Raw genomic sequence first — 72,089 nt, forward strand, 5'->3', positions numbered from 1 at the left:
TGATTCAATTTCCATCGCTTCGAATCTTAATTAGATCTCGAGGGAGCTTAATCAACTAATCACGTGCGGGTCTCAGGGGCCAGGCAGTGAGCCCAGTATTTTTGGCTAACTTGCCACTCAAACTTGCCGACCCCGCAAGAAAAATCCTAATTAACTCCTGACTACTTAGCAATATAACGCACCGAGGAGGAGGAGGAGGTCTTTCATACATGTATCCGTCTCGACATAGCCAAGCGTATACACAATCAACTCTCTCCCACCTTTTCTCACTCTTAAAAATAGATGGACGAACACACACACGCACACACATAAGGATAACCGTGCAATTAAACCTTTAAACGCCATAGACTTTATAACTAATATACCTGTGCGTTATTATTCTTACAATTCTGTGGCAAATCATCACATACCTGACAAATGATTCTACTTCATTTAATACGTTTTTCGCTATACTGTTACCAAACTTTACTTAAGTTATTACAAGGTATTGGTTATGTTACGTTAGGCTATTTATGTTAGTACTGATGATATTTGTTAGTTTTTATCGTGTTTATGTACTGTATACATCAGTTCGAATTTTCTTTAAAAAATATATATCGAAATTATCTCTCTACTTGAAAATTTCCTAAAACACATTACAAAGCCCGCCCCGCCCTCTTATACACCCACAGGCACATTGATCCATCTGCAATTCTAATATAGAGTAATGGCGTGAGAGGGCGGTGTTGATTGAGGCAATTAGCGGGAGCAGAGTGTCGTGGCCATGGCCATGTTGTTAAACAAGTGTGGGTAAGTTCGTCCAATATTGCCCTCGTCGCCGTGAGTAACAAAATAATGAAAAAGTGGATATCGATTTGACTGTTGGAAAATATCTTGAAATGCAAAAAATAATAATGTTTGCGTTTCAAAGCACAGCGCCAGGATTTTTCAGTTTAGTATAGCGTATATATGTACGTACGTGTGTGTGTTTATTTTTAGCTGCTGTATACGTTTAACTGTATTTTATGTACTGCACAAAATGGCAAACTCGGTATATAATTGTACACGTGTTTACTCTTCTTGTGTATTGTGTATGAGTGCGCGCTTATCTGGCCGCTCACCAGAGCTTTCCCAGCATTTACCTTTGTGATGTTTTGTTAGGCCTTGTTGACTCTGCCCTGAAAGGTTAAACACACTAAATACATCAATATTAATCCCTTACAGCAGATCGTTCCACTTTCCCGTTCCAAAAGATTCAGATAATTAACGTTGTATTTCATATTTATGTTAGGCGATGTAAAACCTAACTCACCGCACTGCGTAATAAGAAATCCCTTTACAAAGTGAGCCGAGATTACCCCTGTAGTTATTTTTAATGGTATAATGAATAATATACTGGTTACTTTATCATCGCCTGTCCCCCTGACGCTGATTAATGAAACGCCACAACTTTGATGTTAACAAAAATAAATAAATTCTCCACCATTCAATATCTGAGTGTCTGAGATTTAACCCCATACCTTTGTTTACTGTACGTCTGACTTTCTTCATTTGTGGTTTCGTTGTTTACTGTTTAAAATTAACTCTTATCTCTTTCTCACCTCTTCTTTTTACCAACAAGCTACCTCTCTCTCCTCTCCCTATAAACACTCACTATCACTAAAGCTGTCTCCGTACAGGTACTCTACAGTGAGGTGCTCAGTCAAAAGCATATTTCATTCCCCAGACTGAGCACTTCATAATTTATATAAAACTAATCAAAATTTCTAAGAGTAATAACACATACTATATATATCATGACCTTTATTAACAGTTTAAATCTTACATATATATACAAAAATATTTATCAAAAGAGTAATAAGAGGATTAGCTTAACACTGCAAAACTGTATGCTTTTTTGCTGAATATTTTTCTGTTTAAACTTTGTGCACTAATTTTCATCCCATTTTCACAAAGTAAACCGTTTAGTTATACTGTTTTATTCTAAATCCTTCATAAACACCTGGATTCTATATAATATTCCGCCAAACGTCCTCCCGAGTTCGTACTGGTAGAGCTTCGCCGGTTACACAGCCAAGAGCAGAGTTTCAAAATTTGGTTCTTCAGCCTTCTAAAAATATTTGCCAAGACCTCACACAGCCACCCTACAGACCTGCCACAACACACCCCCAACAGGTGATGTAACATAATTATCATAGTACACCAAGAATAATCCTTGTTTAGTTATGACAAAAAAAGTAACGTAGATATACAACAAATAAAAAAAAAATCACCATGTAGTTCATTCATAAACATCTACATAATTTCTCGCATAACATGTACCCACACAAACATGCACTCATACACGCACGCAAATTATACACACATAAGGAAAGCACGCACAAGCAAAATAAACATTACCTAATAATTACTCACGAATAAACCAGGACCACATACTCGGTACCCTTTAGGTATACCCCCATTATGATGCACCTAACCCACTCCTTTGCTGGATCTGTTACTTCCAAAGCTTCCGTGTTAATTCTTGTCTTGTGAGCGAATCTTCCATTGTTCCTCTGAGTGTAGAGTCTCAGAAAGGCTTCCTTCCACCTTAGTCGGGGCTTCTTAGTCATACTGTGTGGCTTCTGTTGCTCACTGATTTATTGGCTTTGTAACGAATACCTTCCATGGCTCAAATTACGGCTGACTTTAGACATTCAGCGAATAATGGAGATTGTTAGCCAAACTTGTTTCGTCCTAATTTTCTGCAATTAAGGTAACATAATTTAGGGATCGTGTGTAGGGAAACGGTAAGGTAAGAGGGGGTTATATTATGGGCGAAATATGAACGATATTTTGTGACCTAATATTAATACCCATCAACAAACTCTCTTCTAATCAAAACTTCCTTTGTTTATAATTTGTTTGCTAAGACAACACAACTAACCTAACCCATAAATTCATTGTTACTGTCTGCTGCCGGTATAAACCGAATTATTTCTATGGTTAATTTTTGTTTTAGCATCTACAAAAAAAAACAGCTTTGGGCGATAGTTTGTGTTTTTATATTAACATTGTCATAGAGGGACTAGTAACTATTATTTTTGTACTTTCTTCTCAAACAACCAAAACTTTTCTCTACCTTGATACCATACACTCCTAGACCATAACTGTCTCCCATAACTGCCAATACAGATATGTTGAACAGAATCTTTTATCTTATTATAGAATAACTGTGAAGTGCTAAATTTATTGGATCCCTATACATGTGAAACAGTAAGAGACCTTTATTGTCATGCCCACTCGTTAGTTTGTTATATATTTAACCTATATTGTCCACAGCTTTAAAATACTGGAGTACTTTGATACTTCCCTATAGAAATAATAAATAGAATGAAAATAACGATGTAGCGACTTTTTCCGCTCGGTGCCGAGGTGTACAGGACTTCACTTTATATTGCCCTCACCATTTACCTGCTATTAGTGCTAATAATCTGTGTTCTCTGCTTCTGCTTATAGGTTACGACTATTACAAAGTGTATCTGCTTTCCTTACTACAACAAGTTCTGGTATTAGTTCAAATTTTATGAAGAAAATATGTCATAATGTTTTAATCAACAACTATGAGCGTAGTGAGGCAACAGAAAACATTTTCACGGGAATTTTACTTCACCTTCTTAATGTATACAATATTTTAGAAGAAAAACCCGGCAACTCCACATAAGAAAAACATTGATACAAGATAATTTCATTACAGTCGGACAAACTAAGACTGTTAAGTTATGTCCTTTTAGAAGTTCTTACTAAAGTCTCCCAGGCCATCAGGAGGCTATATAACACTAGAACGCACTTCACCTTGATAGTCGCATTATGTTGTTTAAGCTTAGCGAAATTGTCGAGTTCAAATTTTAGCGGAGACGCACGACTGTTAAGGCCGGGACTTACTGGGAATAAGTTAAGAGCTGTAATATTTGTATTTATTTATTTATTTATTTATTTGGCCCCATAGGAGAATACCCCATAAATCTAGCTATAACACATGACATATAAAGACGCGAGAAAAATCTACGGACATATACATATACTATCGAGAAACTATTTATTACAGCAGAAACCTGTATGAAATGATGTGTTTGCTCGACTGTGCCATTAACATATTATGCAGATAAGTTTACAATAACATGTCACAATAATACGTACATAATAATGATAATTGGGATATACACGTGCAGTACCATATGCTGATGAATAATGATATTCCTGATCAGAAAGAGGTGGTGCAATGAGCGGAGGCAACTAGTGGGTATTTGGAGAATTGGAGATACAATAGTTTGAGAGTGAGGAGGGAGAGTGGAGGAACTTAACCAGGCGATGTGGGGAAGTCAGTTTAAGCCGGGAGATTACTCCCACCCCTACAATGGTCCAAGGTGTAGCATAGTTGTTAACCGAGGTTGAGTGAGTACTCGTAACTCGTCAAGGAGGAGCATACATTTGGCGAATATGCACCTCTCTAGTCTAGGGCCCGCAGGCGACAGTGTAGCTGTAGAAGGGACGTTATCCCAACCATCTCGCCCTTCGTTTCTCGCTGTTAATCGTCGGATAAGAGAAACCGGTACCTTTCGTCCACGTGCATTAGACAGAGGGCGACCACGTGACCCATCATATACTCAGCGCAAATACTGCACATCATTGAACAGGATCCTGGCACAAGTACTCCACGATATGCTGCAGGTGTGCAAATGTCTCAGTCTGCCACTTGGAGGATTCTACACAAACAGCAACTTTACCCATACCACCATCAACAAGTCCACGCTCTAGGTCAAGATGACTGTTGCTCTGTCAGTGGTTCCAATGCCAACATATTGTTAATCGACTCTTTCCATCTCTGGTGTGTATTTTTTAAATCTCAATACCATACCTAGTCAGATGAATGTCCTCACGCAATCACTAGTAGAGAACATCAAAACGATTACAATCAACGTTTGGCTGACATTATTGGTGATCAATTTATTGGCCCATATCTGCTTACCTAACGACTAACAAGAGACATATTTTCTTGATCAATCTTTGCCATTGCTGCTCGAGGATTTGCCTACCAAGACCCGACAACTAATGTGTTACATACGTAATGGTGTTCCAGCTCATTACGCTGGTGTGACAACGAAATACCTGCAGTAAGTGTTGTGTATCCTGCAGGTGGATATGGTGTGGTCCCCCCTGTTCCAAGTCTACCTTGATCACCTGACTTATATCCCCCTTAAAATTTACCTGTTGGGTCACGTAAACAGCAATGTGTATGCTACAGCTGCTGTTGTTATAACGTTATTACTGCGCATCAACATCTAAGGTCTTTAAGCGCCTAACAAGGTTTGCAATTATATACTAAACCATAAACAATTCAAATTTATGAGAGATAAAACTGTGTGCTGCAGTAGTCCGACACCCGAATATTCCAACGTGTACAACTGTCACTTGCTCGACGTGTTGAAATTGTACCTATTTACCAACGCCAGCTCTTTATAAACTTAACCTCGTTTTATTCCTAATATACTGTACATATCAAATGTGTTAAATATTACTTTAATTTCTAACGATTTAAAGAATTGTGTGCTAGGATTACTTGCCCTCTTATGAACTTGATGGTGTTGCCATGTAAATGTTTGTTACAAACCTTGAAGAGGTGAGCATCTTAAATGTTGAAGATAATGGTGGTGTATCTTGTTGCCGGTACTGAGTAATGTTCCCTTTAAGCTGCGCGCCTACGCGGCCGCGCAACAGTCAATCATATGCTGCGCATATCCTCAACAACGTTACGTCTTTTTTCATATTAAATAATCATAAGCAACGCATTTATTTTTTATTTGTTCTTTCAACTTCTTGCACATTTATGACAACTTGAAAACAAATACAATGTACAGTAGTGTATAACTTTTCTGTTCCACCGGTGGCGCACATCCGCACATGACCTTTATATCATGCAATCAACAAAATTCATTCCACCCTGTGATATAAAGAACCAGAGGGAATCTCGCCCAGGAGGCATCATCTGTACACTAACATCTCTTTAACGATTTTGAGAACTATTTATTTGTGGTGGGTTTGTGTTACTGCCGTGGTCCTGGTGACATCCTCCCTGGCGAGAGATATTATCCCTAGGTGAAGACTGATCGGGGTGTGGGCGTGGTGAGGTTTCCTGCTCGACTAGTATAAAAAAAATTCCCTCGTGTTCTCACCTGGCGCTGCGGGGAGCTACTGGTATAAAGGGATGATACGCGCTTGACCATTAACTATATCGACGTTTGTGTTATCGGAGGATGTTTTTACCGGACACACAACAGCCCGGGTTGATGGTGGGGGGGGGGGGTGATGTGGCTGGTAGAAGCGTTAAAGGGATAGTAGTTGTTGTGGTTGTTGTATTTGCGATATCCGGACAGAAATGTGAACTTCGAATGGCTTCCATCCAGTGGTCGGTGTTCTGATAATAATTACCTATATTTTTATTGTAAAGTTTAATTACGTTCTCAGATTTATATTTCTCTACAGTAACCGGGAGCCCATTTATAAGTATATATGAACGAAAAAAGACGGTAATTAACCGTTAAGTATCAGTTAAGTATTTAAGATAGATCACAAAACCTCAAGTGCGAAAAAAAATAACCCCTGGCTTGCGTCTGACCTTCACCGCCCAGAACATCACAAAACCTACACATTCACCTCTCAGTCTTCTAATCAGTCATGCCTTCACCACCCATACCTCCAGCTTACCCATACCTCCAGCTTACCCATACCTCCAGCTTACCCATACCTCCAGCTTACCTCCACCTCCACTAAACCAAACCTCGATTGTTTCCACACCACCATCAACCTTATCTTCCCACGAGACACAACTTCACTATCAAAACCTCCACACTACTCACACCCTTACCATCTATAGCTCCATATTATTCACACCAAGATTTCCATCCTACTCACGCTTTCAATAACCACACGTCCACATCACATATGCCTTTATAACCTATATATTCACATTTCTTATTCATCAGCTCCCATAGGCCTATCTCCTTACCTATATCATCCATCTGCCAACACTTTCAACTTTCTTCCCCCACTTAATGTAACATCTCATAGCATTACTTCCACACGTCACACCTCATCATCCATACCTCTACACACTATCCACACTATTAGAACCACACTTTCACACTATTCATTCACACTTTCGTTAACTATTCATTCCTTCTCTCTCCCACACTGCCCACATACTTCAACACCCTTGCCTTCATAATAGCCACACCTTTGCACTAAGTGACTATAAACATACTTATACACCACACCCACATGGCTCTACACTATCCACACCTAACTCCATCTAGGCACCTATAAATCCACACTTACGGATATCTTCACACTCAAACCGCCACACTAATCACAACTTTCCACCCATATTCCACACACTTACTTTCTCCTCCATACTCGTCTCACAACTTCCTCCTCACCGTATGTATCACGTCTCTTGTCACCAATACCACCAGGGGCCATATCCTTGAGCCATTATATCCACACTACTAATACTTTCACCTTAAGACCTGACACGTTCACCTCCACACTACCAACTCCTCCACATTCATAGCTCCATACTACCCATATTTTAATGCTCTTATTTCCATACTCTCCACACCTTCATATCTGTGCCTCCACCTTATCCATAACTCCATATTCAAACATTTAAATTTCTATCACCTTCACAAACAAATATCCACACTACCGAAACTTCCACATTTATTTTTTATTACTAGCCACAACTCCAGTCCTTACTAGTAGCCACACCTTCACACCCATACAATCTATAAGTTAGCACGTCCCTTTGTTGCGGGTAGGTAGGCAAAATGTGTCCTGTTTCAGTGTACTTGTATGTTACAACTCTCCTTCAGTCTAGGAGTTTTGCTTGGTGTATGTCATGTTAAGTGCATTACAAGGGTACACTTTAAGAACCCAAGTGTGATATTTCCAAAACAAAAAAATCCTGGCGAGTAAAACGTTGAAAATGGAGCTAATTGAATTGGGAGTCAAATTAAACTAGAATTTCAACAAGTGGGTAAAAATATTCTAGTGTATTTCGCATAGTTGTCTGTTTTGTCTTTTGTTTAAAGAAATATTTTTTGCTTGAAACAGAGGCTAAACTAGTTTCTAAAATGAACTCCAAACACCATGATTATATTGTCGAAGAATTATACTTATCTTAAGTGATTCTCGACCCCCTTAGAGGAACCTGTCTACTATATGGACAGGATTGTTAAGGGTTACAGCTAACTCCTCTTCCAGGGTGACCTTATACCAAATACTAAGTTCCCCGGGTACTCCTGTTTTCCCCTGCAGTAACACTGGACCCACGACCAGTGAGGGACACTCATCATAACAATATGATACCGATTTCCTTTCCCTGTCAAAGCGGTAAAATTAATAAATTAACGTCACTTTCAAACTAAAGTATTTTACTCCAACCATTAAAGATTGTACTTTAACACTGGAAAATATTATGAAGAATCCCAGTAAATGCAACTTTACCAAGTCCACCTTACTCCCCAGCACCGACTCATGATATAGCCTCGGTGACTCGTAGATCTATGCATAAACAAAAGATATCGTGTATTAATGTACTGTACAGTACCAGTGTACTAATTTGTCTGAGAAAAAGACTTGTTAAAGCTTATTGACAAAGGAGAATGCATGAAACGTGACTTATTCGCTAATACTAGCAGCTGTAAAACAGCGTGTTGCTAGAATATTAATGGAAAACACATGGAAGTCAAAACCATGTGATTTTTTTTTTTGCGGGATTAACCTACCCGGTCACAGGTCACTGACCCACATCGGGGGCCTGGAAAAATAAATAATAATAATAATAATAATAATAATAATAATAATAATAATAATAATAATAATAATAATAATAATAATAAATAATAATAAGGAACCATAAAGAAATACAAAAATGAAAAAATCAAAAGTGGGAAACACTATGTGTATGTTGTGTTGTCAATAGTAAGAGAAACAATTGAGACCCTGCAAACGTGTGCAAATGAGGCAGAAGTCAGATCAGCAACCTGGGACTTGGTCACAATTTTCGTGATGCCAATATCTTCCCAGGCGGTAGTACCTCCCTGTTTGGTAGCTGCTTACTACCTAGTTGCTTATATTACGACGGACGAGTATGTCCAGCGAGTGATATACAGTGTGTTGTGAGAGTCGCGTAACCACAAATACAAAAATATTATTTGTCTCCCCAACTGATTACCTGTCAAACAGGTAGCTCGGGCCAACAAGTAAATATTGAAATGTCGAACAACAAATGACGAGCAGCGGCTGCCCGAGGCACCATTAGCGCAAAAATCAACATCTGGAATAGAAATCAAATTTTTAGGAGATAACTAATTAATTCTTCATTTTTGTGTAGTCCATGCTTACGGTTTACTGCACATCACAATTTGGAACAAATTCAATTCAGCGACGACTTGTAGCCTAAAATGCTGAAGTTTAGCATTTCTTGAAATTCAGCCGTGACCTAGAGGACAGGTTCTCAGCATAACTATTACTAGTTCTTAGCTTTACTGTGAGACGTTTTAATACTAACCAAAGCTGGTTCTCACCCTACCTATGACTGGGCCTCAGCCTAACTTTGGCAGGTTCTTGGTCTAATAATGAAAATTTATCGACTTAATGAGAACAGGTAACTGTTTGTTCTTATCTGAAATGCCCACTTAACCTGGCCGATAGAGACCGTCACGCTGTACGACGTTGGTATTTGGGAAGTAAAATAACTTTTTAAAGGATTATTATTACATTCCGGAATTTCGTTACCCTGACTAATCACAGGCTGAGCCAGTCCGGACTGAATTAGTTCCAATGTGATCTTTGAAATGACAGGCAACATCTCAGCGCTCGGTTGCACTTATAAGTCTTAGCTTTGGGCAATGTTTGCGGATGTTGATCGACTTATACAGTTTCATATGAAATCAATAAAACCCCATTTTTTTCTGACGTTTCATAACAGTTAACAAATAGCAATCATGATTGCTTGAGTCCTTCCCTTTTTAACACTTTTTAACATTTACTTTGGGATTTGTTTCTTTCAGATATCCTTGATTTGACATCAGTCGTTTAAAGGATTGGTTTATATTCTACCATTTTATCATTGGGAAAGAAACATTAAAACAGGTCTTACAGTGATGACAAAACTACAACTAACATTCTGTGAATTTATTTGAGCAGTAGATATCGCCGTTACAGTGGTCTCTATATCTGGTTATAATTCTGTTGGTCCTTCCAAACTTCACATTAGTTCCATTATAAGTATTTCGAGAGAATTACGTGACCAAATATGACAAATTATAGTTGTAGAAGTAGCAAATATTGCCGTTAGTTTTGTTGTATAAAAAACAATATTTAGTTGGTCGGCAGCAAGAAAATTTTACAATACGCTATGTGATTGATGCCGCAAGAAGTCAGGCTACATATAAATGAATAGTTTCATATATAACCTAACCTGAACTGACCTAATCTAACCTAATATGACATACCCTTACTTAATTTACTTTGGATGTGTAATTTTGCTACTTATGATAAACGTCAAATTTTGTCATATTCGAATTAATTTACATTAGGTTTTATCAATAAAAAGAAAATGTTAAATGTTATCTCTTATCTGGCAAAAAGAGGTCTCTCTCTCTCTCTCTCTCTCTCTCTCTCTCTCTCTCTCAGATTATATTATTTAGGCGTTACGTGTGGGATTCAAATATTGACGAACCTCTTCATTACCATTGCGTGTTTCCTGGCGTTCATTCATTAACGTCGCACCTGCAGCAGTGGAAGCAACTGCCTTTCTTGTGCGCCTTTTCTTTTAGGTACCGTTTATTTTTCCCTTCTTATCTTTTTTTGATGATTATACAAAGAAGCAAAGAATGTTTTGTCTGTTTCTTTGTAGTTTGCTTCACGTATTTTTATTTTTTAGAATCTTTCTCTTGTGATCTTTTAATACAATATTATATACAATCTGGGAAACGTAAATGGTCGTATATATATATATTTTTTTACCTCTACATTCCTTATTTCCTCTTTGTCTTGTCCTACATTTCCAAGTCATTTTTTTCTTCTGCCGAAATCTTTTATTTGACCAAGGTTGTATTTTAAATGCGTTCTATTGTTCTTTACCCGTGGCTCTCCTGCGTTCCACCACTGCTGAGTAAACCGCACCTGAGAAGTCAAAAGTTTCAGCTCCTACATCCCACCCACACAGTGTACAGTAAACATTCTACAACATGCATGGGTGGTACTGGAGCCAACTAGCCTTCTGTCTCCTGTGCTGATGTGATTATTATAGTAACTTTGATTTCATGCCCTTCAACTCTACATACCTTGCTAGTAGCCACACCTTCATACCTTACTAGTAGCCACACTTTCATACCTTGCTAGTAGCCACACCTCCATACCTTACTAGTCTCCTCAAGCTTAAATGTTCCTTTCACTGAACGGTAAATCTTCACTGAATCTTTGAAAACTGGAGAGGCAACAATTCCTTTACAATACGAAGTTTATCGACTGAAACCTTACAGATAGAATCGTCAGAATTCAACCGTTCGCAACTGAAATATTAGTGACGAGCTTAATCGCTGAGTATTGTGTATTTATTCTCATCAGCTGGACAGTTTTACTTATGTTTTAGCTCTGCATTGAAGGTATGGAGGTTATAAAATTATGAAACCTTTACAATAACCATCCATTAATACATTCATTTAAGAACATAATCATGACAAGGTTCTACTTGCCTGAAACTCTCACACTCACCAAGTCGTGGGCCAATATGTAAAGCTGCTCCCAGTTATCAGTGCAACAGGTACAGCAGGAATTTCAGGAATTTATTAGTTTGACGACGTTACTGTAATCTATCTTCTATTGGAACTTTTAGATCGGGAAAATACGAGAGAAAATAAGGAATTAAAATGGTATTTTAAAAATTTTATGGAGAGTAAGTAAGTATTTAGTCTGTTTCTGTATAATATATTCTAAGAAACTGCGTAGTGTATCTCAGGAGCTTCGCCAGAATTTGGGTGTAACACGACATGCAATGTTATAACAGCTGTTATACTAGTGTCGAGTCAGCTACGGACGATGACAAGAGATGCTGTTCGGTGTTAGAGGACTCTCAGCTAGTTGTGACTTCATAGACCTCCCAGAAGTGTAGTGATATTATTCTAAATCTACGTTTATGAAAAGTGAGTATTTTAAACGAGTCCGAAAATTAGTAAACATGATATAAACATTTTGTTTAAAGTTAAAAGTACTCAACTCTTACGGGATTTATTAGGTGAGGGAAAGCACTAAAGACATTATCGACATCTCCCATTGGTGTGTTAGAATATGATCGTATGAACTCACATTAAACAATCACGTGAGAAGGTGATTTTCATTAACTTAAGTGTTTAATTATTGTAGAACATATCTAAGTAACTAATTACTGGAAAGAAAAACGAAAGGGAAATAAATATCAAAACGAGAGTACACGTCAGTAACTTTTGAAAGGCGTATTCAGCCAGCTTTCCAACACCGCCCTCAGGGTAGACTTCACCCACACACGAACTGGAGTGCCAAGGTGCAACCCTCACACACGCCCCACTGGGCACCCTAGAGTGAAAGCCAAAAGGTTATCTCACATGTAAGTCCGTAGTGATCCAATTATAGCGTTTTATCTGTCAAGAATTGTGTGTTTTTCTAAGATATAATATTCTCGAAGAAAATAATCTTTAAACGTTTGCTAACTTTTTTTTTTAAGAGGAAAAACACTAAAAAAGATAAATACTTTAACATCTCTTCAAATCATCTCTGGCTTTTTATGTTTTTTTTTCGCAAACTACTGCAAGTAAAAGGTAATCTGAGCCCTTTAGAGTGTAGTAAATATGAACGTCTAACCCTCAAACTATAAACATCAGCTGAAAACAACAAAACCAAAAGCTGGTGTTGGGAGGTTGCCGGCGGTCTCCGGTGAAGGTGGTAAAAAAGCTTTTTAGGAACTGTAAACACGGTGAATCCCGCGAGTCTTATTTTCCAGACATTTTCAGTGTATTTTTCTTTTTTACAGTGGCTTTTATGAGAGAGAGAGAGAGAGAGAGAGAGAGAGAGAGAGAGAGAGAGAGAGAGAGAGAATAGGGGATACAGGAAAAGAGAAAGGGGAAATGAGTAAGGGGGAGAAAGAAAGATAATAGAGTTTTAAACAACAAAACTTAAATTATATATATTAATAATGATCCTGATGCTTCATATTACGAAAAAATATCCAAATATTACAAAAAACACGTTCAGTGATGAAGGAATAAGCCTTGAAAAATTTTGTTTGTGAAAGAAGAGAACAATATGTCCGTGGAAGACTGTGGTGAGAGGGACAATGGTGCTCAGTACAGGATGGACGACAAAACACACTTAAGGAGTGACTTTCCTTTTTGGAGGCCGTATGAACTGTTGACTGCAAAAAAGTGAAGAACTGAAAATAGGTGAAAACCAGCGAGGAAACAAATGGATTCGTCCTGGTTGCTTGTATGTCTTTCTCTGATTTTACTTCTCTATCTTACTACAATCATTTACTGATATACGGTACACGTTCCTCTAAATCGAAGTTCGAATTATTCTTCATCTTATTCCTTCACTTGAAGTTATTCACAACACAAATTTCAGTGCAAAAAATTCAGGCAAATCAGAAAATATGTAGAGGTGGAACAGGGGAAGTGTGTTTCCCCGCCCCTTCGTGTGTCCTACGGAACACCATGTATTGTGGAATCACGCGAGTTCCTTTTATGTATTTTTCACAATTTTGTTGGCTTTTGAAATGGTGGAAGCCACAAGGAAGGAGCAGGTGGTGTACCTCCCTGACGACCAGGTGAAAACAGTTCGTGAGCTTATTTCATTCGGGAAAACAGGAAAGAAATTCCACAGCACAAGGATATACAGTAATGCCATCAGAAAGCTGGACGTGATTTTCAAGCAGTGGCAGGGCATGAAGAAAGCGGTCAAACATGACATGCAGACCTTGAGGTACAACAAAGCGGCTTTCAAGGAAAACAACAAGACTTCTTCGATATTGCCCAAGTTATAGCATTTAAAGTGAGTGAGGAAGACAAGACATTCCTCAAGGTGCAGAAAGAGAAGGGACAAAGAGGGAAACCTTGATGAGGTCGACAACACGTTGGCAATGTTTGAAGGACAAATGCATCAAGTGTCTGAAGAGATCTAGGATTCTAGTGCCAAGGCATTCACTGCTGATCTCGAAATCAGGTCCAGTTACACTGTTGGAAATACACCTGGAACTGAAATTGAAGAAACTTCTCCTCCAAAATGGGGACGCCGATCCTGTCCCCGTCCTGATGTTGACACTCTAATAGCAGCTGTCTTAGACCATGCAAAGACGTTTGACAGTAATACCACTTCAGTGCCTTCGTAATGGACATAGGGCGGAATTTGGGAGAAATTACAGTGAATCGTTTTTCTGTTTGCTGGACCGGGGTAAAGAAATACCAACAACTGGGTCAGAAAATCCGAACCAGTTCTTCACCGAAAGTTCTCCTAACCGTTCAAAGGGACAGAAAACTGTTCCCCAACGTGACTGGGAAGTAAATTAATCCTTTGGTTTCTTAAGAGTACTAAAACTATTATCTGGTACTGCGGAAAGTTAAGCGAGCGCCGTCTACCAGTAGATTCAGGACTGGAATCTTAAGGATCAAGTAAAAGCAATGTCCTGTGATACTATGGCCAGCAACACTGGTGGACTGCGTTTGATTATCCCTGATACATTTTTTTTAAACAACTGAATTTTCTGCCAAATGGGGATAATTTTGTTTTTATCGCTACAACTTCACACACACAACATACATACCTACTATATGACCCTACACCATATTGACAGGCATCTAGCCTACCAAAGGGGTCTCTCCTATATGTGTTACAGGTTAGACAAAGAACGAATAGTGTTCCCTCTGGGACATTTTACTATCTTGCAAATTATCTCCTTGACTAGGAAAACCTACATCATAGGATATGCCTCATTCGTAGACAGTCACACATAAATGAAAAACGATGAATTCATAAAGTCTACGTTCACACATCCCTAAATCTTCCCATGGATGAGTCACAGTAGGGACAATATATACTCCCTGATTGTATGGAGGACTTCGACGTATCACTTCCTAGATTACACTGCCTATTTTCCTAAGTTCCTCTCTAAAGTCTGGCTTCTGGATAAGAAAATTTTTCAGAATCGTCTCAGAACGCTTCAGTGCGGTTTGATTCCAGAGTCACTGAGTCAACTATCCAACGCCGCTATGGGAGACGAATAAAAAATACACACTGATGAATGAGTGACAGGAGCCTGGTAAACAGAACAGCCATCTTTAAAAACAAGCGGTTACCATTTTTTTCAGACGAAGGAATTTAAACTGACTTCAATTAACATTTTGAAGTTTAATGTCACCGAACATTTGAATCTTCAGGTTGTCTTTTGGGAGTTATCTTCGGTCATTATATTCCCAGGGCACTTAATAAAGTTGAAAAATTACTTTCGTTTTCACTGCATTTTTCCAACAATGAATCGGACGGAGGGGGGGGGGGGTCCACATTGCACTAAATAGACTACCAAGTAAAATATAAAAAAAAGGAGAATTTGTAGAATACTTAATACCAGACAAAATAATATATACTTATATTTTCTCGTTACTCTTACTCTTTCATCATGTGGGTATAACTAAGTTTTCTCTGGTCTGGTTTAAAATTTTACATATGAGAAACATAAAGTGTCAGTCCCGCGAGAACCATTCAATTTGATTATTAATTGTAAAGCAGAATTTCCATATTCAGACCTTAATTTTATCTTTCTCCCTCCACTGGCCCCAATAAGGTACGTCGCGTGGAGAGGTGGAGTCTTGGTGTGGCTTTGAGTCTCTTTCTATGTCCGTATCTCATTCTTTGTGAAGCGGTTTGTTTGTGTTAGACTATATATCCAGTGTGTGTGTGGGTGTGTGTGTGTGTGTGTGTGTGTGTGTGTGTGTGTGTGTGTGTGTGTAATCATAAGTTAAACTTTTCCATTCCAAGTTCATTAAAATATTAACACAGTCATTTGAAAAATATTCTAAATGCAATTAACTGAAACTCAATTACTTAAGAATTATATCTCTAAGTCCCCAAAACGAAAACAATGTATGAGAGATAGTAATAAGGATTGAGAATATGTATTTCAAAAAGTATATAAAATTAATAGTGTGTGTGTGTATATATATATTAGAGGCTGGCAAAAAAAGGCTACAGTGTTGGTATATAATGAGCTCCCCAATTAGTTCAGTGTTAGACAGGGAGTAAGACAAGGCTGTGTTCGATAGTCAGTATTTCATAATGTCTATTCAATCTTTAATCCAAAAAGTTAATATTAAAAGTAATATCAAATAAACGCTCTACAGATAATACTCCTGTCCCTAAGAACCATCCATATAATATAGGATAGTATATAAAATTAGCGTTATAAAAGGTCATAAGGAATCATTTAATAAATGTCGCCAGAACAAGGTCAAAGGTCACTAAGGATGGCAATTTATATCAGTCTAAATATTTTCAAATTGATTTTATTGATTTTGCTCGTATTTTGTCACCAATTAAAACATAAATGGCAAAAATACGTCATGTAGTGGTCATTTTAACTCAAAGTTATTGGTCCGGAAGGCATTTTTCACTGGCTTCGGCATATTCAAATTATATAAGAACACTCAAGATACCACTTGCTTATTATGTAAAGCCCTTTACCGAAATCTAGTCCTGTCTATAAGTGCAGTCATGAACTTCCGTTATATAATCATTGATATAAATTTATTTGCACTTTATTTATTCATTAAGGTTAATATGCTACAGCAATCCTTAATGAACGTGCCGTTTCATTCTTCGTACCTCTCTTTTGTAATTCTCCCACGACTATGAACTATCTAACTTTCAACATTCTTACTAGACTTGTTAACAAGAAAGTTTTTCATCCAGTCTGCTGCTGTACGTGCCAAGAAATGATATGAGGCCTCTGCTGCTACTCTGCCTTTGTACACAGTGCCCTCACCTAGTTTTCGTTCCTTTGTTCTTTAACTTCAAGGCAACATTATTAGCAGTAAACTTAACTTTACACTCGTCTCTCAACAATCTCCTGTTACCAAAAAACAAAGACGTATTGTGTGAATCTCTTTCTTGCAACAATCTGGTTATCATTAAACTTCCTGGCAAAACTAACAAACAAGAATAACGGAATAACAGTAAAAAAAAAAAAAAACCGCGAGAGAAAACAGTTACTGCAATGAAATTTCTCAGCTTATCTAGATAAACAATCATGGACGAACTATCAGGGTGAAGTAGTGCAACATCAATGGTTTGTGTCACTACAGTAGTATGATTAAATTGAACTTGTCATTTATTTTAATAGTTTTTTAAATGGTAAATTTCCTTTTGTGGATTTTATGGGACTTAAGGGTTTCATGGGTCACCAAGGAATCACAGCAGTTGCTCCCTCGCACTGTTGCAGCTTGGGTACAAGACAGTTTACTGATAGAGTACATCTACATACAGGACACTACGGTGGGAACGATTGGTTAATAATATATGGTCCCAGGTGATTCATTAATGTGATTATTAATTTTCAACCGTGCAAGGACTATCTCTTTCCTCCTGTTCTTCATGTATACAGTGGATCAGTCTTCTATGTTGGGCTTGAACTTGTAATAAATTATCAACCCAATCCACTCTTCTTGCCATATGGAATAATTGAATGAAGGAACCTTTTCTCACCAAGGTTTAAGCGTTTGTAATATTACGTTACTCAAGGGGGGGCGAGAAACCCTTTTAAACCAGGAGTTTGCATTGTTTTTCTGCTGTGTCTACAATAAATACTCGTTATGAAATAGAGACGTACACAATGCACTGAACTATTATCATATTTCATCAATTATAAGGCTAGTGGTGTGCGTTAGGTGAGGAGATGAAAACACTACGTACTCCTGACTTCTCTAGCGCTGTCTTGTATTGCTTGAACTGTCTGTACTCCACGGGGAGTACCGACTAATTTTCTTGTTATACCCGTTCTTAATCTCTCTCCCTCCCTCTACACGTTGATATATTTCACAGTCTTTCACGGTTTCCACGTTAGGTTTAATGTGTATCCCTGGGGTGATGACTTGGCTCTGAGGCTTTAACAGTTTGCAGTTGGGTATAATGTCTCTTTTACAGTACAGTACAGTACAACATATATTGTATAGAAATCTTCAAAATGTATTAAGGATAACATGGATCTTCATTATCATACTTTTAGTGCCATTGGGGACATATTCGTTGAATTATCCTCCGAGCAGGAGATAAGCACGCCTCTCCTGTCCAATAAAAACAGTTTTATTTGACGTTTATGTATTGTTGGAAAATGGAAGCCAGTGACGTTGGCCATAGAAGGGATTCTTATAGCGGTGCTAACCTATTCCAGGAAATGTATTAGAGGAATTTGTATTTTTCAGCGTCCATGAATATCTAGTTAGCGGATATTTGGTTCTCTCCATACATAAATAATATAAACAAAAAATAATTATATGCTTCATATACGTTTAGTGTGGACTTAAACTCGGCTTTATGACGATGAGAACTCATGATGTGTGTGTGTGTGTGTGTGTGTGTGTGTGTGTGTGTGTGTGTCTCACAGACATGATATGGTAGACAAGGTTCCTCAACTCTTTGGGATATATCTTATGGCAAACCTTAATGAGAGGATAATACTTAAGATTGTCTAATATTATTAATAAATCATTATAATCAACCACGATTAAATGTCCCACCCAAGAAAACAAAACACAAATACCGGTAAACACAAATACCAAAAAAAAAAAAATACAATCTCGTTAGCATACACACAAGAGTATAGTACACACAAAAAAACATACGTGTCCTAACGAAAGTAAAGAAATAATAAAGACCTATGCCAGGTTTTTTTGTTCAAAGGCTCTTACATGGCACCGACAGTGGGTCTCACAGGAGTAAAGGTTAGGGGTAGTGCGCTATATATACTAAGTTTTCGATACCTGAGAAGAGTGTGATCGGCACTGCAAGGTTTCCATTCTCAGCAGAGCAGACTCGAGGCTACCCCAGGCATCAACTAGCGTCTCTTGGGACAGGAAGCGAGTGCTAACTCTACTATTGGTTGCATTAAAGGTGGCCAAATCTCGTGTCCTGCTATTACAAAATTCAAGGAGTCATAACTATAGGTATTAATGACAATATCGTGACATATTTTTGTTGCATTATTTCTACATTCCCATTTGGTTAGACCTTGGTGTTAACAACTCCCGGGCGATCGTTTCCGTGGACGATTCACCTTTATTACGATGATCTCTTTAAGCGGTTGGCATTGGACCAAATTTCCCAAGTTACCATAAATATTTGACACTTAAGAAGTTCATATAAGAAGTAGGAGTTTTTTACGTATCTGCCTTTGCCTTATGTAATGGGGATGGGTCCTGTAGTTCAGTGGATCCCGAACATCTTTTTTTTTTAGATACAGTTCCTTTTCACATAACCCTCACCTCACCTGATTCCTAAATAACTACCTGTACCACCAACTGTATCATAAGATTAATGGTTTCACAGTTACAACCTTAACAATCTACCAAGGCTGGGAGTAGAAAAAAGCATCCACCATCGTCTACCCACAGCAGAAGAAGCCAAACTTTATCGATTATAACCTTAGTGAGTGGAAGTCAAGAGCGCTAAACTCAGTCCACCAAATACACAGTAGGAATTGGTCAGCAACTCCATCATCAGACAAACAACAAAACCATAAACCATACGTGGTGTAAGAACTACTCTGTAATATACACGAAATCAGTTCAAGACCGATACAAAAATATAATTACATCAACCTTAACTCTCGAAACGAAAATAAAGGCAATATGTTCATTGAAAACTTCTTTGAGAATTGTAATCCTGACAATTGTTCCGCCGACTTCTCCTACACTCACCGATTATTTCAAGTTTTCAATTTACTGTAAAATTCCCCTGTATATTTTATTCGCCAATGGCCTTTATATTAACAGTATCACGACTGCTATCATACAAAAACCGACGCATAAAGTCTCCGTTTATGACGCCTTAAGGAACTTAAAACTGGGAAGGAAATTGGACTAAATTTCTACATATCTGCTGCTTTAACCACATACTAACTCGCTCATTATAATCAGCCTACATGAAAAAATATTAATTGAGATTTAGTATTTTGACGATTATTAATAGAGTATGTCTATCGAACTTGGAAATTATTTACACTTTAACAAACATGCTAAGGAGAAGGGCAGACACGTGTCATTGTGAAACCTATTCACCGAAGTTTTCCTTTATCAAAAACAAGATATCTGGAACAAATGGAGGTTATATTAGGTACCTCTGAACAAAACGAAAACCGATAGGGATTGGGGAAGTAATCTGCTCCCAACAGAATTTCTAAAGCAAACACGAAATAATGAGGATAACTTTGTTTGCTGGAATGGAGGCCTCCCCAGTGAATCCATAAAATCAACATTTGTGCAATTACATAAAGAAACAAGCTACTTGGATTACACCCACTAGAGGAAAATTTGTTTGGTAAGCAATACGGGAAAATATAGAATAAAATAGTTAATGATTTATTTGCAGATCAATATAAGATGAGAGGGGGAAGAGGAACTAGGGAAGGTTTCTTTGGAATACACGCCTCAAAATTACAGACGTCTTCATAACTGAATAGATGATTATTTTGGAGATGTTAACATACCAAGAAGTCTACCAGAGCAACATGACAGCCGTATTATTAAGCACCGAACTTTTTCACGAACAGGTGGAAAAGTTTGTGTATTTGGACTGCAGTATACGCATGCAGAAGAGAAGGAACCGACAACAACCTACATCAGTCACCACATTCTGTACCTCCATGGTTGACACAAAAGGTTATTGGTAGAGGCGCTGCATCAATTCTAAACCATTGATATATTACAGGTATTACAGGTGGAGTGTTGGTGATTAATTGTATGACTCAAACAAGTAATACCGATACGCAAAGACCAAAGAATTCTCAGAAAATAATGAATAAATTTATTCACTTCCTCATTTATTTCCTTGATACACATTCAACATTTTTTCACGTATTTACGTATGTTAGTCTGTGCCATAAGTCACATGTAATGTTCGTATATAAAATTATGTTACATACTTTATTATATTGTTTTACTGTTCTACAAATGAAAGTATTTTGAATAATATTTGTTCTTTTCACCACGGCGACCAACATTATCACACCAAAGCTCTTACATTACATTTCCTTTAACTGAAGCTATTTAAATGGTTTAGCACGTATAAATATTCATGATGCCAAAAGTTCACAAATTCTGTTGTATCTATCATCATAAATTAAAAAAACCGACTTTGGATCCAGACACACACACACACACATACATATACATATACATATGTATATGCTGCGACTCTGCTGTAACTCGTGTCGTGAGGTCAAATGGTGAAGTCACAGCAGTCACTCCTTATATGACTGATTAACATACTCTTATTTTACTGACATAACATTAATGGATTGGTAAAGGAAAGATGGTTTAATATGATTTATTATTGTATACAAACTTGACAGCATTTGATAAGTTATATATATTTGTCGATGTATACAATGATTCAAATATTTGATAAGGGTAAATATTATTATATGAAATTACTATAACAGCAGAATAAGAAAATTTTATAAAGGCAGCGTCTAAAAAGTTTTAGGAACACACTGAGGAGTGGTTACGCAAATTATTTTTCTGAATATCCTCACATTCTCATTGCTTCTTCTCAAATGGTGGAGCAGAATGCACCATTATGAGTTTACCTCTCACACAAGGTCCCATTACCAACAACTAGGAGGCAAATTTCAAATAACTTCCACTTACATTATAACAAACTGGGAAGTAAAGGAGGCAGAGGGGTTGAGGTTGGGGAAAAAGTAAAGTGGTAAAATACTATAGAGAATAAGGAACAAATCCATGGTCGGTGATGGGCGAGGGGATAAGACCTGGGAAGATGTTGATAAAAAATGATTATTGGAAAGATGCTGCAAGAGCGGTGGCTGGAACACTGTTGAAGGAGGAAATGATGACTGGAAGGATGTTGGGGGAGGAGATGAAGCCTAAAAGAGGGGTATTGGAAGAGGAAGAAGTGACTGGAAGGATGTTGGGGGAGGAGATGAAGCCTAAAAGAGGGGTATTGGAAGAGGAAGACGTGACTGGAAGGATGTTGGGGGAGGAGATGAAGCCTAAAAGAGGGGTATTGGAAGAGGAAGACGTGACTGGAAGGAAGTGAACAGATTAATTGGATGACTACAACGATGTTTAGGAAGTGAATTATGACTGGAGGGGTCACAGAGAGGAGCTATGGCAAAGGAGGAAGAGGAGAGATGACTTAATGATCGGTAAGGTGTTGAGGGAAGGATGATGGGGGAGTAGATGGTGGGATGGAAGGGTGATGGGGGAGTAGATGGTGGGATGGAAGGATGATGGGGGAGTAGATGGTGGGATGGAAGGATGATGTGGGAGTAGATGGTGGGATGGAAGGATGATGGGGGTAGATGGTGGGATGGAAGGATGATGGGGATGGTAGATGGTGGGATGGAAGGATGATGGGGGAGTAGATGGTGGGATGGAAGGATGATGGGGTAGATGGTGGGATGGAAGGGGTGATGGGGGTAGATGGTGGGATGGAAGGGTGATGGGGGAGTAGATGGTGGGATGGAAGGATGATGTGGGAGTAGATGGTGGGATGGAAGGGTGTGAGGGGAGTAGATGGTGGGATGGAAGGGTGATGGGGAGTAGATGGTGGGATGGAAGGATGATGTGGGAGTAGATGGTGGGATGGAAGGATGATGGGGGAGTAGATGGTGGGATGGAGGATGATGGGATAGATGGTGGGATGGAAGGATGATGGGGGAGTAGATGGTGGGATGGAAGGATGATGGGGGAGTAGATGGTGGGATGGAAGGGTGATGGGGGAGTAGATGGTGGGATGGAAGGGTGATGGGGGAGTAGATGGTGGGATGGAAGGATGATGGGGGGAGATGGTGGGATGGAAGGATGATGTGGGAGTAGATGATGTTGGGATGGAAGGATGATGGGGGAGTAGATGGTGGGATGGAAGGGTGATGGGGGAGTAGATGATGGGATGGAAGGGTGATGGGGGAGTAGATGGTGGGATGGAAGGATGATGGGGCGGAGATTAATGGCTGTAGGAATCTTGAATGAGGATTATGATGGTTGGAGGATGTTGAAAGATAAATGAGATTCTATGGCTATTGAAGAGGAAGAAGATAATGACTGGAAAAATTTTTAACAGTAAATACGATGGCTGATATGGCTGATATAATGACAAGAGATGTTGAAGACTCATAGAATGACTGGAGGGATGTTGACAGCAAGGATTATGGCTAGAAGAATAGACGAATTATATAACGCTCGAGTTCGTGTTTTAAATCGACCTATATACAGTACAAGTCTTCTCCTTATTCATCAACCAAAAATATGCCACTAATCCTAAAGCTCTACATTTCACAAGCAAGAGTACGTAGGCTAATTTCTTGCAGATTATTTCACGTTTATTCTTGTCACCTACATATACTCTTCTTTACAAGGTTATGTTACACCAGTTTGTGTCCATACAGGTTTTATCTATACTGTATGTTCTTATTAGTATCTCTTTCTTCTGATATGAAAATAAGAGAGTCTGATGCATTTTTTTTCTTCTCTCGTTAAGACAGTGACAAGTTCAATTGTTCCCCGAGTGAACCTCTATGCCTGAAGTCCAGAGAACGTAAATAAGTTATATTCAAGGCCCAAAATAGACACAGTGGCGCAGTCAGGACAGATAACAGAGGAGCTCTACACCCGCAATATTCACCCGTTTTCCACTGTTCCAGATTTCACTTTACCATGACAGATACTAGCTAGATGTGGATGTGTGATCAAATTTGGGGCAAGACAACGAAGACTATAAATCTTTAAGCAGAAAAGCATCAAAATTGAATTCTACATCGCCAGAGTTAGCAGATCCTATCCACCAGACTCGCAAACGACTACTTGTCACTTTATGCCCAGCTAAGAATAATATATCTCCCACCTACCAGTCCTAGCTGAGCCACATACATTCGTAAAGATACACAAATATAAAGGAGTTTTCTCTACTGCTTCTTTGTTATTCGTCCACTTCTGTTGTTTTTTTTGTGTGTTTTTTTTTAGTAGGAGGAACTGCTGGGAGAACTCCGCTCAATATGAATATACCGACTAGACTAGACTTCCTTTGTGTAAGTTTTTACCTTCCCCATTTGTTACTCTTTGGTATCATAGAGGATAAAGGACTCCCACAAATTCTCTTCAAGATAACCAGAAACACTGGATTACCGGAAGATTCTTTTTTTGTGTGTGTGTAACCTCCCTACCCGTCCTTGTCCTTATTCTCTGCCACTGTGACTACGTATATACTGTACGCTGACCCACACCGTCGTGCCTGAGACGGCCATCCACCCAACATCACAGAAGAATGAATCGTCTCAGTTACTCAACCACGAGAGCAAATATTACCGTTCCTTCTTAGAGGAAGGTGTTAGAATAATTCAAAAAAAGAACCTTGTCCTTAAAATCTGACTGAGATTCCTAGAAACACTGCTGAAAACGGGGACAATGTGTTGAAGGTCTTCAACATCCCGACACCTCCAGCTCAACTGCCTCGACAACACACAACTCTCCTGGCAAATCTGCTAAAGAATTCCTCAGAGAATCGACGAGGAATGAAACAAAATGGCCACTGTTAACTCTGAAGTAGAATCCACGTGGAACTCTGATTGTTCGGAATGCTTGCCTCACCTGCCTTTTAAAGAAAACGAGACAAAACGAGAATCTTCTGTGATCTTCAATCACATCAACGGCGGAAAACTTGGCTCCACTGCAGGCAAAGATGTATCCTCTGAGAACAGCCCCACAGCGCAGGAAACTGGCACTGCTGAATTACGGATTGGTGAAGATTATTTCCCATAGAAAACAACGTAGACACATAAGAACGTGGAAATTCAAGTCCTTAAGCAACTCATACCCAGTTTGAGCAGCGACTTCCAAAGCGCGTTATAATCTAGGAATGTTCTTGAGCAAGAAATAAAAATACAATCCCAATTGACAACAAAAGAGAGGAGTACTTAGTAGTAGCAAACCGTAACTGATTGTCCTAGCGGCTTACACAAAACAAAGCAAAACAATAAAGTATTCCAGACCCGCCGCCATGCTCCACATAACAGATGAAACCATTGACTACCGACTCACCAAACAATACTTTGAGGGAATACCGATAACTTATAACACTTATCATTATACCTTAATTCATCATAAGACCGTGTCACAATATAAACACGTGACGTCATCAATTCGGGAACCTTGAGGCAAAACAAACGGGTGACCTTATTGTAGAGGCTGGAGAGGCTTCTATATTTAGAGTTAATTTTTTTGTATCTTGTTGTAGGTGATTGTTACCTTACGGAGCCAATAGTTTTGGGTACAGTTCATCATGGGTTAAGCCACCAAGCCAAGAATATATCTCTGGGATCCTAAAAGAACATAAGCAACAACAACCCGATTTATGTCAACACTTTCTGTCCACAGTCTCTTTATACAAACAAGTCATGACGTCATATGAAACGCTCCTATCCAAATATTCCTCGCAATATATCCTGATAGCTCTTAAAAAAATCATATCATGCCAAAATATTTAGCGCTTTTGGAATGACGAAGTTATGAAGAAGATAATCATCGATTTGACGTGTTTATCTATTTCACCAGCGTCCTCCCTTGTTGATCTTCTTCCTATTAATTATTTATGTATTGTGAGTGCCCGAACATTTCCAGCCGAGATCACAGGAATATCAAGACTTGTATTTATCACCATTATTGTATATTTCTGGTCGCTGATAACGTAAAATTGTCTTGGATTAGGAAGAAAAGACAACGGAAGAAACATAGCTTGTAAGGATTAGCTAAGGTTTTTGTCACTCGTATTTCAAGGAGTATTTGTACCGTGTCATAAATTTGAGTTCTGGGCGATATATATAAATGTGCAGCTCTTAGCCATTACTTAATAATTTAGTATTGTAGTGAACGTCCATAACTCATACTTGCTTAAATTGTGATACTGCATTATACCTACCTGGCCTGCGACCTTCCAACATGCTACAATCAATACGACCAATGTCTCAAAAAACGTTACCAACTAAAATACCTGTACACGTAACAATTGCCACACACATGTTCTGGTAACTGTTTCACTCTTGTTGGATACTACAATCACAATAATCTGGTCACTACATTTCAAAGACTGTACACATACACACATTATACGCATGTGAACGCAAATTCGACTATTTGTATATTGGTGGTGTTTTTCTCATTTTAACATTATTGATGACTTATAATTTTCACATACATGTATAAAGTTACAATTTAGTAGGAGTGCGCGATGTGTTGCATCAGTTAACATCCACTATATCACCTGGGCCTTATATAAACACCATTCTCTTTTGTTTAATTTATGAAACAGTCCAAACATGTACTGTATATGCCACTCGTTATCCACATAGAGTTCATCCCATACTCCAGGTAAACAGATAAAAAGTCCTTAATAGTTAGGTCATAATTACCGCCTCCTAGTTGACCACACTTTCCTCACACCTGAACGCAGTTTTTCGTATCGATTTTCGTTAATGTGATACATTCTGACCAAGTTACTGTACCGTGCATTTTAACTAAGTTTTTGTGTGGTGTATAGGTTATTGTATCCTGCACAATGACCAAGTTATTGAGAGGGGAACCATGTTAAGGTTATTGTGTAGTGCACCAAGACCAAATTATTGTGCTACACCATTTCCTGGTTATTGAGGGGGGAACCATGACCAGGTAGTCTTAAGGTTCACTATTACCCAATTATTGTGTAGTGCATTTTGATAGACTTTACAGTATTTGGAGAACCACTATCAGGTTATTGTGCGTTACACCTTGATCTTACAGGTTCTCTGCGAATGGAAGTCGTAAAGGTAATGTTCGATCTTTCTATGTTTAATGATGGAAAATCAACATTACAAATCAAACTTAATTTCCACTTTGGTAATCCAAGCATCTCATATAGGCACTATTTATTCTATCTTATCCATGGAACTACTCAGAGATGTTAGAAAATGTGTGGAAGGAAATTGAGTACCGCTGTGACTTAGTGCTACGAATGGTGTCTACCCTAACGTACCCTAATGCACCCAAATGATATGTACCCATTCACCAAATAAACGCCATCGTCATTATCTCCATTTTACTGCCATTTTCTATGTTATACAGTATATATCACGGATATCTTGGCAACTTGCTGATGAAAACTGGAGGGGAAAGTTGAGCGGGATATTGCTGGCAGGATGACAGTTAAAACGGGGTAGGTGACAGGTTTTGGATCTTCTAAGAATGGGTCAGAAACAAAGAAGTTGAAGATTAATGATTTTGAAAAGAAAAATCAGCAGAAGGTAAGAGTAATTCTTATGAAATTTAACTGATGGCAGATACGAACCGAGGTGTTATGTAAAGCTTGAGTCTAGTGGATACAATTTGAGGCCAAATAAAAGTGAAATATTGTCGGATTTAGAGAGTTCGAAAGTTGCAATAACCTTCAACTATTATAGGAATACTGTAGATATTGAGAATGATATCACAAGTATTAAAAGGTTATATGACGTGTAACCGTGTAAAAAAAAACTATGATGCGAACCTCCAAACTAATCTACGGTAACAGGACGGGTGTAGTTGATTGCATTGGTATTAGTATCAACAAAACGGTGTATATAGCCATTAACCCGCAAAAGGAAAATCTACTGGGAAGAAATCAAAACAAGGAAGCGAGTTTGAGCGTTTTGGGTTTCTGTTCAAAAGAGCAGTGATCGCAGCCCTACCCTACCCTCTCGTGATGGCCTTGTTAGTGCACCCTCTTCAGTAGGAAAAGGGCGAAATTGGCAGAGGATGGCGCTACCCTTGTTTGAAATCCTGGTTAGTTCAATGTTCACAGTATTGTATTTGTACTTTCTTGGACACTAATTCTTTTATTTTATTTTAAAAGTAGACTGTAGATTTGTTTTTATTTATTAATATCTACCCCCGTTTATATTTTTAACCCGGTAAGTTTTAAGCAATTACTATTTTCTTATTTTTCAAACTTGTAAAATAATCATGAACAGCGAATTGGGTAGAATTATGTAGGAAAAAAGTTAATATTGAAACACATCTCACTCCATTGATAAAGAACGACTTCTCAATCTACACGGACGGCTCTGCATTTGGTGCGCTCCAACTAGTGGCCCTTCATGGGGTGAGAGCCCAGTTTGCAGCACCCATTGACCCTTGAGCAATTAATTGGATGTCCTGGAGTCTGGTGATTTCAGTAAGTCTGGAGTCTAACGCATTCAGGAACTCCATAGCAGTGGTGCCCCAGGATCCCAGAGTTTCTGACCCCATTGGCAAGAGGCAATAATAATCATGGCTTAGAATCCCTGTGCTTCGCCTCCTTCTGGTTTCTCTTGATCTGGCCTCCGTCCTCGCTCTATCTCCACGTAGTGTCTGAGTCCTTGTTGCCAAATCTGTAGATCTGTGTTTCCCCTTGTGCTGGGCAGCCAGCTGTGTGCAGACTCATCTTGATGATGTTATTATCGTTATGATTTGCATGCTAACCCCACAGACGCGGGTGTCGCATCAATGTTGGGTTACCCACGCAATGGTTCAGGTTTACTTATAAATTGATGGACAGGTTTATATTATGAGAGCAAATGGTATTGTAAATTTTTTAATTAACTAGTCACTTTTACCGTGTATCCTCTACATTCCATAAAATTATGACAATGCAAAACAAAACTGCCCTACTGTCGCAAAACAGTCAGTTGTGTTTTAATACTTAATCGAAAAATTATCCACAAAACACATGGCTTACATAGATTACTATTACGCTGTCGTTAACAGAGAAAAGACAAGAAAATGTATCTCGTAAAACAGATAAAACACAAAACTTGTGACCAGTGGACGGCACCACAACAACTTTCTTTACATGATTCATCATCTGATGCAAGTGAAGATTTAGTGGTCAGTTCCCCAATACACACAGGTACAAGTAGGTCACTAGGACACAAAATGTAAGAAAGTGCTTTTCTTAAGGGAAGGATATATAGCGTATAACTTAGCCTATAGAATAAAAAATTTCTGCATTTTAGTAAACTCTTATGAACTGGAAGAGATGAGCTTACCGCATAATTGAAAATATTGGGGAATTCCGGTCATTAGTTAACACGAAAACTAAATATGTAGATAATCATCGTGTTATTAATTAGTTAGTAAAAAAACTAACTAATGCCAGTAGATTTAATATGGTAAAAATGTCCAATTACTGTTGTGTTATGTTCGGTGCATTGCGTAAAAAATCATGTAATTATCCCAGAATTTCTGAAACTATTTACACAAAAACATCAACCACATAAAATTAATTCATTACGATTCTGACTGTTTATGTACAGTACAGTGAAAATTGTTGGGACGCGCAACGTGTTTTCACCGTTGAAACAATGGTGTACAATGGTGATTTACAGTATAATCGATAACTCTTACCACTTGTTCTCAAATATTTATTCTAGTAGCAGATCGGCACACATCGACTGAGACGTTCAGCTGCCACAGTACATTAGACAATAAAATATGGTTTCTGGTGCCCCCCGTCCCCCCCTCCTCCTTCCTTCCTTCCTTCCTTCCTCCTTCCTTCCTTGTCCTCTTTAGCCGGGGATTAGAAGACTCGCCTCGTGGGATAACGTGTGTGTACTCACCCCATGACCCGGGAAAGGGTGTTAGGGAGCTCGGATTTGTTTACAGGGAGGCTGGTGATATTGACGTATCCCCTTGGCCCTTACAGTTTATGTCCACAACCAGGCGAGAATATTGAAGAAACAAAGTCAAAATAGCACACTAGATGGCCTAGGGAGGAATCATTGATGCGTTACGGGCATTAATGGACTTCAATTTATCTTTTGCATACAGCCTTCGACTTCAAACGCTTAAACAACAAAAGGAAACAATTGCAGACGGTCTTCATTTAGAGTAAGTTTCAGAAAGTTATATATTAAATAATTATGGGAATATGGGTAATTGATTATTATGAATTTTTGCTGTACAGTTTATAAAAAAAAATCACCTAATTACTTAAAATTTTTCAAAATCTAATAGCTTGCTACGTGTCAAGTACCTTACAAAGTATTGCAATCTATCATTAATTCCTTTAATACAACAGTCTTGTTCTGTTATCATCAGTTCAGTAAATTATAACTAAGGAACATGCGTGACAAAAAAAAATATGGTTCACTGTAAAATTTCAGGAAGACTCTCCCTCCTTGAAGACGATTTCGCTTGATATATTTTCCAATATCGTGGACCAAGAACAACTCGTGTGCCCTCCCTCTCCACCTCTACCCACCGTCAACCTCGGACCACTCCCCCATCACTTCAAAGCGCATCTTCCACACAATTTATTCCTCTGACTATATATTTACTATAAGAAGGCTTACATTACCTCAGCTTTTGTGTTATTTTATCTTTAATATTTGCTGCTCAGCTGAGGGAGGATGTTTGGTATCCCTTCTCCACGGTTGTTTCACTCCACTCACTATCATTACCTCAACATCTGTCATGTGTTGTAGCCGGCAAGCTATGCAGATTTCGACATTTTGTTATATATAAGCATTGTGGCTTAGAATTGTAAAGTGAATACACCCTACAATTTAATGTACATTTTTGTGAATCACCCTGTAGATATCACACACACACGAGGATGGCCGGCCCAAGGGCCACCTAGGCGTGAATTTGTTTAAGGTGTAGAAGCTGTCGTCAACACAACAACCATACCCTGAATTAACGCGCTGCGTGACAACTCGCCAACTGCACTGCCTAACCATTACCCCGGAATACGATCCGCAAATCTAGTAACATCCAGGTTCCCAATTATTGCTGGGTAGACAGAGGCAAATGGGTCCGTACGCTTGCGAGGCGTGCATGCTTACCATGACACCACAGGTCGCCTTACACACACACACGTGCTAGCAAACGTACTTGCATGCATATATATATATATATATATATATATATATATATATATATATATATATGTGTGTGTGTGTGTGTGTGTGCAGGCCCACATACATTCACACGTTAATCAATTACATATCCATAATCATACACATGCTCTTGCACAAGCGCACACAACCACACATAAGCAAATACTTTCATAGTCACAAACAATCAATGAATCATACATGTATAAATATACAACCTATCGTATTCACAAAAAATACAAAACCTCACGAATACATGCTCAGGCATAAGCCTTTCTACCGATACAAAGAAACATACATATACTTTACAACAAAAGAAGACAATATGTGGTGTCTTATGTTGGTCAAAACTTCTCGTCTTTCTCTTCTTGTGTTGACTGTATCTCTGAAGCCTAGATTAGGTGAAGATGGATTCCAAATAGCAATTAGTTGTGTTCACTTAGTACAGGCATGAGACGGCATATCATCTTCGGCAACGTTCCAGTTATCGAAGTAACTAATGGTTATCGGTGCAATACCCAAACACATCATCTTAAAACCATTATTGCAATATTCACGGTTGTAGCACCACTCATGACCCCGTTCATTTTTACTTACTTTCAACTAATCAAGGTTTATCGCCTTTATCATGAAAGTTGATTTTCTCTTCATCTGGTTACTAAAATATAAAGTTTAAACCGATTCCACAACCTAAATAAATGCTGGATGATTTCAGCCCCCACAACGTAGACTGGCTGCTGTGTCACCCACGCTCTGGCCAAATCAATGTAGAGAAGACACCACTGTAGCGAAGATTTGTTGTAGTTGAATGTGGGTGCGCCAAGTCCGTAGACTTGCTAGTGATAGAAGAGGCGGCCGACTGGATACAAAGTCTGACTCCTTTCCTAAGGGTCACTGGTTTTCGCGTCCGGAGCATCCCAAGTCGATTCAGTGATAGCAGTCGAGAGCAGCACTGGCCATATTGCTTCCTTGTATACGGAAGTTTAGTATCCAGTGTGCCGCATCTAAACTGCAAATAACAGGCCATCGGGGATATGGAACCCCTTTTCCTTGTTCATATCTACTGCAATTCACTTCATTGACAACAGTAAAGTCAGAGTGGAGGAATCTAAACCTAGCAGAACATTCCAAGAAAATCCCATTCCACAAAAAAAGTATTTGAATATTTCCAGCAACACAAGTATAACGAATAAGGAAAAAAACCTATCTATATGTAAAGTGTCGTGTTCGAGTAATTTTTTTGTTATTAGAAACCCAGGCAGGTTGGTGAACAATTCAAATAATACAATTCTCTGGGCAAATTTAAAAATATTCCCAGAAGAATACCAATCTTTCGTAAATTTTTGCCTCCATCTCTGCCCTGCATGAGGATAACCAGTTGGTTACTTTGTTAATCTGAAACTGTCCGGAATTTCGGCTCTCGTAGTTAAACTAAAACTATTAGAAAACTTGGGGATGTCCGAGAACCTGAGAGGATTTCAGGTACAGTGGAAGTTCACCAACTGCTCTACACAAAAAGGTTGTCACATCTCTTCATACTTTGTGGAAATACCTTAACATTCAACCATTTTCAAGGATATTATGAAAATATAACATTTCAAATCATTGCTCAAGCTCCAACACATTAATAGATTTTTAAATGGTGATCTATAATCATATCCTCAAACATCTCGAAATTTACAATTCATTCAGTGATTGGAAGTGTGTGTCCTGTTGTGGGAAATACAGATCTATCATTTCTGACACGTTTGATTCTTGAAATTCAGACAATAGCTCTTAACAAATCAAATCACTTGACAATTTAGAAATGACTGTCATTCTGAAGTATATTCCTAACACTGAGAACAGCTTAGTCACTTACGAGACACATAACCTCCAGATGGAGTTTACGGCTCTCATGCTTTGTGATAGTTGTAAAGGTCTCCTTTGTAGTAAACCGAGTTACAAATCTTATTTAAACATCTAATCCTACTCTTTCTTCTTTGTTTAAGACATTTTGCTAGAAGCTGATGATGCTAGTATTCCTTATCATTATATCAATTTATTTACATTTGCCTCAACTTCTGATAACAGAATTGATATCTTGATCTTTATTGCCTTTTGGTTATCTATAGTACATCCCCTCTGTCACTATATATCATTGTACTCAAAGTTTAATGTGATATTACGTGGACATGTATTTCAGCATTGGATGAAACATATCACAATATGGATACTAGTGGAGAAGCCCAGTTATAATACAATTAAGCATTGCCTTTGATGGCCTACTTACAGGATGTCTGGCCATTAAGCACTGTTTGTAGTGTAAGATCTTCGAAGTAGCTACTGTTTAGAATTAATTGCTTGTTTGTTCAAACACAGACACTTCTGGAGATGAATACTTGAATCAAGCTGTTACCACCACGTTCCCGGCGTGTATAACAGACCCAGGTGAGGCACATTTTGTGTGAAGCCGATTTAGTGAACTTTTTACAAACAATTTCATGAAAACTTTGCTCGTGATAGGGGGGGGGGGGATAATTCATCTGCTGGATTCGATGAATCTTTTGAGCATGAATCTCAACAGCATCTTTTAAAGTGGTGTTACAAGCTGGAGCTGGTTTAAATAAACACCACTTTGTTAGCGGACTCGCAAGTGTTACCACAATTAATGCTTAATGATACAGTACATTACTATACGAAGATGGCTGAAGAAAGGAATATTTGAGAGTTTCAGTATGTATTGGTGGTGGTCATGGGGAATTAAATGAAGTTTGTAAATCCTAAATATTATCCATTAGCTTAGTCGATGATTTTGACTCTTTTTTTGTGATTAGGGGAACATTATGCACAGCTTATCACGATCGTAGTTAAGACAACATTATTTTATATACTCGCATCTCTACCTCGCCTTGCTGACAGCGACTCCGCCATCAGTCCACACAAGTAAATACTGAGCATCTTAAAGAGGTTTCAGCAATCTAAGTTCCAATGAAGGTCTCATGGTCGATTTTCGTTGGCTTCTCAAAACACTACCACGCACACGCTCACTGTTTCCTTGTGTTCTTCACCTGGTCTAACTGGTCGTGGTTATCAGCTACCGTTCCATCTTCCCGAAATCTTAAAACACACCTACGGTTGACTTGTTCAGAAGGAACATCACTAAGTTCTGGACGGTACGCCCTTTGAGTTGTAAGGATGGACTTTTTTTTAAAGAAAAGTTCAACGATATGAGAATGCTGTTGGACTGTTCATTATTAAAAATTTTAACCCTGTATCTAGCAGAGTTGGATTCCAATACAAGTACTTTATGTACTTGAGTACACAGTTTAATGTACTTGGACTCTGTCTCAAATTATTCAGTACTTATACTTGGCCTCAGACCCAATGTACTTAAAATGCAACAAGTACCTTCAAGTACATTGTAGGTTTCTGGTACAACCAAAACTACAGTCAGTGGTGACTGATGAAGCAGGTCACTGAGTTGAGGTTAGGTCACCATGCTCACTTGACCTGTGACCTTGACACCCAGTCTGCCAGGCTGTGCAGCATTCAGTCTACAACTGAAGCTGTAAGGTGAAGGGTCTATGGCTCTCCAAGTCTTTTACATAGGCTTTAGGATTTGCAATGAGAGTCAAAACGATAAGTCATGGCCTCATCAACAATATGGAAGCACTTTAAGTTGCCTAAAAATAAAACCGTTAACTTCAGGGGAGTGTGCAAATACTGTGAGTCTGGTATGTCGTGCGCCAAGAGTACTCAGCAAAATCTTCATAAATAAATGTTTAAAATCAGTGATCCAGGGCCAAACACTGAAGGATAATGATGAATGATCCCGCCGTGAACCATGGTCAAGGTGAATATAAAAGTTGTAGGACAATTTATTTTATTTTTTATTTACTTTATTTATTTTTTAATTCAAGCAGTATAAATTTTTCCTTTATGCTGTGCATTATGTGGTTTCCTGACACACAAGGTTGGAAATATACTCTAAAAAAAAATTCTGGTAGGACCTTGACTTTTCACCCTCCCCCCCCCCCCTTTTCCTAATACAGTCCTGCGTTTAAGAGATGCTGTCAGTAGGCCAATACGCTCAGGTTAGTTGAAAAAAGTGAGGAAAATATTATGAAAAATTAAAAATAAAAGCTGATGTTAATGTGAATAAATCCAGAGTACATTACGGTGCACTATACGACGGGAACATTTACATGGATCCATCGGTATGTCCAGGACTAAACCCCAGGTGTGTCGGGGTTTTTATTAAGCTGGACAGTTATGACAAGTATTAATCAGCTGTAATATTTCTTCTTATGAATGATAAATCAAAAGTAATTGAACGTTATCATAATATTCAACATTGTACTCGAAATGCATATACGCTAACGCTTCTATTGACGAATGACCAAATCGAAGTTCAATAATGATTAAAATTCATATAAATGTTAATGATGTTCTATGAATGTTTCTTCTTACAGGTGATGATATATGCAAAACAAGAAGCTCTCATTACCATATCTCGCATCTTTTATTCTGCCTTGGGTCAAGAGACACAGTAGAGAGAGGATGGTGAGGGGCGTAGAAGTTGGCTTGTTGCCTCTGTCACAGGAAAAGATTGATGGAAGAGAAGCGCGGCAGCTCTATGTAATTTAACTGGAATGTTTCACTAATTGTATGATATAATTAATTGAATTTTGCAGAGGCTGGAGACCCACCATAGAATCCAATGTTGGTGGTCTTGGGCGGCGTTCTCTCACAACTAACAAAAAGTGAGAAGTCCTATGAGAAGAGGTATGTTGAAGATGGTGTGAGGTTGTGGTGTTGGTGACAGCTTCTACACCTTTCACGCCTAGGTGACCCTACGACTGGCCATCCTCGAACACAGCGAGCAACAATTATCTTAATTATCAAGCATCGCGGGTTTTCTCCGGGCAGGCACTCCGGTTTCCTCGTGTATTAACATTAAACAAGGAAGGTCGCAACAATATAACAAAGGACAGAGTAACTTACCACCCAAAAGGTTAATAACACCTTTTAGCCTTTGTCGGTCTGTTCATTGTAGAAATGAGGAGTTGAAATTAAAAATTAATAATCATTAACTAGAGATCAAAGAAAATACTTTACATTGCGCAAGTTTATGTAAAAACTGATATTATTATGAAACAAGCGCTCACACACACGTACGGGTAAGTGCAGCCCTGTATATTAGTGAATATGGGTATGGGTGTGTGTGTGTGTGTGTGTGTGTGTGTGTGTGTGTGTTAGGCATGATATCGCAGTAGTTTTTATTATGCCAATTTTAAATATTTATGGAAGGGATTATGGGTTTTATTTTTCTATTAGAATATTTCATTAATATCTTATCAAGAATGCCCCCATTTTCCCATTTATTATTATATAGAATTAATGTCCGAACTTGCGGCACTTATAGCCCACCAAGGTGTAAATGGGAACTTCAAGTTTAATGTTAGATAAATGAAGGCTGCCGAAGACAGTCCGGCAACTCTGCCTCCTTGCATACCCAAGGGTTAGTATATAATGTACTCTGATCTAGTCTGTCATCTCTTACATTGATTATAACCTCAAAATTCGTATAATTGTTTGTATTTATCAGATTATCTATGTAGAAGGATTCATATATTATTTTCCCGAGCTAAATGTTACCATATTAATATAAGTCAAGAACTTCTCTCAGTGGCTTCTGTTATAACTTTTGTCCAGACACCAACGACCAATTCGTGAAACTGACAATTAATCAATCATCAGGGTCCAATAATATAAAGTATTTTACTCTTTCAGAATGCCTCACTCTGCCCCTGATAGCTGTCTTGCAACTTCAGAAGGAACTTTTGCTGCAAGTAACGTAAACACGCTAATGGATCCCGTCTCGATTTTATATTCACCCCTAACCATCTTATGCCCTGTCCCTAGGCTTGGGAGCTCATGAGGTAATCCCTGGTACCCATTAGTCCAAATAGAACTCTGTGCCTTGCCAAAGGAGCCTCTTTAGAAGATGTGAGGCGGACTAGATTTTGAAGATAGTGACCCTATACTCCTTTGATGGAGGCCTGGTAGAGGGAGTCGCTCGTTAGGACACTTCCAACTGGGGTGTAAGGAAGCCTATTACGGTATACCACACGTGTTCCGTGGAGGCCTCATGCTCTCCTGGGAAAGAGTATTTAGATTACGCTAAAGTGTAATTTTCTAAGGAAACCCGTGGAGGCCATCAATGTTCTCTGTAGGAACGTACCGGTACGGTGATTTACCCTTCATATCGTTGTCTTGTCCGAGTAATTTTTTTTACCAATTATTTTTAGGGGTATTCCCAGGGACAGTCGAAGACGTGCTGTAGTGTGTATAAACATCTCCTTTATGAATTAAATATAAAAAAGTAAATGAAAAAATAATATTGTAATTTTAGAGAAATTTTAATGTAGAAAATATTTAGTAATACAATTACGAATGGGGGGATAATTGTGGAGATAATATTGAGTAAAGTTGAATGGAGGAAGGCCAGAGGAAGCCAGAGACTGGGATAGATGAATGTAATTAAAAGCTTGATCCCCGGAGAGGTACAACATCTGTAAGGATTGCTTAAGACTGCCCAAACGCTTGAAGCTGAGAGTCATGGTCACCAACTCAGACGTGAGGATGTCGCTTGGACTTTGATTGATTGTAGCCGGCGGAGATTAAGGCCACGGGGACAATTAGATTCAGTAAATCCATTTCAGGGAGAGAGAGATTCTTTCAACAACATGCAAATACTTGTTTTATTCAAGTTTGCTACAGTATAAGTATAGTGAATATAATTTGTACCGTAATTAAATCCACATACCCACCTTCCAGTACAGCATAACTAAAACTGTCATTAAGTTTTCAATTATAAGACGGTTAATATCTACGATCTTCGCTTCTTATACGTAAGGTACAGTAAATCACCTTAACGATTATAACACAGAATATGTTAACTTAAACCTATCACTAACAAGTCTACGGACTTGGCGCACCCACATTCAACCACAACAAATCCTTCATTATGTAGAATAAAAATATTTAGCTTCTTGTCTGGTAGATGTTTAAAGTTTGTAATACCCGCTCTCTTAATATCACGTCTGAAATGATAATAAAGATAATCTGGTAGAAAGTTGTATCCTCCTGCAATTATATTTACTCGTTGCGAACGTCGTAAATCTTCAGAGAGATTAGGAATATTTCTACATTTAATGTTGAATAGTGTGACTGTGCAGGACCATAGCATTGAACTCCTTTAACAGTGATAACGTTTTACATCTAATGATACTCTGAGCCTTAATGAGAGTTGACAATGTTTAATAGTTTAATTCGCAGCATGAGATGCTCAAGTGAAATTAGCGAGAAAAGTTATTGCTAGCACCCAATCACAGTCTGAAAAGTTGTCCTTGTAATCTAATTTCCTTTATAATTAGTATTCAACAAATGAGTATCCGATTTACTGACATTTTGTCATACCCAGATCTTTTCAAGGGATAGAGAGGACAGATTTAATTCGAATACCACAAACTCCGCCTTGCCGCTGCCTGGTGGCTGTCTGTCACTATCACTATCTTATACACTTCATCAACATTTTCAGAGGTGGTAAAACCTCGTTCCTTTATATTCATTTTAAAATATTCAAGAATTCGTATCATAATCAGCTGCCCGAGGTGAAAACGCTGACCTTAACACAAGAGAAAGGTTGCTGTGTGCTGTATTGTATTGGTTTAATATTCTCTTGAAAATAAGTACGAAATTAAATGGCAGTTTCCTTCATACCAAAAGAATCTTTTGGATGACTGCGTCACATATGTTAAGTAAAATTGGAATAGTCGAGAAGTCGAGAGACCGTTTGCATAAACAACCAACTTTGCAGTAAAATATCTTGATATTGCGTCCGTGAGTTGGTGCAAATCTTAAAGACAGTGGCTCTCATTCAGAAGACTGATAGAAGTTATCCCACATTCTCAATGTACAGTTGATTTCTGCTTCAGAATTTATTGCCCATTCTGATATCATTGCTTTTAGATTTTTCTCACTTTCTTTCTACCAGAAGTGTGTCGCAGAACACAACTGGCGACATGTGATGTAATATTACAGTCCAGGAATCTGAGCTGAGACCACAAGGGGCAATATACAGTGCGTGTTTGGCCTTAGTCAATTAACCAATTTGGCACATGTAAGAAAAACAAGCAGAATAATGAAACCTGCAACATTCCCCATATGCACAATAACGTTCATTATTTTTCCATGGGTATCATCTGAATGAATTGCATGTATATTTGTTTCCATGAGATTTAAAAAAAAATGAGCAACTACTAATGTTCTCAGTTAAAAGTCACATTGTGAGAGCACATGATAAATTAGCAGAGAGCGGAGGACACTGAATTTGACCTATGAACTTAACCTTCCACTTTTTCTTTGTTGGGTAAAATGTATTAATTTATCAAGATTCATCAAACTCAGTCCTCAACTATGTTCACAAAGGCAGACAAACACAGTGGATATAAAAACAACCCGAGATGATGAGATTGGCGTGGCATACCCAAGAAAATTTACCCCATGGTATTTTATACAAGAGTTCAATGAAAGGCGAACAAAATTACATATTGCATCTGAACAATAACTGCGAATTTAACATAACAAATAGTTGACGTTTTTAGAAATTTATATCAAACTATATACTCAAATTGAAGCATGGTAAACATATTATTATGCTGAAGTGTGTGCATGGAATATAATATACTGTATAAACTCAATTGTGTGATTGGCAGACAAACTATATACTGAGTGGGTTCATGGTAGACAAGCAATTTGCTGAAGTGTGTAAATAACAAAGTATATACCCAAATGTGTGTGCATGGCAGGCGAGATATTTACTGAAGTGTGTGTATAACAATGTATATACGAGGTATACCCGAGTGTGTGCATGGCAGACAAACTGCATTTCCAAGTGTGTGTATGACGGACCAAGTATAAACCCACATGTATGCGTAACAGACAAACTACCCAACGGGGCGCATCAGTCGCTGGCCGGAGTACAACTCTTCTTCCTTGCTTCAAGAATTTAGAGTAGATGAAATGTAAAATAAATGCGTAAATTTACGAACTGTTAAGATTAAACCTGAACTAAACATTCATATGTGACTATAGGTCACCTAGTAGAAACTGACAGAATAATCCTAAATTTAACCTCTATTTAATTATAAATTTAGATTACCTGATTTATCTAACGAGAATCCTAATTAAAGGTAGCCACGACGAAGGAAGGAGGCAAGCGGTCTGTACAAGATCCCGCCATTGGTCTCGATAGTCTTCTCCGAGGCTATTGTGAAGCTTAGGACTATTCTCGTGCCCACGGCTCGAGCTGGAAGGCTGCTTCATAGGTCTACCACCACGTCTTTCATAACACCTTGGAAGGATTGATGTTATAACCATCCCTTTTAAGGCTCTGGATGTCTCTAAGAGATCCACCCTATCGTGTTTTGTCTGGTGAATTGACTGTGTTTGGTTAATCGAGACGATATACTTGATGAATACTCTTAATCTGTGTTACATTTTTTCTAGGGATGTTATGTCTCCATGCCTGTAAATAGTCAAAGGAACATTTTATTAGCGTTTTATTTGAAGGTAAGATTTATAATTCATAGAGCGTGGTTGGCTTTTTTTTTTTACTGCTGCTCCCACTTGTTGCGCTGCCTTCAATGATTGGTCTATCATGACACCGAGATCTTTATCCACGTCAAAAGTTTCCAAAAGTGTTATTCAGAGACTCGTTGTGTTTGGTATTGTATCCCACATGAAGCGTCCTACATTTTGCTACGAGTATATTATAAAGAATTGTTCATCCTGTCACTATTTGATAACCTCTTCACTTGTCATCTTCCCGTACATCTTCGTGTCATCGTAAACCAGGTCTTGTGGTTCGATATATTTTCACCTGTATCAATAATGACTGCAGTGAAGCTCTTCTCACCCAGGTCGTGGTTCACGACAACGAAGACTTTCTAGTATGCAACTTTGATAAATATATTTTTCTCATTAAGACAATAATTTTTGTCTTGAAAACTTAAATCCTCATCTTTTTACCAGGGATTTTGTCAGCTGCCCAGGCAACGTTGGAGGCGCCGACGTATCTTTACGCAAATAAAATATATTGAGACTGAATATTCTCCTGCGTGGATCAACATCGACTCTCCCTACTCCAAAAATGATTTCTATGGGATAATCAATATTGCTTAAAAATTTTACGAAAGTTAAGCAGACTTATGATTATGTTCATATGAAACTGTCTTTCACGCAGAGGCATATAAAAGAAAGACCAGAGCAAACATAGCATTAGGTGTATATCTACTGTAAGCTGGAGGTAATAGGAGATATGACGGTTTCGTTAAGTTAGCTTTGGATCACTTACAGTACTCGCCATACATACAGAATTATACAGAATTATACATCCACATTTGTGGACGTGTCTATATTCGAGTGTTTTATATGCGTATATGTAAACACATACCTACGTTTGTACAATTAAATATGTGACTGAATACTGATGGTAGTAAATGGAAGGGTTAGTCAGACTTTTATGTGTACATTTTCACGTAAAGTAGCGAGTAAATATACAAAATGATAGATGTGTGTGTGTGTGTACGCTAGCATCAGCATAATGGCCTGATTAAAACATTGTCATATATTAAAAATATTTCGTTGGCACTCTCGTGTTAATCATTGCGAAATTTATGAAAATTTGTTGGCAGATAAACATTTTATATATTGCTCATAATACCAATACTGGGTGTACTAGGTCCCTGTGTTAGGTAAAATAATGTGTAGTGACGTCCTTATAACCTGTTCTATTAACTTTCCATCAACACAATAGTATTCTTTGAAATGTTTGTGTACACTCGTGTATACGAACAGACCCGTATATGATATTCGGTGGATTGTTGAATTGGAGGACACTGATGAGATCAATTTTCGCCCTTTAAGGAAAACGGTTTTTATTGTTGCAAATCAATGGAAATTAATTCGTATTTTGACAAATTCGCTGTGTTCAGTTTAAGATGTCATTTACCATCATAAGATAGCCGAATTATGTATAAAGTAGGTTAGGTTAGGTTAGGTTAGGTTAGGTTAGGTTAGGTTAGGTTAGGTTAGGGTAGGTTAGGTTAGGTTTGAAAGGATTCTTTCAAATCTGCTTTAATTTTCTACATAGTCGTCTATGTAATGGCTGCCAACACCATCACCATCGGTGTACACACGGGGCAACACCCACCACCAACATCGGTGTACACACGGGGCAACACCCACCACCACCATCGGTGTACACACGGGGCAACACCCACCACCACCATCGGTGTACACACGGGGCAACACCCACCACCACCATCGGTGTACACACGGGGCAACACCCACCACCACCATCGGTGTACACACGGGGCAACACCAGCCACCACCACCATCGGTGTACACACGGGGCAACACCCACCACCACCATAGGTGTACACACGGGGCAACACCCACCACCACCATCGGTGTACACACGGGGCAACACCCACCACAGAACTTTAGGTCGAGGATAAATGCAGATATTTGCTGACTCATCGTGTCCAGTCCCTGCACTTGGCAACTTGTGTACATTAAAATGAATAAAGTAAAAATCCTTTGGACTTTAAATACTCTGTTGATTTATCATTTGTTTCGGGTATGTCATTTACTGAGTTCTCATATAACAAGTGCAGATGGAAATTAATGTTGAATTTTATCAATGGCTTTCATTCTGTTACCAATTGAGCGATAAAAATGTCTTACTAAATAATTAACATTAATCTGTCATAGCTACTTACTGTATGACTATTCTGTTTACGTTTCAGTTACTTCTGTAAAAAGTTATTGTTTTGTAGTTTAAAATGCAAACGGTAATAAGATATAAAAAGTTCATGTCAACAAAATTCTTACAGCATTTAAAATCTTTAATCAGTTCACATTCTCTCCACAGGGAAATACCGACAATTGTTTCTCAGACACGTGAAAAAAATAAAGTTTATGCTGTATAAGTGGGCCTGATGGGTGAGATATGCCACCAACTAATGGAATGAATTTGTTAGTGAAAATCAACGAAGTAACAAGTAGTGTACACCGCCTCCATATATTCCCATGAACGAAATAAGTAAAAGATTAAAGATGAAACAAAACCCAAAGCACTTAACCTCCCTTGTATCTCCAGAACAACCACTGGCTACTCCCCATTTGGAAACTTATGTCCTCGGGACACACGCACCGAGCGGCCACTAGAAACAGACTGGGGAAGGGGGGTAGTGTACAGTGTAATGACTTATTCTTTATCACCATTAACATACAGTATAATACGCAGTAAAAACCTTGTGAGGTTTGTATTGTGAACCAGACTTTATACATACTATTAAGCGAATGTTAACTGTTTGGATAAACCAGGAATACGCCTTGGCCAAATAAGTTCTCAATATATAGGGTGTCCCAGAAAAACGTCCTCCCTTCCTCCCTCCCTCCCTCCCTCCCTCCCTTCCTGCCTGCCTGCCTGCCTGCCTCCCTCCAACTCAGTGTCTCAGGGAGCAGGGAGGGACATTTTTCTGGGACACCCTACATAATGACATTCCAGTCGTCTCCTACAGTGGTATAACCCCCCACCCCCCCCCATATAGACGTCTGATGTACAGTATAGAATATTGAAATGTATTTTCTTTTTGAGCAGCATGTCAGAACTGGATATATATATATATATATATATATATATATATATATATATATATATATATATATATATATATATATATATATATATATATATATATATATATATATATATATATATTTTTTTTTTTTTTTTTTACCCTTCATGACTGGATCAAACAGGTTCAGATATTCCACATATTTTAAGAAGTTTCCAATACCTCTCACTAAAGCATTCAATCTCTCCGGTATTTGTTGCCAATATTCTTCTTCTCGTTTGATCCCATACACATTTCTTGGTCAATAGTTTTCAGCTTTTCGATCACATTTCAAGTTCTTTCCATTTTTTTATTTTTTAAATGTTCATAACTTTTCACGAGAAGAGAGAAGAGCAGACAAACATGTTCTAACCCTTTGAGCTGTTCTTTGTAAGTGATGTACCACTTTATTTCTAAACAGCTTGCAACAGAAGCAAAATAACAAGCCTTTGGAGATTGAATAATAGGCTCATAGTATCCCAAAACATTAATGGCCAGGGGTGGACTGCCAGGAACCCTTAGTTTACGATGTAGCCCTCGTTTATTTATTTATTTATTTTTACAAACACAAGCAAAGGGTGTGTCAAATATATTATGTAGAAAGGAATTTAAACATAAAATTCACGGACTCTCCTAAGTGCCCCCTTAGAGTGTGTTGTGTAGGTACTATTGAGTTAAGCGCATCAGAATAATATCTGTTGAAATATCCATAAAATGGAAAAGTGATGAAATATTCCTGCGAATATGCAAAGCTGAAGTTAAAGGTAAGGACAATGTTGTTGGCCGTTTTCGTGGCTATTTTCAACATTAAATCGAGAAGGAGAAATGCCTCAAGAAAACAAACCCAGCCACAGGTGACTGCAGTATTCCATCTGAGACCGTACATTGTTTACATAAAAGAAATTCAGTTATCTATTTATTTTCTCTTTGTTGTAGTAACACGTTGACCCTCGTGTTTCTCCTACTGCCCGATATATCCAGCTTAGACTGTTTCTTTCATACCCCAAACTTGTTATATATATGTAGATGGACACGAAATACCAACGAAAGAGAAGCGTGTAGAAAGATATTAGTAATGATATAGCAATTGTTTTTATCTCTGTCATTAGTGGATAATTACTAAATAAATATCGCGTGCAGCCCAGTAGTATGTCAGTGGCCATGCATCTTGTGTGGCCGAGGTCGTTAAGTCTCGCTGATCTGGGGAATTATATGGTCTTCTCACGCCACGCTGGAGGCAAGTGAGGGCTCTAATATACATTATATATATACTAGGTGGGGTTTCAGTCCTTTACTGCACATTTTGTTCGAGTTATCTAAACTAAAAACACGAAAATATTAAGAGCAGAAGGTATAATTAAGTAAAAAAAATATTATATTATGATGCTAACAATGTATAAACTCACTTTATGGCTATTTTTAAACCATATTTATATTAAGTATTAGCAAAAATATTACCATTAAGATAAATGAATATATAGATTAAAAACAGTGTTTTCCCCATTATATTTTGCAAAGAATTCTTAGAAATTAAATGGAAGTGATTTTTCTTATTAACTATTATACTTAATATAATACAGTGGGTGACCACTTTAAATTCAAGATGGCGGCTTTAACGAACACTTCTTTTTTTAATTATCTAACGAGGACTTAATGGTGACAAAGACCATGCCGAGATAAGTAAATGCCCAGGCCAAGTGCTTTAACTTATGACGAGCTGGAATTCAGATCAGCCTCTTGGCATAAAATGTACTATCAAAACACTGTACATGCAGGGGTGTACAGTACACCCACCAAAAAAGTTCTGCCAGTCCCCCGTCCTATCCATGAACCCTGAGATTCATGAACTTGCGAATCCGAGATATCACACAGTGCGTCATCTATAGATCCAACAATGTGTGATGTCTCAGGGTTCATGGGTGGGAAAGGACCGACAGGATGATATTAACAGCCGACCAAGAATAACTGTGCCAGAGACAAACAGTATTTAAGTAACCCTTCTCACAATAGCGCCTTGACATGCTCCCTTGTAGCCTCATATAACAAATATCTTTGTTTCTTTTGTAAATAGAGAATCATCTTACAAGTATCCTCTGCACATGGTTACAAGAGAAATGATCGGACATTCTGCAAAAACAGAGAGTTACGAAGACGACTTCCTCACAGTATTTGACCACAATGAGGTGCCATCATCACTGAAGACAGACACCCGTGACAAGAGACAAGTTTCGCCAACCATATTTTACCATGCCACTGATACCAATATACAGGGTGTTCTATCCGACACATTTGTAATCATTATGGCCGGAATTAGTAATGTCGTAACTAATTTTTTTTTTCCTGTGTTTCAGGTGATGCCTAAGTTTCGAGTGATGGAACACTACGACCTACCGACAAGAATTAATCTGGTGAAGCTCTTTATTCAAACAAATTCCGTTATTCAAAAGCAGCCTTCATTTCGAAGGACATTTCTTGGCCCATTTGTCAGAGGTAATTGTTAAGAAATAAATGGTGTTAAGTCACAGCATAATCTTGTATCCCTGTGTTATGCAGAGCATTTACGTTGATCATTAATTTTTTACAGCGCTAATAAACGTGTTAGATGTAAATGCAACACCCTATATTATATAGCAGATTCAAATGAAGCTATTCTTTATCAACTGTAAAAACCAAGATGGACGTAACATGCTATCTACCCGAGACGATTCTACTAAATTGTACAACTGCGTGGCGGTGACCTGGGGCACAACCACATGAGCATGAAGTGACCATGAAGAAGCAGACAAAAACTGAATTTGCATGCTCTTGATGCTACAGCGGAAGGAGCCTCGTATTTTGATATCTACTCACCAGACACAGATTTTCGTGTTTTGCTTCTCAGGAGACATCCAAAATTTTGCAAGTATACCAACTTTGTGATTGGAACTTGTCAAAGACATTACGCGATCCCAGTGGACCCATTTATGAGGTCCTTGGCTCCAGCAAGGTCGCGCAGCTTTGCCTGGGCTTCATGTAATATGTGGTGCTGACGTAACAAGGAGTTTTGCTGGAAAAGGAAAGCTTGCTCTTTGGAATGTGTTCAGTGATTCAACTGTTCTAACTCAGGGATGAGTGAGGGGAGATTGAAACTGATAGACTTGCTTTTGCTGTATTGCCAGAATATATACAAGAACACGGGGTCGTGGCTCTAGTCAATTTGAACCCAGGGTGTGATATCCACATATGAAAACACCGATGTTGATTACACAGAATAGCAACTACCACTAGGGGATGATGTGGCCACACCGTCTGAATAAAGTTCACCATTCCACGACACAAACAATAACATCATAACTACTCCGTCAGGCCTTGGTACAGCTGTGATACCTACCAGTGAAATATTCGCACCCAACGAAAAATTCATCTGCAAAGTATATCTGCCTCAAACGCAGATATCCAAGCAGGAGAAATGAAGACGGTGTTCTTATTAGTAGAGTACAACTTATCTGGCCACTACTGGTACTAATAACCACCTTACTCTGGCCACTTCTGGGACTAATAACCACCTTACCCTGGCCACTACTGGCTTGGATAAGTGACACACCGCGTATCTTAGGAGCCGCCACCTTGTATCTCTCTTTTTTTTTATTAATGTGTCTTCGTAGATTCACTCAGCCTTAGTGACAAATTATCACATCTGCATTATTTTATCACACGATTTGTAACAATTTATTCATAACTAAATATAGCTATATTTTTCCTGATCTCATCTTACTTAATTCCTTAGCTCTTCTCATTAAGATTTTTTCCAAGTTCATTCAAAATTTTAACACTTCAAAGACTTACTGCAGGGAAATTAACGTACCTTTGATAGAAGTCTTTTCAAAACAAGTTTCATTTTCTTTTGAAGCGATCTAAGTTCTTGACAAGAATGTAGTTTCCAAGCATTTTTGTGTATGTGAGGCTACAGAAGCGTTGGCATTACGTAAAGGTTTGCTCCTGCAGATCAACTCAAAATGAGCGAATTGGATTTTAATATGAAATTCTAATAATTCATAAATGATTTATGTCAGCATTGTCGGATGATACAAGTTGGATTAGTCGTCAGTAAATCTTAATTTGCTACTTGCTCCTAATGTAATAAAGATACAGTACTGCCTTTTATTGTATAAACGTTATCTGCAGCTACAAGTAAATCTCTTGCTTCTGAAGTTTGTTCCTGAATGTTTCCAGAAACTGTTAAGGAAAGCTACTCATAGAATTTGTGATTTAATAATGCTGGCTTATCACAGAGAAGGTTTTGAAACATTATGTGACCGAGGCATCCTGAAACATATACACGGGACACCCTGAAACATGTGACCGGGGCATCCTGAAACATATACACGGGACACCCTGAAACATATACACGGGACACCCTGAAACATGTGACCGGGGCATCCTGAAACATATACACGGGACACCCTGAAACATATACACGGGACACCCTGAAACATATACACGGGACACCCTGAAACATATACACGGGACACCCTGAAACATATACACGGGACACCCTGAAACATGTGACCGGGGCATCCTGAAACATATACACGGGACACCCTGAAACATATACACGGGACACCCTGAAACATGTACACCTACAATCAAAAAATTAAAGTGAATAATATAATTTGTTTATCTAACTATGGGTAGGACTTCTTAAATTAAACCGAATTAGTTTTTACAATTTTCTTATTATTTTTCATTAACGTATAGTAATAAAATTATTATATCTATAAAGCAAAATAGTTAATTGTTTTTATAGATTAGTCGGCGGGTATCCCAACTGAGCATGACACACACACACACACACACACACACACACACACTCTTGAATCATACACCCTTAAGGCAAGTCTCCAATTCTCATTTATTTTTGCCTCTCTTTTCTACACCACGCTCTATGCAGGATATTTTCTTGCTATTATCAATTTCATTATTCTGCACACATTCCCCTTTTTCGTTCTAAGTTGTCATTTCCACTTGTTTTTCTTCATTTTCTCCTTGTATGTAATTTCACCCAGAATAATTTATCAGTCTCTTTAAAACCTTGTGAGTGTTATTTTTTTTTTTCTAATTACTTCTTTACTTTAGTCTATTGCTGCATCCATTCTCTCGTCATTCCTCTCTCACAAATGACGTTCATTTGTTCTTATATGCTACAGGTACGCTGACAATCTCTCATAGAGATATTTCCTCTACATTTTTTCATTTCTGTTTTATTAACCACAGCTCAATTTGTTCAGTTCACAAACTTAATCTCGTAATTATCGCAATTTTTCCTGTAGTCAAGAATTTTTAGTCGCTTTTCTTTTGTGTTTTGAAAATATTGTCACCAATGTTTCTCATTATTATTATTATTATTATTATTATTATTATTATTATTATTATTATTATTGCTCTTCATTTCCCAATCATACAAGCGTTGATCACGTACAATTGAAGCCGTTAAAAATTTCCGGCTCGTTATAATCTCACACAAGGATTACAATGAGATATAATGATACTTGACACATATGCTATAATAACGATCCCGAATATTCTGTTACCTAAAAGCGTTTCTATATTTTTATATCAAGGGACCGGATGCTGGGTGAGAGTACCAACTAGTGGAGCAGCAACGTTGAGAACGAACCCGAGCCTTGTTGCCAGTTTGTAAAGCTTAACTAAAACTATAATATAAAGTAAGGCCACACAGTGACCACATTTCCAGAGATCATCTGGCTGACGGACAAGCAGGGTAAGCGCTTAAATTAATAGGATCGTTGTCGCTTTTACGCGAACCACAGGACAAGGCTTTGAGGAAATGGCGAGAGGAATTAACAACTGGGTTGACACCAGGCGTTCATTGTGCGTGTATTTTATATATATATATATAAATATATGTGTGGCCACTGTTCCTCACAATGTGCCCACTATCCCTTATTTACTATTATAGTTATCTCTTGAACCAAACACTCTGGCCATTCGTGTGTGACGCTGTACCTACTGAGTCACACACACACGCTACACTGCCCCGTACACTGCAATCGCCGCTTTCATAAGAATATCGATACTGATATCCTTTTACACTCAGGTCAATAACGCTCACACAGGTGCAAGTCAGTAACTCTTATACACAACTTATGCCAATAACTATCACATAAACACCTTAAAAGTACTAATAGAGACTCAGGCCTCTAATAGCCACCCAGATCAATAACACCTAAATACTCAAAGTCAATAACACAGATACAGGTTCAGCGTTATACCACGCATGGATTCTAGACACGACCATTTCAACATAGTCCAAATAACACCACTTCAACATAAACTGGATACTACCACTCCAACACGGCCTGGAAGCTATGTATCCATTTGTGGCGTCTTTGATGAGGACAGTAGAACAAAAGTTAACAGTATTGAAATAAAGATATATATATTAGAAGTAAATACAATCAGGATTTGGTTTGGGATATAGGAATCGTAGGATCTCGGTAGGTGCAGCAAGGAATCGTAGCATGTCAGTATAGGTGCAGCAAGGAGTAGTAGGATCTAGGTAGGTGCAGAAAGGAGTCGTAGGATCTCGGTAGGTGCAGCAAGGAATCGTAGCATGTCAGTATAGGTGCAACAAGGAATCGTAGCATGTCAGTATAGGTGCAACAAGGAGTCGTAGCATGTCAGTATAGGTGCAACAAGGAGTCGAAGGATGTTTGTGAGGCATTGCCGGAGTGTTTCGTGTCGACACGGGAGCCAGAGGTGCGGGACACTTGAAGAAATATACAAACTGTACACTGCCGCTTCAACGCAGCCCGTACCACTGCCGCTTCAACGCAGCCCGTACCACTGCCGCTTCAACGCAGCCCGTACCACTGCCGCTAACGCAGCCCGTACCACTGCCGCTTCAACGCAGCCTGCCGCTTCAACCAGCTGCCTGCCGCTTCAACGCAGCCGGCCTTCAACGCAGCCCGTACCACTGCCGCTGCCGCTTCAACAGCCCGTACCACTGCCGCTTCAACGCAGCCGCTTCAACGCAGCCCGTACCACCCGCTTCAACGCAGCCCGTACCACTGCCGCTTCGCGCAGCCCGTACCGCACCGCTTCAACGCAGCCCGTACCACTGCCGCTTCAACGCAGCCCGTACCACTGCCGCTTCAACGCAGCCCGTACCACTGCCGCTTCAACGCAGCCCGTACCACTGCCGCTTCAACGCAGCCCGTACCAACGCAGCCCGTGCCCTTCAACGCAGCCCGTACCACTGCCGCTTCAACGCGGCCCGTACCACTGCCGCTTCAACGCAGCCCGTACCACTGCCGCTTCAACGCAGCCCGTACTGCCGCTTCAACGCAGCCCGTACCACTGCCGCTTCAACGCAGCCCGTACCACTGCCGCTTCAACGCAGCCCGTACCACTGCCGCTTCAACGCAGCCCGTACCACTGCCGCTTCAACGCAGCCCGTACCACTGCCGCTTCAACGCAGCCCGTACCACTGCCGCTTCAACGCAGCCCGTACCACTGCCGATTCAACACAATCTGTACCACTGCCGATTCAACACAGCCTAAACTTTATTACTTCTACATAACGTGAAAAATACCTGCGGCCCGCCGGACAGTATTACTTCAACATAGCCAAAACATTAGCCTCTTCAACATAGCCTTGCCACTATCACTTCAACATAGCAAGCTTGGATAAAACCATTTCAACAACAGGGCACGTAAAGATCTCCGCTTCTCCTTGTTTATGTTTCGGATCAAGTTTGCTGCGCCATAAACCTGGGTATTACAGCTGGTGGTGCAGGTTAGGTTTCCAGACCAGGGTCATGACTCTTGTCTTCGTTTACACGTTCTCATTACCAATGTCTTTACTGTGATATGTATAAGCAATTGTTTACTACAGATAATTTCTAAGCCATAATGATCTCTGAATCACCCAAGGTATTGATGAAATCTGTATAAATGTAAACATTTAGATAATAGTGCAAAAATCTGTTAATTGGTGTTTAATTAATCTCATGATATATAATTGAGTATTTTCTTTAAGTTCTTATATTGCAATAATTGCTCAACAATGACAGTAGTATTGCTAACAGCACAAGAGTTAAGTAAATTATGAAAATATTAGGCCTAACCCAATCCAAATTGCAAAAAAAAAAATCTTTACATTGCGTTTTACAGGAATTCCTCAAACTGACAAGACAAATTCTAGGTGCACGTGTATGTGAAAACACCCACTTTGTCCATGCCCCATTAGGATGTGACGCAACATCAAGAGTGTTCGGCACTGGAAAAGGTGTAGCACTAAAACAGCTTAGAACCAGTGCATATTTCAACGTTCAAGCAAAAGTATTTAACACCCCCTGTGGAGATTGTTTTACGAGAAATACTTGAAATTTACACAATTAGGGGAAAGGAGGAGCTTGGTTGGATGAAAAAAATTCAAAAGGGGGCCCCAGAGTGAAGCAAACTCTCGGAGGATTGCTAAGAACAGCCCGAAAACATTTATAATGGAGGACTGTGGTCGCCAACCCTCAGATATTACAATGCTACTTTGACCGATTGATTGAAGCTTACGGACATTAAGTTGTGAACTCAAGTCTTCTTTATACAATACATCATATTTGGGTCTTACTAGGACATGGGTCCATGAGGACCCCAGACTATGGTTAGCCGAGATTTATTAGAAAATAAAATTTTTGGTTAAAATTAGGTCACATTAGGAAATAAGTGAACTCCAAGTGCTAATGGGCACTAAAGTTATTGGTACCCAAGATTTCAGACTAAATCTTCAATTGCAAGTAATATTATGTCTTAATGGGTACTGAACCATAATGGTTTGTGAGATTCAAAGTATAATGGGCATCAAGCTTAATGATACCATTATATTTTATATCAATCAAGACCAATTGAAGGTTCTGTGAAAAGGTTTCAAAATTTGTTGGTTTGTTATTTTCTCTTCCTCGTGTGGGTTTCCTAGAACCGGTTATTCGAGGTCTCCGACTACACAAATATTAGAGGAAATTTTTAAATGCTATAACATAATAAAATTTCATGATTCCTGCGCGATAGATTGAGGTGGTTGTGTGTGACGCCGTAACCGAGAGCATGAGGCTTAACTTCTGCCTCCCATAAGGGATAAATGGCCACTCAGTGGTGTAGGATTACTGGCCACTCAAAATGGCCACGGTTACTGGCCGTTCATATGGCGCTTATGAGTCAACTCAAGGCTTCACCCGTAAGCTTCTCGTCACCTTCCACAATTCAGGTAAAAGCTGATGGGTATATCAGTCTCTACAACATCAGTTCTCAACACTTTCTTCGCAGTTTCCCACGTTGGTCATTATCGAACCATTTCCCCTCACCCAAACGACTTTATTAGGGAAGTTATATAATAAGAAAAATTGGATCGAACATTTCGTATCTTTATTATTGTAAGATTTTTATATGATAGGGTAACTATAATGATGAACGATTCATATATTTGAATGATTAAATAAGTAAATTTTGTCCAAACTAAATAAAAATATAAACCTTTGCCATCAGCCTGAAAAGGTAGAAAATGCTGCAATAAAATATTCCGGAATACTGTGACATTATGGTGTGGCAAACAGCCTTTTCAACATGGATGTGTCGTTAGTGATATGAACACAATACATAATAATATTTTTGCGAATCACTTTTCTAGATTTGCTTCTTCGCCATTGTTTGTTCAATTCGAGAAGCATATCAGGCCCCTTCCACTTCCAACTTATTAGAAGCCTATCATTTTATTGCCAAGAGAGATGGGGCACTCACTTTTGGATAGACCTAGGTTCACAAGGCAGGAAGATTGAGGATTCTAAGTTCGTACTTGACTGAGGAATCATTCATTAATTTTAAGACCTCTTCTTGGATGGCTTCTGGGGTACTATCAATAATAAATATACTTAAAGGGATCTCTTGTGAAAACCATGCCTACATCTACCGTGTTGATATCAGTTATGTATTTACCTAACTCTGTTTCTAGGAAGCTGAGGTGCTCAACGATCTTCTCCACGTGACTTATGAAGTGAGGGATAATGATTAAGTGAACTGATTCCGTGACCGTGGTCTATCCTTCAAGTAAACTATAACTTTTGATGCATTTTAAAAATTTGATTGATACTTGGCAGTACAGTACATTGGTCCCCATGATATCACTTTGGTCCCCATTAGATTTCAGATGGATCATCCAGGAATATATCGTGTGACAGACTTGTATGTGACTGCAGTGTTTTTATCTCATAATTTTAAATTGTTGATGTTACACGCATAATGACCTTAGTTGCTGAAACGCATTAATATTATAATTTATGCGAACGCAAAAATGCAGTGTCTTGTTCTTATTGTAAATAGTTGTCATTAATGTTCCTAACATATTGTTATGTTAGGTGTAGCGATTCGTTCACAATTACTACTGATACAACGCATTGTTGTCTGTGGGTGCAGTCAGCTCAACCCTCCCTTCCACGCTATCTACTCTGCCACAATGCTCACCAGATAAAAGAGGGGGGGCGGGGGGGGACTTCTCCAGACTAGTACCAAACAAACTGCTTGGTAGAAGGGATCCGTCTGATTGCCCATATCCCACCTCCTCCACTGCCAGGTAACGGTTACCTGGCGCTATCGTAGATGTAATGTAGTAAAAGATATACATAAATTATTGGCTTTCCTTCAACAAACAAGCTTGATATATACATTATATATACATAGTTCATTGAAATTCATTACAATTTGTTGTTACTTTAAAACAAAGACAAACTGCGCAAATACTGATAACGGTACAAACTGTAACTGTGATATACCTTTTCTAGACAAAAGTTCGACCTAGCAACCAGAGAGACTGGGGAGCAAACTGGCCGTTACTAACTTTAATACCCAGAGGGGAACACTCACCACGGGGAGCAGAGAAAGTTGTGTGGTAAGTGTTGGGGCGAGCACCCAGGAGAGGGGCCAAAGTTTGAGCTTCCACTCACGCTTCTACTACATCCTGGCCCCAGTGTTCACCGGTACAATTCTAGTCCGCAGGTTTGATCAATTACACTATTTGTCGCCATAATCCTTCTGTGGACGGTTTTGAACGCCCTATCTTTAAATGTAAGGAAAAGGAGGATTATATAGATATATAAAGAGGATTTCCATATCAATAATACAATGATGACAGTTTGTATAAATTATATTAGCTCTTCATTATATTGCGACTTGGGAAATGGAGAATTCAGTTTGCATGAAAACTATTGCAAATTCTGCCAATGAACTATAATGAAAACAATAAAAAATAAAAGTTGTCTAACATGAGACTCATGAGTCATGGCTTAAGAGGTAGAGAGAGTAGTATTGTCAACACGTGTCCCTGACCCACCATCAGACGCCACACTTCATCTACAACATGTTTACAGCCATTTGTGTAGTCTTAAGGAATTGTATATATTTTCAGGATTGAATGGTGGATAATTGAAGTCAATCGTTAAAAAGACAAAAACATGTATGGGAAAAGCTAAAACCGATATCTCCTTATAGTGTGGTTGTGGAAAGTTTCCATTGTGTTGCTGACGTGTGGTGAACGGTCCAGGACGACGGGGGAGGCTTAAGTGCCAGGGAAGGGGGTAGGGGGTCCGTCCTTCACTCGCTCTGATATTGGATGATAAATCAAATGGAACAACCATTAAATCTGGCTCCAACCATTGTCTTCTGCTGCTACATCTTGCTGATACGAGAACCTTACGACACATCTTTTTGTTCGGAGGAACTTTTCACTCTTCTCTACCAGCTGCTTGGAAACTGGAGTTCCTTGTCTCATTACTATCAGAAAAGTCAAGAAGAATAACGACCAGGCGACAACGTTTAATGATGGAATCATGCTGATACATGAGGAAATGTTACACACTTCCTCTCATATACAGTTTACTGTAGTGTAATGCTTCATGTGCACGAAAGTATTCATTTATAGAAGCATGAAGGTATGAATATTTTGTTTTTCCGAGGTAATGACTTGTATAAGTGGTGATAAATTCTTGAATGATTTCAATAATATATATATATATATATATATTTCATTAATCATAAAGCGCTCGAACTTCTGACCAGAACGAGGATGTACTTCTGGACCACTAGGACTGCTTTTAGTGTCCTTGTGGTCTAGAAACGTTCCCCGGTCACACACATAAGATAGTCCTATATATATATATATATATATATATATATATATATATATATATATATATATATATATATATATATATATATATATGTGTGTAACGAAGAGGAGAACCAGGGAGAAAACAAACATCTTGACTAAGTTGGGTTTCTTTTAATCACTAACGTTTCGGAAAAATTATTTTCCATCATCAGAGCCTAGAAAACAAAAAGTTTTGAAAAAGTTTTAAAATACAGGTGATATACTGTACAATAAAAACATAACATTATACGAAAATTTACCTTCGATAAAAAAAAGAGCAATCCAATTTAAAACCGACAAAAATGACGAGAGACCAACGTACAAATCTAAAATCAGGAATAAAAAAGTGTGAAATAAAAATATACAGGGGGTATTACCTTAATTCAGACGAGCCTTAGTGCGAAAAACACAATTCACAGGAAGCCATATCACAAATGGATGGCTTTACTTTATACTAATAAGGTTAGTTTCAACTACTCAGATCTGTCTCTCTCCCAAGTAGAACAACAAGCTTTATCTAAAGGTCTGAAATATGCTTTTAATTCCCGCAAATTAGGCTTTTTTAACCATTTTCTTGGTTTTGAGAGTCTTTTTAAGAAACTGTCTCCTCTCAGTTTATATGATCCAGTATCAAAAGGTTTGCATTATTTCATTAACTCTTTCCGCCACTTAGCGTTTTGGGCCTCTTATTCACACAACTCGTTCAGCACCAAACAAGCTCTTTATAAGGAAGAATTTCTCGCACTTAAAACTTAGCATCCAACGACAATATTATCATCACTAAACCAGACAAGGGTAATGGGGTTGTTGTATTCAATAAAACGTCCTACGTTGAGAAAATGATGAATACACTTAACGACCGAACACAAAGACATTTGATAACTCGCATCCATGAACACTTGGGTCGTTCCGTCCGAACAGGCCAGTTAATCACACAACCACCACATTCAACTATTCGTAACCACGCCCACCAACATGACCACCCGTTTCGCCGTCCGATTTCTCAGTTCTCGGCAAGAGCGACTGTGAGACGGACCTCCTCATAATGGAAGCCTTGTATCAGTATAAAGAAAAGCCATTGATTTGTGATATGGCTTCCTGTGAATTGTGTTTTTCGCACTAAGGCTCGTCTGAATTAAGGTAATACCCCGTATATCTTTATTTCACACTTTTTTATTCCTGATTTTAGCTTTGTACGTAGGTCTCTCGTTATTTTTTAATTGGATTGCTCTTTTTTTTAATTTTATCGAAGGTAAATTTTCGTGTAATGTTATGTTTTTATTGTATAATCACCTGTATTTTAAAAAAATTACAAAACTTTTTGTTTTCTAGGCTCTGATGATGGAAAATGATTTTTCCGAAACGTTAGTGATTATAAGAAACCCAACTTAGTCAAAATTTAATCAAGATGTTTGTGTTTTCCTTGGTTGATTGATGAAATGCCGAGCCGTGTGACATAATATGAAAATGTCGGTCCCAAATACTAAATATCAGATAAAAATCAAAGAATGAACAATGGTTTACAAAGAGTACATTTGTAAGATGGAATATTAAGGTAGTCGAGCAAATTAACCTAAACACAGTAACTGAATCAAGAGCTTAGGAGAGAGAGAGTGATGGCGTAAATTAAAATGACTCCTTTGGGCAGTTAAAGGCACTGCCGCCGATACAGCATATTGAATACTGAACCTTAAGAACACAAAACGGCAAGTGTAACTAGCACTGCACCCAACCAGGTTCACTACCCCCAACTGCGAAGTAAGGTATCCATTCAGAACTAGATCGACTATAGGGATGTCCCCATGCACGAACGAGCGAATCATAGAACAGGATGCAAACACCATCCAATCAGCAGTACCATTGCATTTAGTTACAGCTTTAGGGGAATCTAAATACAGTACTTGGTGATAATGATGAGAAGGGAATTAACAGGAAATGTGGAATGCGAAGAATAAATGAACAGAGAGGACTCGAGAGAAATGAACAGTGATAGAAGTTTGAAAGAATGGAATGCATGATTAAAAGAGAAAGAAACCCATTAGTGATCATAGAGGGGGAATAATGGAAGAGGTAGAGGATCGTTGTACTATTTATTGGTGGATTGGAGGATAAAATTAATACAAGTTGAGTAATTGACAGGAAATGGAAGGTTTATTATGTGGGAGATTTAACAAAGTGATAGTGAGTTTACAAACGTCGACGGCCTAAATGAAGAGAATGCAACTGAAAATTTTAAAGAAATGTTTAAGACACGTAAATGAAGCAGAGCCAGAAGGGTTGAATAATAATGGGGGGTTATGGTTGTTGTCTTAGAAGGTGCAATCGAGATAAAACAGAGAAGGGAAAGGTTGGTGGTACTATTTAAATTGAACTGAGGGCATATCATCAATAGTTCTTAGTAGTGAATAGTTGTTAAGTATATCAGATGAGATGGCGATTGACTTAACCCATGAAGTTGTGGTGGATCAAACAGTTATAAGCAAAAGTGAGGAGGAGACTGGCCGAAATGAAACCAAAAAATGGTACGCCGCCAGAATTGGATGAATAAGCTTACGAATGAGGTGAAGGCTTTGAAAATAAGAGAAAATGTAGAGTTAGATATATGTAATATGAAATTTTGAGGCTCTTAGCACGCATGCAAGAAAAGACCACTGTACGCCGTCATGTGAGCAGGGAAAGAATTTTAAATTTATCCAAAAACGTTCTTCTCAGCTAAACAGAGGAAGCAGCCGTTACACATCGCAGCAGTTGCGATAACTGTGATATTTGATTTTCTGCGGCGCAGACTTGCTGCCCAAGAATATCTTTTATTTTAAAATGAAATATCGAAAGACTAACATTTATTATGTAAACTGGTCCCAAGGAGAGATAAACTAGAATATTTGTAAAATGTTACAAGATAATTAAACCGTATTTGGAACAACGAAGGACAAGGAGATGATTTATGTATTACCGTCAAGCTGGCGGCTGAGTGCGTACAGTATGTTTCTGTATATCGATGATGCCAACAATTAATCTTTGAATCTACAAATTCAAATTTATTTCTGGTAGACCTCGATACATAGAACCACTGGGTTCCTTTCTCCATGAGGAGCAGCACCATGATCGTAATAAACACCTCGGTCGTCACAAGAATTCCTCGGTATCCATGTTGCATGTGCACTTAAGTTATCAAGGCACCGTCGGCAATAAAGAGGGAAATCATATACATATTCTTTGTAATATAATCATTAGCATAAATACGGTGTAACGAAAGTATAATACGATGTAACGAAAGTATAATACGACCCACAATTGTCTACATTAATACTCAGTCATCACTGCTAAGTTAATATAAAAATGGCGAACTAAACAAATCATATTAACGGGAGTTGTTTTGTGGGATCAAGGCTTTCACATAAGTTATATCACCATGACACCATGGCCCTATATCACCATGACAACATGGCCCTACATCACCATGACACCATGGCCCTATATCACCATGACACCATGGCCCTACATCACCATGACAACATAGTATTGTCTTACCATGTCACCAATTAGATCTCGAATATTGAATAACGTCCTACAAATGGAGATGTTTTTCTTTTAACATCAGTTTGTTTGATGTATGAAAATATTTTATAGTTGAATTTTGGAATTCAAAGTTGTATTCAGACAATACTAGGTAATGGACTCGGAGCAGTCTAAAACGTTGAGTGAAATAAAGAAGAAACCCCGGATGTTTCCATTAGCCCTGAAGTCATTCATTACTAATCACCCCCCACACACACTATATATACCCAGTATATATATATATTATAAATATTTATATATATTTCCACCGCATTAAAACAGTGATATTTATATAGATTAAATATATGGTGACACTAATAACCAAAACTGTGTTAGCTACAAGTAATACACTATACTGTATATGATCAGCCACAAATGAAGAGGAGAAATATCGTGCGTCGGTTTGGTGAAGCCTGAAGGACAATTCATGCGAGTTGTGTATTGTCGGTTGGTGTGGTGCCAGGCAGGTCATTACCGCCAGGCCAACCTCCACCTCATCACCACAACACACATCACAACACGCCTCACCATCACCACACGCCTCACCACAACACACCACCATCACCACAACACACCACCACAACACACCACCATCACCACACCACAACACACACCACAACACACCACCACAACACACCACCACAACACACCACCACAACACACCACCACAACCACAACACACCACCCACACACAACACACCATCACCCACCACCACACACACCATCACCACACCACAACACACCACACACACCACAACACACCACCATCACCACACACACCACCACAACACACCACCATCACCACAACACACCACACCACCATCACCACAACACACCACACCACCATCACCACACCCACACCACCACCACCACACCATCACCACAACACCTCACCATCATCACAACAACACACCACCATCACCACAACACACCACCATCACCATCACCACAACACCTCACCATAACACACCACCATCACCACAACACACCACCATCACCACAGCACTACACCACCACAACACTTCACCACCACAACACACCACTTCACCACCACAACAGACCACCTCAACACCATAACCACCCACCACCTCACCATCACCACACCATCACAACAAACCACCTCACCACCATAACCACCCACCACCTTACCATCATCACCAAGTTAGTCTGCATTTCAAATTCTTATCAAGGAAATAAAATTCCTATTTATGGTAATCCACTGACTTACTAGAAGCACGAAAATGATTAATATTCAGCAAGGTTAGTACGAGTAACTTCTAAACCGTGTGTCCCCTATTATGTATTAAGGCTCAGAAGGGGGGTAGGGGTGACACCTCCAGATACTATAGACCTTTACAGGCTAGCATTGCCATAGGAAGTAATTGTTTACGTTTAGTTGCGTTCTTGTCATTGTCTTAATTCAACATTTAGACGTGAGAAAATGTATTACTCTACCAATGAAAAAGATAAGATACTAATTAATAGGTGACGAGCAAAGCTGGAGAGTATATGGAGCCGCACAGGCCATCAGAAAAAAAAATATTTTGTTGGGACGAGGCAGCAGCCAGTACACCTCTTGTTGAATGTGATACATATTGACATTGACTTGTCAACGCATAGTGGATCATCCGATCTGAAGTGACACTTGTTGGAAATAAAGTGAAGGATATGAAGTTACAGATTTAGGGTGCTGGGGACACACGAGTAGGAGCCATATACACGCCGAGAAACGCTGCAGTGAAGAAAACATGTAGTTTTGTTGTCCTAGCTTTTGCATGTAACCAACAACTATTTCTACGGATTGAATTGATGACTGTAGAAGTTTTCTAGCAAAGAAGAACAATGTCCGCATGAATGACTGATAGAAGTGTGGGCAGCCAGCAGGAGGTATTAATATAGTCCACTGTAATACCCAAGAGTAATGTTTATATGTGTACGGCAATGCTCTTACTATTTATTGTGTGTTATAGTAATGAAGTCTCTGCAATCATTTGGAAAAACCCGGAACTGACCAGTCACTGGTACTAGTCGAGATTCTTTACTGTTGCGGCCAGTGTTCATTTTGACATCCATCGGACGCACCTTGCAGATACTTTCTTTAGCAAGCGTACAGTAAGTGCGCGTGAGGCCAAGATAGCGAACTGGAATCCCAAAGTAAGACCTTCAGAGTGGCGAGGACTGATTACTTCTTCATCATCATCTAGCGATAACACCCACTATTGGTGCGCGTTATTACAGTGTATTACTGCCTTGGGCGTCCTGTGGTGTAATGGTCAGCATGCTCGCCTCGCAAGCAAGTGAGTGACCAGGGTTCGATCCCCGGGCAAGGTGAAACTATGGACAATCTTCTTTACTACATTTGCCTCTGTCTACCCAACAGTAATTGGGAACCTGGATGTGAATCGATTTCCCGATCGTATTCCGGGATAAAGGTTAGTCAGTGCAGTTGGCGAGTTGTCCGGTCTTCTCGGACTATTCCTTGAGACTGGGTCAAGCAACTCGTTAACTTTGGGTGTGGTTGTTGTGTTGGCGACACCTTCTACACCTTAAACAAATTCACGCCAAGGTGACCCTTGGGCCGACCATCCTCGTTACACGAGGGGCAATAATTATTTTATTACTGCCTAACTAGCTAAATGAAAGGTTACACTTCATCACACACCACCAGGCCAATCTACTCGTATCGCGTTATCACCATCTGCCCGTCTCTGACACTAACAAATACGTCCAAACTTTCACATTAGCTTCTAGAACTAATATAACACCAGTTATAACGTGGTGGTGATTACTGTGTATTTAGCCTTGATAACATTTGTTGTCATTCTAAATATAATTAGTCTTTTGAACCCGAAATGATAATTTCTAGATGGACGCGAAATTTGGCCCAAAGGTTATGAAGTAATTTCTAAACGTATAAAATTTAAGCTTAGTTTATAATTTTTCACACATTTTACCGGAAAATGCCCTTATCATGATTGGTTGCATGTTGTACATGTCACCTGGGCTGAGGATTGATTAGCTTGGTTCGTTCCGTGACCCAGTTTCCCTTTGGTTTCCTGTGCCGACACAGCTCGAGTCTTTCAGTAAGTGACAACAGCCAAATGGGACTAAAGCTACGATAAATTGCTTTAGCTACTTGGGATATATTTTCCACCAATTAATTTCCACGAAAAGAAGAAATGAACGTTGAGGTCGATATGGTTACAATATTTTGGGGTTGTAGTGAATTTATCATGCATTCATTGTCTTAAAAACAAAAGTATTTATCCTAAGAAGATTTTCTAAGCCCTTCAAACTCGAGTAACGGAAGAATTCATGCAAAATAATTTCTGAGCTGCTGTAAGTAAAGTATTTACCCGCAAGAGTTTTGTTACTTGAAATTATCTTCTGGTAACCTTCTTGGCCTTGTTATTGAGATTTGCTTCCATGCCTATTTGATATGACAGTCACCGCCTAAGTTCATATTACATACTAAAGAAATTTATCGAAAATATGATCTTACTAATCCATGACATATAATTCTATTGTTCTTGACAATCGAAACCAGTTTTTATTTGTTACTAGAATAATAGTAAGAATGTCCTGTCATTAAATTTAAATCATATTTTGGGAGGACTGGGAGAGAGGAGAAAGAGACGATACACTATTTCAGGTTTTATCTTCTGGCATCGTGATGGAGATGTGTGTACACGTTGAATATCACAATACTCATTTTGAAATGGATCTGGGCCAAATTATACATTTATGAATCCAAAATGTATTCAGTTTTCTGCTCGGTGAAAAAAATCAAAGACTGCTTTAATAAACTTTTCCCCCACCGCGTGTCATCAGTTGAAAACGAAGTACGTGCTTCAAGTTTCTCTGCCAGTAATATGGACATAACTGGTAAAGATAATACCAATAAATAACTGGTACAACACGCATTAATGTTCAATAACTTATCACGTCAGGCTCTCTGATTGCCAATGTTTGTTGGAATAATGTTCTCTACAATGAATCATGAGCGACCTAAAGAGAGTTCTTTATACAGCTTAAACCACGGTTTTTAAAGAGAGTTCTTTATACAGCTTAAACCACGGTTTTTACATGTGATGTGGTGGTGTAAGTGGATCCCATAGACATGACTTCCCGTTAGAAAAAGTCAAGATACAGAACACTGTATGTTACATATTCGATAGACATGGCTGGCATTGTACTCGAACACCTTACTGTATCCATTCGAACGCCGCATCCTATTTCTGAGATGTAAGGGATCATAAATCTTGTGTGTTTACAAAATGAAACCTCCTATGTTTTGCCTCTGGAGTTACAAAAATCAGTCTAATACATCTTAGGTTCAGGAAGCATCAGTTTTGCACATTTTACGTTAAGAAATCATCAGTCGGGTAACAATCTTAACTTCAGGAATTGTCTGTCTTATGTAGTAGAAGTTAATGAATCGCCAGTCTTACAGGTCTTCAATTCACGATTAACCAGTCATTTAGCTGAGGCTAAGGAATCTTCAGTTGCATATAGCTTAGCTTAAAGAATTATCAGTACTAATGTCAAGTATTCCAATAAGTTCTCTATTAGTTAAAACCAAACTATGATTATGGTCGGGGTTAAGATGGACTCATCACCACTAGTAGTAATTCGTTACTCGGAAAGGAAGGACTAGACCCCAGAAAGGACTCGATCACACGTCTGGGACTATGTTTCAAGTGTATGATATCTGGTGGGGTTGTAGGTGCGAATTATTGGTTTTCTTCGTCAGTTCGCTGGTTAAATTCTCAATCATAAAGCACTCTTATCACCTCTGACACGATTTCGTTCCTTTGTCGCTGACTGACGTTCAGTATTGGAATATATCAATGTATGTTCCAGTGATTTTATTTATGTTCTTATATCTCATAATTTACAAATAGTTTGGTGTATTTTTCGTATGTATTCAGCCTCCCATTATTGGAGATAGTTCGGTGGTTCCTTTACTAAGTTATGGTATTTTTTCATGTATATTTTCTGCTTGACATACTTTAATCAAAAAGTTAATTCAGTTATATTCGCTAATTTCCGCTCATCGGTAATCCTCATTCACGCAGTCAGTAATCAACTTATATTAAGAGTTTTACAAATAGTCCTCCACAACGAGAGGGGGAGGGTGGATCACTATGTTCCCAAACAACCTAATTAGTATAATCAATATTCATATGTATCAAAAGTAAGTAATACCATCGCACCAGTTTCCTGTAATATATGTAAATAATTCGAATGGTGGGGAGTAACTGGATAAGAGTACTGTTAAAGATGGAGTAGTAACACCATATCCCTGGCTTGACTTTATGCCTGTAGATAAGGATGAAGGGCTATTGTTTGTTGCTGGGTGGCAGGGGAGGGTGAAGTACTTTGGAGGTATTTGAAAGGGGGAGAGGATGGGTTTCAGGAGAAGGTAAATGAGAAGGGGGATGACTACAGTAACTGGACTGGGGTAGTGTTGGTAATGGAGTGGCCAACATTGTACTCCAGGACGGCCGCTGGACACCACGTCATTTATGCCACAGTATATGGTTGACATTTTTATTTTTCATCAGTGTTCAAGATGTGTTTAAGATATGCATTAAATGTAAAGCTTATTCAGTTTAAGTTCGATGAAAATTTTGACACCAAATAAGACTGACATACAACTACAATACTGAGTAAGCTTTTCTCTATGTTGTCCACTAAGGAGGAGACAAAGTAATAGTATTTATTCAGACGACAATTCGGAAACCAATCTTTTATGTCCATTTATAAGTGATTTATTAAACTAACTAAAAAATTACTACAGAAATTGGATTCTTGACAGTGAATCAGTTGTGCAGAGAAACTGAAGAAGAGAGAAATTTGCTAAACACGCGTACTTAAAATACAATGGAAGTATTCGAGGTATTCCTTTGAAAAAAAATGCAAATTTCCATGTAAATAATGCAACGCATTGTAGTGCTATTAAGAGAAAATAGGGAGAAGAAAAAGGACGAGGAATGCAAAAGATACAAATGATAACATCTTGTGAGAGCTAAGTAAAGTTGGAAAAAAAGATAAGAGGAACACTTTGAAGATTTCCTGGCGGTAATCAACGGAAACCAAGCGTTAGCGCCCCGTCCCCCCTCCCTGGGTTAGAGAAGGAACAGCTGAGAGTAGAGAGAGGGAAGAGAGTGAGAACACTGTACTGCAAGATAAATTATGGTTTCATCTACTGGAGGTTAATATCTACATTTCATCAGCAGTTACCAAAGAAGGTGACACGATTCAAAATTCACATTTTATCATCGCTGGATGATCGTCATTCTTGATTCCGATTGGCAACATATAAATAATGGAAGCGAGCAAAGTTGCATGACATATAATATCATAGATGATAATGAAGTAATGATCCATTTAAAAAGATAGCTAATGTTCACCAAGAAAAGAAATATTAACTCGTCAAACAAATCAGATATTTTATAATAGGAAAATAAGGTAATAAAGAATTCAAGCGTTTTCACCACGACCCACATGTTTAGCGAATAAAAATGCTGAAGTTTAGACAGTGATATTAATATGATTATTTTCAGTTAAAGAAATTTATAAACAAAATAGATCAATAAACTTTTTCGAAATTGGTTTCAACAGACTTCAAAAATTTTTTTCACTTTTTATTGTTGCATATCTTTCATATTTCACCCGGTTTTCAACATATTCCTGCATTCATAATTCCCTTCTTATTTATCTCTATTTCGTTTTAGTTCATCCTCTTTAATCGAGAACCTTTAGTTCCTGTGCACTATGTTCATCAGCTTATTACAGCTCAAGCCTCCACGACTATAAGACATTCTTTCTTTACATTTTCACAGTTGATTGAGCTTGGTGGCAGTTAGTTATTAATATAATTTGGTTAAAATCAGCCAAGATTCAGTTAGCAAAATTGCGAAAAAAACGGTGATTTGGCTACAGATAGTTTCATTTTAACGTTTTGGTTACAGCGAACAAGATACAGTTTGGACAGCAGGTCGAATATCGGTTGAAAGTTTAGCACACAATGTCTGTGATACAGGAAACGGAGGACTGTAGGAATTTTATCATCATTTGATATCGTCGAGTAGTGTTCTAACTTTACCAAACAGTCTATGAAACATTAAGATGGAAACAGCTACGGATCTTAGTGTGTTCAAGAGAATCTAGTAGTACGGCGCAGTATCAGGATGATCGTAGGTCAGAGCTTACCGAATAGCGACGTCTGCAGTCTTCTTTTCTACAACAAGGGGTCTGCATTAGCGGTATTATGAGTGACACTAATGTTAGGTTAGGAACATTAACAATAGAGACAATTTTAACTCGAAACCAAGTGTAATTGTAATTCATGTAATGTATCAATTTTAAAATATGGTTTAACAGCCTGTTTCTCGCTCTAATACCAGTAGAATTGTGTTTCAGGGTAGAAGCAAGAGAAAAAAGTATTATTACTAACAAACAAAACTTTGGCAAAATAAATAAGCTATAATCCTCTTCATACGCATATTCATAGTGAATATAATACGTTTTGAATCACAATTGTCATGTTATTTCCCCAAGATGCTTTTTGCTACGGGTAATAACTTCGCTAGGATTTTGCAGACCGCTCTCGAGAAAATGTTACTGGAGGCTCGAAGAAAACTTACAAACCCTTCAAACGAGCTGAAATTTTGACTAAATTCAATTTATAAATAGGAAGACGAAAATAACATATAAAAGCTAAAAGTAAAACATAAGACTGAAAAAACTGTAAGGTTAGATTAATTGGCGAAATAAAATGCTATTCATTAGTGGCGAGTAAAAAAAAAAGGGATAATTATGACAAAAAGATATAAACTATTATTTCCGAAACAAAACTATATTCGTTTAGTAAATGTGAACATATTTTAATGAGAAAACAGAAGAAGAAGCAGCACAAGATAGATGAGACAGGAGAAAGACGAAAGTGAAATTACATACTTAGATGGATATCAGAAGTTGGTGGAAAGAATCTCATGAAGATTAATGAAGGCAAAAGTAGTGGGGAGGCCGGTAATATTCACAGTGGACTCCCGACCAGGTGCGCCTCTCCACTAGTCTCAGAGAAAAGAGAGATTATCAGAGACGACATTAGGAATTTTCTGCAGGATGTTAATGTTCCAGATGGGAGTAAAGTGCAAGGAAGAAGAAAAGACGACGGAAAATTAACGTCGATGGTTTTACTGTTACTGGACTTTATAGGACCTTTTCTTAGTGATTCTTTTATAGCGTAAAGTGTTTAAGCTCTAGATGATGAGTTTGATGTCCTCACTGACCACGATTATACGTCAAATTTCGAATTGTTTGAGAATGTTGATAAATGTCGAATCTTGAGACGATATTTCATCCAGAGTGTGAAGTTATAATCAGTTCAACCCTCTCTAATGGGTCACCACTGTTAAAGGTATTCATTAAACTGATACGTTAAAGGAACGATGAACTTACTCAGCACAAAACAGTGAAAATATCGACACACGAAAACCTGTTTGGATACTGAATATTACTTTCTCGTATTTTCTGGCTTTTTTTATCAATGTTTACTTGTCTTGTGTGTCAAGGTTAATCACAGAAACAACCCTCGACTCACCCTCAATCCCTTTTGCTAATTGAAACTAGTCTGCACTCGCCCACTTACTCTCCTGAAGTCACCAATTGTTCACTTCCTGTGTAATTTTACTGATGAAAGTAATCAAACTCATTTCATTAATTCGTCAAAACATTTTTGGTAATCATTTTTTCTATTAGTTATCTAATACATAAGCAGACGAACATAACAGGACAACGAAATGTCACTATAGGTTGAAAAATTATCTCATAACCTAACTTAACCAATCCTGAGGCATGTGTAAGAATATTAGTGGAAGGTATGATTTTCACTTAGCATGATGATGAAAGTTTTTCAATATGATCGTTACCAACATCACCAAAATCAACAGCATCTTTCCTCTACCATGCATTACGCACCGAGTATAACTCTGAAGGGGTAAGAGCAGTGATTTTCTTAAAAAAAAAAGCTGTTTATCTGTTTTAATTAACAGATTTAACCATGATTTAATGTTTCTGGGTGATATTTTTCTGATTCATAGAGGGAGAAATTGCAAATAAATAATTTCATGTTCGCGGTTATTACCAATATTCATGATTGATGGCGTCAAGTCAGTGTCACCCGTACATGAACAAGGCAGAAAATACTCAATGTGAGGAGTAGTTTTCAGTCGGAATCAACGATTCATCTGACGGAGAATTTGAATAACCTTCTGGAACTCGTGAAACTTGTACGTATGAGGAGTCGACTGGTGTGAGGAACAATGGCATTTCCGATACCCTAGACTAATCGTATATAGGAAATATACATCAGTGACACGTATGGATTACATCTTTGTTCTGTATGTACAATTATTCTAAGAAGCCATGAGTACTGACACCCAAATATATTGTGCAACTTCAAAAAATCATTTTGTGTGCCAGTAAACACACAAAAGGTAATAAACAAAAACATCGACAGAGAGATAGGGGAAAGCTCTTTGATAAGTACATTAGACAAAACATGCCAGTGCCTGTGAAGCGAGCTCCACTCCGGTGCTTTACCAACTCATTACTAATTAATAGTCGTTACTAGTTTTTTAACCTGATCCAAACTAAGCTAACCTAAGCTTACCTAACCTAGCAAGGCCCATTTTACCTGGTACATGACTGAACATAAGTGGGGGTCAGTCTACACCGTAGATAGTTCGAGAAACTTTTGATTATTAAATTTTTTTCTAGCCACAGAGTATTAAGTGTCAGCTTAATACCTGCAAGTCTCACATGAAGCCCCCTTCATTATATACTGTATTAAACTAGGCTATAGGCATCAAGTGCTACCATTATTATGTATACAGATAATATATTTATTAATTCTTTTAATTTCAAGATCAAGCAAGTATTTCAGAATTTTGCACAGTCGAAAATTACCCACATAAACATCGTGGCAGGGCGTCTTCCGTCAGAGAAGCATTTCAATCTAATTGTCGACTCAACAGTTGGTGTGTCACGAGTCGGCTATCACAACACGGCGGGCTGGCTCAGGAAATATGGATAGCTGTGAACGTAGTGTACCGCTGTCTTTAAAACAGCACAGTGTTCTAAGTAGCCTCATTCAAGAGAAGGGAAAATTATACTGGGCAAAGCATCTGACCCCTGGAGTGGTGATAAGAGAAATGCCTTGTTTGTTGATGCACAGCTGCATGCTCCTGATCAGCCGGGATTATTTAACACTTGTAAATAACTGACAATCTTTAATGTATATTGAAACAAAACTTCAATCGATCCAAATTTGGATCATTCCAAATTTGGAAGGTGAAAGCGTTCTTATAATCATCGGGAATGCCATATGGTGGGTATCCCCTCCCAATAAATTGTTCCAACGATCTCGATCCACCGACCCTGCCTTCGGGTCTGAAGGCGTCCTTGAATAACCACACACGACGTTGCTCCCGATCGGTCGGGTGATATAACGACTGTGAATACGTCCGTCTCCGTAGCTTTACCCAAATTGTATATAAAAGGGTTAACTCGCCTTGTGACGGAGGAGAGCCTAGCACCATGGAGGTCGCACACGGTGAAGTCTTGGCGGCGGTGATCTTCACCCATTTCTGCAATAACAAAACATAAATCAGTGCGCCAATACTAGTGGCATCATTGCTTTATAAATTTATAAAATTATATTATGCTTTGTAGTGGTATCGACTACCGAATATTTGTTATATGAACGTACTAGCAGCGTCGGAACAGCACTCTTCCGAATTTTATCAATAGAAAAAATAATATTTTCTTGCGTTAATAATAATACTAATCCAAACAGGAAAATATGACGTTCATTAATATTAGTAGTTAGGTAAGGCTTGCAATTTTCCAACTTAAAATGTTACGTACAGGTATAAATTTGGCGATACACATCAAGGTCTATGATAAACATTAACCTAACCTACCTACCTTACAAGAAACAGACAGACAAGACTTAATATGGTGAAAGTTCGTCGATAGGTCGTCGGTGCTCATTGCGTTTGTCATTCATGAAGCAATATGGCGTCGAGGCGAACGTGTGACCAAGGTTTATAGATAGACTTCGCTTGTGACACCGACCGCATTGAAATTTTTTTCAAAGAAATGTTTCACTAATTTGCTAGATAACCAGGGTAATTCCCTTTAAATTTTACCTACATTGTTATTTTCTAATTACGGTTACATGAAACTAGTATCAACAGTTGAAAAACATTTTAAAATCATTAAATTGTAAACATTAGTCTAGGTATTATTCTTTGTGGCGCCCATGTTCCAATATAAGAATGAGAAGTTTAATACACCGAATACGTTTCAAACTAGTGTTTAATCAAGGTAAAGACTAAAGATTCCTTTAAACTAGAGTGTTTGATCTCATGGTACTTTAAATGTTAGGCGCCTAAAGACCTAAGTTGTTGAACTGCAGTAATAATCTTATCACAACATGATTCATATAGTACAATAGTTGGTCGATTTTTAATATTATCTTCAAAGTATAAGAAATTGACTAGTTTCTAATTTACGATACGTGTGGAAACCGAATGTATAACAATATTTGTTAAAAGCCGTGTGTAGAGGTTCATATGCGCCATCATATGCAAAACTGAACACATTCAAGAAAATTAATTGAAAGGAATGACAGCAGCAAACCTTGACTCAGTTGGCCTGAGCGTTGAAGGCGGAGGCCGTGGTCTACGCGGGGTTTGTGTAATTACATTTGTTTTATATGCTGTTTTGATATTACTGCCCCTCAACAACGAAGGTCTTTAAGCGCGTAACAATGTTAGTAACACACTAGTCCACTACGTTTTCATCTTTCTTTCATTGGGTATGATATGGTAAAATCGGATGTACTGTAAATAAGTGCAGTAATTTGCACCCGAATTTCGCTATGACAGCTTGGTAGTAGATAAGTTTCGCTATCTGCACCCGACACCCTAAAACCTCTTCATCTGAGAAAAAAACCGGGCTTCTTTTGAGAGCTCGACCTTCCATGCAACTTCAGCTTCTTAAACTTATTTTGGTTATAAATCTCATGCCCTCAACCCAGTTGATATCCAGAGCTTAGGAATGGTCAGTATGTTTTGAAAGCATTGGCCGCCTGGCCCGCACGAAGGCTTTTACAATGTTTACTAAGAGTTTCAATATCCTGACAAAATCTAAAATAGTTTTGAGTGCGGGTGATTACAATATTGTTAGCAGTTTGTAAGTCGGTTACAAGATGGCCAAGTGTGTAACTTGCGAGATGTTTTAAGTATCCGGCCCTTGGTGGTAGTTGATCACTTGTTTGATCTAAAAAATAAGGTGAAAAACAATAAATACC

The 72,089-nt window shown here is 38.5% G+C and overlaps 1 protein-coding gene across 1 annotated transcript; it reads left to right on the forward strand.

Annotated features, from left to right (window-relative positions):
• The first annotated feature begins 50,659 nt into the window (after positions 1-50,659).
• On the forward strand, positions 50,660-51,538 carry LOC121880094 (mucin-5AC-like). Its single transcript, XM_042387150.1, has one exon. It carries the CDS (start codon positions 50,660-50,662, stop codon positions 51,536-51,538), a length of 879 nt encoding a protein of 292 aa, XP_042243084.1.
• The last annotated feature ends 20,551 nt before the right edge of the window (positions 51,539-72,089 follow it).

Source organism: Homarus americanus, unplaced genomic scaffold (assembly GCF_018991925.1).
Source record: "Homarus americanus isolate GMGI-L3 unplaced genomic scaffold, GMGI_Hamer_2.0 scaffold30108, whole genome shotgun sequence".
Lineage (NCBI taxonomy): Eukaryota > Metazoa > Arthropoda > Malacostraca > Decapoda > Nephropidae > Homarus > Homarus americanus.

Coding starts and splice junctions, on each gene's coding strand:
- LOC121880094 (XM_042387150.1), top strand. CDS start 50,660: ATGTTTGTGAGGCATTGCCGGAGTGTTTCGTGTCGACACGGGAGCCAG.